The sequence below is a fragment of the Vidua macroura genome, chromosome 10 (assembly GCF_024509145.1).
Source record: "Vidua macroura isolate BioBank_ID:100142 chromosome 10, ASM2450914v1, whole genome shotgun sequence".
NCBI classification, from domain to species: domain Eukaryota; kingdom Metazoa; phylum Chordata; class Aves; order Passeriformes; family Viduidae; genus Vidua; species Vidua macroura.
Window position 1 is genome coordinate 8,673,977 of NC_071580.1, and position 67,999 is coordinate 8,741,975.

General features: G+C 58.8%; 3 protein-coding genes across 4 annotated transcripts; 2 read left to right on the forward strand and 1 right to left on the reverse strand.

Moving 5' to 3' along the window:
- The first annotated feature begins 11,561 nt into the window (after positions 1-11,561).
- On the forward strand, positions 11,562-41,050 carry EPHB3 (EPH receptor B3). 2 transcript variants are annotated; one of them, XM_053986151.1, is made up of 16 exons: positions 11,562-11,644; positions 25,020-25,084; positions 25,456-26,128; positions 33,262-33,417; positions 33,555-33,890; positions 34,675-34,799; positions 34,955-35,123; positions 35,218-35,323; positions 35,690-35,787; positions 35,953-36,075; positions 36,173-36,420; positions 36,664-36,879; positions 36,972-37,121; positions 37,216-37,409; positions 37,576-37,731; positions 38,042-41,050. In XM_053986151.1, the coding sequence occupies exons 2-16, from the start codon at positions 25,028-25,030 to the stop codon at positions 38,148-38,150; spliced, it is 2,916 nt and encodes a 971-aa protein (XP_053842126.1). In that variant the 5' UTR covers positions 11,562-11,644; positions 25,020-25,027; the 3' UTR covers positions 38,151-41,050. The 2 variants fall into 2 exon arrangements, with proteins under 2 accessions (XP_053842126.1, XP_053842127.1); XM_053986152.1 differs by having other exon boundaries at positions 35,735-35,787.
- Positions 41,051-60,523: 19,473 nt separating this feature from the next.
- Positions 60,524-63,000, forward strand: POLR2H (RNA polymerase II, I and III subunit H). Its single transcript, XM_053986225.1, has 5 exons — positions 60,524-60,708; positions 61,048-61,131; positions 61,848-61,941; positions 62,296-62,379; positions 62,501-63,000. Exons 1-5 carry the CDS (start codon positions 60,636-60,638, stop codon positions 62,616-62,618), a joined length of 453 nt encoding a protein of 150 aa, XP_053842200.1. The 5' UTR covers positions 60,524-60,635; the 3' UTR covers positions 62,619-63,000.
- A 312-nt stretch (positions 63,001-63,312) lies between these two features.
- THPO (thrombopoietin) lies at positions 63,313-65,612 on the reverse strand. The gene is made up of 5 exons (XM_053986525.1): positions 65,235-65,612; positions 64,328-64,455; positions 64,158-64,244; positions 63,790-63,954; positions 63,313-63,691 (listed from the first exon to the last, which is right to left on the reverse strand). Exons 1-5 carry the CDS (start codon positions 65,272-65,274, stop codon positions 63,509-63,511), a joined length of 603 nt encoding a protein of 200 aa, XP_053842500.1. The 5' UTR covers positions 65,275-65,612; the 3' UTR covers positions 63,313-63,508.
- Positions 65,613-67,999: the final 2,387 nt, after the last annotated feature.

Sequence of the window (67,999 nt, forward strand, 5' to 3'; positions counted from 1 at the left end):
CTTTTATCCGCAGTCTGTGTCTCCCATTTCCCAGGTCTAATTTATCACCCCACTTTTTATAAATGGGTCATTTCCCATCCCCAGCCCGAGAGACAATTGTGATGGGCCCTGGCACCGCGCCACAAGCTCCTTTCAACTTCATAGCGAGTTCATCAAAGGCCCGGGACACCACTTCCCCAAACAGTAAAAGTGTCAGGGAAAGAGGCGTGTTGGGAAGCCTCGGTGACAGCCAAGTGCTTAATTAGTGGTAATGCAGAGTTTACAGCCCCCCTCACCACCTCCCCCCGGCCCCTTGTTTCTGGGAAGGGTGTGAAGGGTTAGACAGGTCTCTCTGCTGCTCGGTGACCCGTGATGTCCCTGCAGCGATACGGCGCTGGCAGAGGGGATGGGGACGTCCCAGCCTGGCTGCTGGGATGAGGAGGAAGACAGGGAGAGATTTGCCCATGCGGCACTCACTCAAGAGCATCCCCATTCCCTAGGTCTCACTTGTGCTACAACCCACCCCAGCACCCATGGGTGCCCTGCACCTGCAGGCATTCTCTTTTCCCTGGCTGCTGGGTGCTTGGGGAATATGTAGGAAAGACCCACTGCAGGGTCAGCAATGGAAACGCTGTGTCCCACCCACCCATCCTCATCTCAGCCGCAATCTCCTGGCTCCTGTGATGTCTTGCAGTCCCAGGAGACCCAGTGGCAGAGCACTGGGCTGGTGCAGGAGGCTGCGTACCACTGTCACATCCCTTTCATTCCTTGCTTTCCTCTCTTTCTTTTTTCCCAGAAATCACCTTCTTGCCTGTCACACCCCTGCCTCTCTCTGGGCTGTTTTTAATGTATCCTTTTGGCAACAGAGCAGACGGAGCTGAGCATGGTGACTTTGGCACTCAGAGCAGAGCATAAGTATTAACAGAGCTGAGGGCATTACAATGTTGGCACTCACTTTCTCACAGCTTCCCTAATAAAGCTGAACATCAGCCAGAACTTTTAGCCCTGATGGGGAATTTAGCAGGGACTTGTCTCTGACTCCCACAGCCGCCAGACCCATCCTCTCATTGCTGATATTTGTGGGAGTCAAATTTTCCATCAGAAGTTGCTGAATACAGGTAAGGATCAAAAATAAAATCAAGAAGTTTGGTGACACGAGGCTTTATCCATTTCATACATGGGTGCCCAAGGCTCCCAGGGGAGTGGATCACCATGGGGAATGGATCACCTGAGGAGCACTGCTGTCACTGCAAAGCTGGTGGTATAGGGAGCAAGCAGAGAGGCCTCTATGGTCACTTGGTCAGAAAAGTACCATGTGCAGCACTAGGAGAAGCTGGCCCCAGCCAAAGCAGCACCTCTGTGACTTGGTTTCGTGCCTGTGAAGGTGCCACATTACCCTCTGAGGACATGCATGTGGCCAATGGGGATGAACAAGGTGATGGGCTGTACCATGGCACTGCTTGCACTCCAGGTTCTTCATCCCCCCAGGGCTGGAGCACTGCTGTGCTGATATAAAGCAGATATAAAGCTGATTTTCATTAGGGAGGAGCACCAGGTTTCATGGTGGGGCCCTGCTTGCACCCAGCAGGGCTCTGACGCCAGCAGCTCTGCCCACTCCCCAGGCACATTCCCCATGCTGGGTGACAGTGGCATCTTCCCGCCACCACCCCAAGGCACACAGGCAGGGCTGGTCCAGATCCACGCTGGGATGGGATGAGATCTGTGATGGACCTCATCCCCACGTGCAGGACTGTACCACCCTCTGCACAGAACATTCCTGCCTGGATGAGCCCACAAAGGGACCTGGCATCTCCCTGGCACATCCCGCCAGGCCACGGTTCCCTGCTTTGCCTCCCGGGCCTCGAGTGCCTGAATGCTGGGCTCTCCCCCCGCCACCCTCCTCGGCACGGCTGGGGCCTTGCAGCTACAACCAGGAAACTATAAAACTTTACAGAGTGCGGCTGGAGAGAAACAGGAATTGCTGCAGTGACTGCCAGAAGGGCCAGCGTTAGATTCACAAGATTTTCCAGGGCTTGGACTCGCCAGGAAGGGATTTATCCACCTAGGAGGAGCTGTAAAAACTAAAATTAAATTCTTCATCTTGGAAAGGGAGGGGGGAGAGAATGAAGAAACTGCTTGACCTCCCCCCAAAATGCTCTGCTGGAGGCCAGGAACCTGGGGGGATGTGGAGCACCCATGGCTGCACCTGCCCAGCCCCTGGCTGAGGGGTCCTGGCACCGTGGGGATCCCTGACACTGCTTGTCCTGGGGGCTACATTCAGCACCCCTCCAGTATGACCATCCTTTAGGGCATAATCTGAAGGTCTGTGTGGGTGCCGCAGGGGAGGGTTGAAGTCTGTGTCCTCTCCCTGCAAGTGGAAATGGTACTGGGCATGATGTGGAAGCAGTCTGGGACTCCAGCAAAGAGTAAGCAGGGATATTCCACCTGGCATCCCAGCAGCTTCAATGGGGTAGTTTTCCATGGTGTTCTGGCATTAGTAAGCAGTTAGAAGGAAAAAAAAAAACATACTTCCCTGTGGATTACAGAGATGTGCCACAGCATCATGGGTAGCCATTGCAGGGGACAAAGCAGTACCTGGCTGGGTCAGGAACTGCTGCTTTCTGAGGTGGGGCAGCTGATTTGGGGACCACACCTGGCCCCCTGCTGCCAAAGGACAGCAGATCCCATCCTGTGCCAGAACCACTGTCTCTCAGCCTGGGGTTATTTTGGGATTCAGCACAGTCCCATGTGCACCTTCCTGCCTGTCAGCCTTCCCTGACTTCTCCTCCATGCAGATGTGGGGTGGGCAGATCCTCCCTCACCACCCTTCTCCTCCCCATCCCACCAGGCTCACATGGAGATGGTGGGTAGGGGCACACCAGGGTCACACAACCACAGGCCTGTTAAACAGGCCCTGTCACCCACGGACTGCTGGAGCAACACATCTCACATTCCTCTACACCTCCTCACTGGGTTTTCCCCAGTATAATGGTGCACATTAATGCTTTTAGGAAAAGCCCACACTGCTGCAGGCTTTGAGGGCCATTTCCTATGTCAGGGGAGCCAGGATGACCAGGACAGCACCCTGGTTGGTGTGCTGCAGAGAGGGCTGTGCTGTGACAGGCTCTTTTCAGGAATTTTGCACTCTTAGGGCGATGAATCTTATGTCGCTGATGTCTTTACAACTAGCTGAATCCTTGGAGCCTCACTGCTGAGCAGCATGGGAAAGCATCCCAACTCAGGGAGAAGTCAGGCTGCTCCTCCAGACGTGTGGAGGCAAAGATCAAACAAGGCTCACTTGGAAACCTCAGCAGAACTGTGCCAGAGGACACAAAGGATGTCCGGGTCATGCCAAAGCTGCAGCTCTGCCATTGCTGGCTCCCAGGGTGAGCCAGGCTGTGCTGGGGCCCCAGCAGGTCCATCTGCCTGGCTGGTGGAGCATAGTATGGCATGCCAGCAATTTGTTTTGTACTCAACCTTTCAGGCTGGAAAGCCAAGAGAAACCCGAAGATGTGAAGTTTATGTGCAAAATCCCATCAGCTGAGTGCCTGGCTGTTCACAGTGCCACGTCGCTGGCGTCCTGCCTCACTGGGACACCCAGGTGCTGTTTTGCAGATGGGCTTTGAGGCAATTTTCCTTTTATTCCAATTTTTTTGCCCAGAATAAATTTTACACCGAAAGCATGGAAGCACTGCTGAGAAAGTATGTATCAGGGAATGCTCTTTCGTTGCTTATTCTGGTTTTCTTTCTATTTTCCGCCTGTCACTGCCAGTGCAGGCTCTTAAAATAACTGGCTACTTTAAACCATGCTCCTTTGTTCCCTGGCTGAGCACCGCTGGCTGCCAGCTGGAGAGAGAGGGAGGTGAAGTGTCAGGGCCCTGCAGAGAGTTTTAAAGGAGGTTTGTGGTGATGAGGACAGGGTGTTACACCCCGAGTCTGAGCTGCTCTCTCCCTTGTTACCAGCAGGGCCCTGTGTTGTGGGATTTCCCAGGGAAGCACTGAGTTGGCAGGTTCCCTCTCTGCCACCACCCAAACTTCATCCAGGCTCCAAGGGGGCCGCTGTGGGTCTGTACCCCAGCTTTGCAGCCTGCAGACATCCCCTATGGACACCTCACAATGCTGCCCAACTTCAGACCCCTGCCCTCAGGACTGCCCCTTTCCCACCCTCGCACCGTCTGCTTTGCAGCAAATTATTTAAACCATGAAAGCTCCTGAGCGCTGGAGGGAAGAGGTGGGATGGAGGCCACACAGCTCCCTTGACCCCAGTTAGTGTGGGAAAGGGCTACGGCAAAACTGGTTAGGAACTGGCAGCCAGCCCCAGGGGAAGCAACAGCTAAGCCTGGGCTTATCCCTCCCAAGCCAAGCACCAGGGCAGAGGATGCAAATCCCAGGCAGGCCAGGAATTGCCTGGCACCTCTCCCAGGGTGTTTGCACCTTCAAACTCGGGCACCCTAGGAATGTGGTGTGACGGGGAGAGGGGATTCCTGCAGCCAGGGGGGAAACTGGGGTGGGGGTGCGGCCGGCCAGGGCGCTGCCAGCAGGCCAGGCTCCACCACCTGCAGGCACCGGGGCTGGGGCACAGCCCGGCTTGGAAGTGCTACGTTGGAGGCTTGTGCCATGCCTGGGCATGTCCCCACTTTGTTTATTCCTTTGACTTATTATTTTATTTGACTATTTTTTCCTGGCTGCCTTTTTCTCACGGTGGCTGTGTTTATTTAGCACGCCAGGCCTGGAGCCTGCCGGGCTCGTGCTGCTGCCGAGCTCAGCCGTAACCCGGGCACAGCAAGTGCACGACAGCAACCCCGGGCTGAGGTTTCTCCCAAGGGCCTGGTGGAGTGTTTGTGATTGCTGGGACCATGTTTTGAGGGGACAGTGGGCAGTGGACAAGAGCGTTGTCATGCGTGCTTGCCAGTGTTCATGTTGCCAGCACCCGGCCACACCAAAGGGCTCCAGCACCTGTGTGCCTGCCCATCAACACAACCCTGTGGGGCTGTGGCAGCTGCATCAAGCAGAGCAACTCTAGGCTGGAAGGAGGCAGGTTTGGAAAGTACAAGGCTGGTCTGCAAAGTGGTGCCATCCCTATGTCATCAGTGATTCTCCTTGGGGACGCTGTGCCTACCAGCCTCCCAAGGTCCCAGACAGTCCCAGAGCCTGAACCTCAGTGTGATGTGGAGATACCAGCAATCCATCAGCACTTCTCCTTCCCAGGCCCTGTGTGGCATCTCCCATGGTGATAGCCCCCAAGGACCCAAATCACTGGGTCCTCTTGATGCTGAGGATGCGGCTGCGGCTGGGGGCCGGGGAGCCATGGCAACCCGGCAAGAATGGGGGTTGCCATGGCAATGAGAGGCGCAGCATCCGGAGCTGACTTTGGGCAAGGGATGCTCCAGGTGGGATGGGAAGCAGGACCAGGCTACTGCCCCAAGGTCAGGGAAGGCCAAAGCTTCACCTCAGAGTCCAGGAAAGCTGCCCTGCTCTGAGGGCTGCCCCTGGCCGACAGTGCCTGGTGAGGTTGGGGAGGTGGAGGCTGCTGGGACCCAGGCTCTGTGCTTGGCCCTGCTTTGGTCCCATTGTACCCACTGCCACCATCACTTCTGGCTGTTCCCAGGCAACCCCAGCAGGACATGGTGCTGGTTCCTGTTCAGTCCAGAGGAGCAACCATCTTTGCAGGGCATGCAGGGTCAGGAGAGGCCTCTTGGATTTTTGCAGCCAGGAAGTCTGCCAGCTCTCTTATTATAAGCATGAACCCCAAATATCTTGTCACGCCATTTGTAGTCACTACCCCCTACCTGAGAATGTCTCTCCAGGCTGTGGCACAAAGCAAGTTTCAGCCCCTAAATCTCTGGGTTTGGAGATTATCTGCTTCCTGTGACTAAGGTGGGCACCCAGCTGACCCCAGCTCAGGGCTAAGCATGCAAAGGGCCTCTGCACTGGCATTTCAGCTGCACCCCCCTAAAATATCCCTAATGGGGCCAGGCTGCTAATTGCCTGGTTAGCAAAGGTGCCTGAGAGAGCAGAGGGCTGGGTGAGGGAGATGCACCGCCAGCTGACAACCCTGCCTTTGTCCCCTGGTCCCATGGCCACCCACTCACCAGCGCGTCCCCATCCTGCCAGCCCGTCCTGCCGCAGGGCTGGGAGGCAGCGAGGGGAAAGGGGCCATGGGAGGAGGAAATGGACCTCCCAGCTGGGAAGCACGCAGGAGAGTGACATTTGCCAGACACTGATGCTGCTTTTGATAAAGAGCAGGGGGCAGTTTGCTGCCCACAGGCACCCATGTTTCCCACACCTCCCAGCAGCTGGAGGACAAACCCCGTCCCCCAGCTCTGGAGCCTTTGCCTCCCACAGAGCTGGAATCACGCGAGGCTGCATGCCTTCCTTTCCCTTTCAGCCCCAGTGGGCTGCAGAGCAGCAGGGGAAAAGGCAAAAATCCTGATTTTTTTTTTTTTTTTTTTTTTTTTTTTTTTTTTTTTTTTTTTTTTTTGTGTGTGGCATTTGGCAGCACCTGACGACAAAGGACTGGTGTAGAACTGGACAGTGTCACCTGGACAGCATCAGCACGGTTGCAACATGCACCCTGCAGCATATGGACGGGGCTTGCTCTGCAAACACACACAAGCCTCATCAGATTTTCTCAAGGGCACATACCCAGTGCAGGAATGAGCCCAGAAGCCAGGATGACAGCCACCCTTCCTTCTCATGCTGCCTCCCCGGGCTCCAGCACCAAGCAGGCCTTTTCTCCCTGCAGACATCGTGGCTGAGCTCTGCTGCAAGCGCGCCAGGGAAAGGGGCTGGCGGCTGCTGGCAGCCACTTCCAGCGATTCCACCCTGGAGCTTGTGGCTGGGCTTTAGATCTGCTAAGCCTGCTTCAAACTTTGCACTGGGAGAAGTGATTTGTCTGCAAATGTTATGTGGTTAAAATAAATGCAGAGAATTTTAATCCTGGGAATTTGGAAAGTAGGAGATTTAAAATAACAAAACCCTTTCATATGGCACTTAATCCAAAATTAGCTGGGTTTTAAGTTTTACAGCAGTAGCTGATCATTCCTCGGCCACCTCCTGCTCGGTGTGGGAAGGAGGGGCTCCACAGATTCCCGAAGCAGGGGGCAGTGGGGGCTGCAGGATGGGCTCTCCAGGCCCTGTGAGCCTTACCGTGCCAGGGCGGTGCCGGTGCCGGAGTAGTGACAGCACTCTTTTTTTGTTGACGTGGAATGGATCTCCCACAGCTACTTAAGGTTTTAATTGCCCTGTGATTAAAGTTTTCATTACTAAGCAATTAGCACCTGAAATTTTAAGTGCTGAAGTGTTTAACTGCATCCTGAAGCTGCCAGAGGTGAGGGGTGGTGGATGTGGGTGGGATGGGAGAAGGTTTTGAAGTAGGGACCATGAGCAGCAGAAGGTAGCTTCCTTGCTGGGCCTAACTGGGCTGGCATGGGTGCTGCCGGCCGCCCCGACCCGCTGGCAGCACCAAACTCCTGGCAGCACAGGGAGGAGCTCCCGGAGGGGCAAGCGCACAGGAAGCCTGGGAAGGAGACAGGCTGGAGCCAGCGCTGGTCTGGCGGGGAGCACACCGGCTGGGTGAGCTGGCACCCTGCAGTGCTCCCTGCCCTGAGAACAGGGTCCCATGGGGCTCCTCTTGCACTGGGGGTGGCACAAGGGGACCCCTCAGCAGCTGCATGGCTGACCTAGTTGCCTGCTCAGATGTCGCCCCTCCGAGTGCAGCCCTTTGGACAAAGGACTTGGAGATGTCACTTGATGCCGTGATGGCCCCTACTACAATGATATCCAGCCCAGAAACATGGGGAAATCCCTACCCAGCTTCCCCCATCCCCAGCACAGCTGTGTTCCAGGTGAGCAGACAAGAGAGGCCTCTTGCAGGGCTTTTTCTTGCATTCATCCAGTTCCACCCTTCAAACACACGTCCCCATACTTACCTCGTTGCAATGAGCTCCTGGGACTGGCTACCTCGTGAGGAATATACTCCCTTCTGTTTGTTTTTAGACTCTTGCTGGGTAATTTCATTTGATGCCCCTTAGATCTTCTGAGAAAATAGGAATAATTGTTCCCTAATCACCTTTTCTTGTGAAACTGCAGCTGAGGTTGCCGCATGCAAAGGAGGTGAGGGGCGGTGGCTGGCGCAGCGGGCAGGGTGCGTGGGTGCATCCGTGTGCGGGGCCGTGGTCTGACACACACCGTGCGTGTGCCTTGTGACATGGACCCGTCACCAGAGCACATCAGGGCTGAGTTTGGAAACGGGGAGTGAAAGTCAGGCTTGCTCCAGCAGGATGGAGTCTCTGGGTGAGAAATTTCTTACAGAAAGAGGGCTGGGCGGGGAGGTTTGTCCTCTGAACCTTCCATGGCCGTTGCTGCTTTTCGAGGTTTTCCTTTCATGTCTGCCACTCCCTGTCTGCACAGGAATGCCTCCCAGGGACACCGTGGGCACCGCAGCTTTGCCGTGTGCAGGCTGGAGGCTATTCTAAGGCAGAGCATCTCTAACTCAGGTCGGTGCTACAAACTCCTCTGCCTATCCCATAGCCTCACGTTTCATCCCTCGGCCCATCCATGTCTTGCCAACACAGTGCTCGTTGCAGCCCTATTCAGCTCCAGCCGTCACCCCAAGGTGCCAGGGAAAGGAAAAGGGCTGAATGTGCGTGCAGGGACATTGTGTGGCCGGGAGCTGTCCGTGTTTACACAGAAATGCCTATCCCCCAGCCACGCCATAACCCCGTCCCTCAGGGGCCACGGCAGCGCCATCCTCAGCACCGAGTCTGTGCCCAAGCAGGCGGGTTGGCACTAAACACCCAGCCCCTGCCAGCAAATACCACGCAGTTACCACAGTTATTTGGTATTGTGCAGGCGTCGGAGCCCTGCCAGCGCTGCTCCCCAGGCTGCCCACCAGCTGCAACACACAGGCAGCGACCGGGGCTCCCTGGCCAGCGAGCTGTCCTGACATCCTCAGCCCCCCAGCCGGGACCGCGGCGCTGCAGCCGCCGGCACCAGGGAGCCTGAGGCCCCGGGGAGAGGCCGGCTGGCAGCGCCAGCCCAGTGGGAGCGAGCGGGGGCTCGTTAATTACAGCACGTGAGGAGAGACGCGATTGTATGGAGCATCCTCCCCCAGCCCGTGCACCCCCGCTGCCTGCTCCAATTTCTCATCCTATTCTGAAATAAATTCCTTTCGGGCTGAAATTTGCCAGGCATGGCTTGGCTCCAAGGGGAATTCTTGGAGAAAGTTTAAGTAAAATTGGTTCAGCCATTTTTGAGTTATTCAAGTGTGAATAAGCAATTTCCCCATGTGCTCCGTTCAGAAATTTTGTGCTTGGGTAACTCAGACCTCTGGAATTGCAGAATAAACGAGGTTTCTGCATCTCAGTAAGCTGGCAGGGAGGGGATTTCCCGAGAGTGACTTCACAGGGAGACAGCAAATCTTCCCACCCTGAGCCTGGCCTTTGGTTAAGATTCTCAGCATCTCCATCAGCCTCTAGCCCTCTCCTTCCCCACTGATGCTGCATTATACTCCCGTGCATGTGTTAACGATGCCAGCTTCATCACTCGCTTCTCTGCTGCTTATCTCCTTGAGTGACAGTATGTCCAAACCAACAACTTCTGCTTCTTTGCTCAAATTTTGGCATTTTCCATGAATGCAATCCCCTTACTGTGCTTTGCTCCCCAGCCACTTCCCTTTACCTGGAGAGTACAATGCCCCACTTGCTGCACCTCCTGTCCCTCACAGAGATTTATCACAGTCATATGTCCTGTCTTAAATCAGCACCCTGGCTCTCTTGGGTATGACTTTTCCTTCAGGAACCATGCCCGGTGGTGCTGGGGCACTGTGGCTGTCCTCAGGGCACAGCATTCTGGCAAGACTCCCCAGAGCTCCCAGAGGATGCCAGCATTCCTGCAGTAGGAGTCGGTCATCTCCAAATTTTCAGCTGCCCAGGCAGAGCTCAGGTCTGTGCCAGGCTCTCTGGCCAGGACTTTGGAAGCCAAATCCTTCCAGGACATGGAAGGAAAATGCCCATCCGCAGCCCTGGTGGGAGTGTGCAGCAGAAAGCAGAGGGGATACGGATGTGCTCTGCGTCTGTCCTCACAGAGGGGAGGTCAACCATAGCCAGCCCTGATAACCTCCCAAATTCCTGCTCCTGCCAGCAGCCACGGGGAACATGGCCAGGAGTGTGGTCCTGCAGCCTCCCCACTGCGCCAGTGCGGGGCCAGGGCTGGGGCTGCACGGCAAGGGAGTTTCTGGGGCAGGTTTCTGGGGCAAGAGCACTGTGGGGAGGTGCCACTTGCAGATGGCAGGTGTCTGCAGGGACAGATGGCTCTGCCAGGGGGATGAGGCTGCCCAGGGTGAAGCAACCAGCCATGCACCCCACTGCCCCTGGGGTTCCAGCCACTCCCAGGGACCAGAAGCATCAGCATTCCCCAACATCAGGGACTTGCGGGAGTTTGCTAAGCCCAAGTGAAGCCTCCCCAGGTATCTGAGGGGCAGATGCAGCACAGAGGGCCAGCACAGGTGGCAGCCCACGTCCCACACCCATCATGGCAGATATGTGTCTGTCCTGGAGGATGTGGAAATGCCAGTTCCAACCACCAGGACAGTGTGTGTGGATACACCATCCCGAGGGAACAAAGTTTGTCCCAGACAGGGCCCCAAAACCTTCCCATAGCAAAGCCAGGACAGAGGGGAAAGAAGACTGAGGCACCCACAGGCTTGCAAGCTGTGGTTGCATGCATGGTAACCAGCACCGTGTCCCACCAGGAATGTGATGGGCAAGGCACCTTGTGGGTAGGAGTAGGGGCGCTGGGAGAGGTCACTTCAGGGTGCTCTCTCTATGGTTGCAGCTTAGCCAGGATCACAGCATTCATCCCTGCCTGTGTGGTGGGAATCTTGGTATAGATGGGGTGGGGAGGCTTATGATACAATGAGATGGGATGAGTGAAGTAGGATGGGATGTATGGGATGAGCTGGGGGAGAATGGGGTGAGATGGGTTTGGCCAAGGGTGGGATGCATGAGAGATGGGATGGGACAGTGGAGAATGGGATGGCAACGGGTGGCACAGGTAAGCCAGGTTGCCAGTAGTGTGGCACAGAGGGGCCCACGGTCCGGTCATCACACACGCTACCAGGCTCACGCACTCACGCGCACCCGGAGGAGCGGGGCACGGGGCAGCGCGGGCCGAGGGTCGGCGGGGCAGGCCGGGAGCGCGGCCCCTTTAAGAGCCCAGTTCCGCGGGCGGCCGCTGGGTGGGGCGCGCTCCCCGCCCTGCGCCTCCCGCGCCAGGGGGCGGGGCCACAGGGGGCGCGCCGGGCAGTGCCCGCCCCCTCCAATTCATCTTTCCGCGGAGGCTCCGCCCCCCTCCGCAGCACGGCCCAATCGGCGACGCGCTCGCCGTCGCCAGGGGCGCCGGGTTGCCAGGGGCGGGGTGATTGGCGGACGGGCCCCGCCCCGCTCGGCTCAGCGGCGGCGGCGGCGGCGGCGGCGCCAGAGCGCGAGCGTGGCGCGGCGGCGAGAGGAGCCGCGCGTGGCGCCGAGCTCGGGACTGCCCGGCGGGGCCGCCCGCACCGCCCCCGCCATGGCCGCGGCCCGCCCGGGGGCCCCCCCGCCGCCGCCGCCGCTGCTCCCCCTTCTGCTGCTCCTGCTGCTCCCCGGTGGCCGCCGCGCTCTGGAGGGTGAGTACCGGGCGGGCGTGCACGTCCGCTGCACCGGGGCCCGGGCGACCGCTGACGGGTGCACGCATTCTCCGGGATGTCCCAGGCCCGTCGTGGCTCAGTGCGACTCGTCGTCGCGCCGCGGATGCCCGGTTGTACCTGCGGAGAGCTCGCCGCCGCAGCCCCGCTCCCAGCGCTTAGCCGCCCTCAGTAGGTTTCAGAGTCAACGCCCCGTGGAACCGAGCCCGGCGCGGCAGAGCCGCGGCATCCGCGGCCGGCGGCTGCTGGCAGGGAGCGGCGCCTCTTTGGATACTCGGTTCACGTTTCGAGGCTTTTCGCCACGACCGAGAGGGCTGGAAAATTAATATTTCTTTCAGTGGAAGCTCGTGGCGTGCCAGAACTGGTGGGGCCGCGGAAGGAGTGTCCGTGTGCCGTGTCCGGCTCCATCGCTTCCCCGGCAGGGCTCGCCGCGCCCGCTGCCTTAACCCCCGAGGCTCCAGCGTGGGACCTCCGGGGCGAGTGGCCGCGCGTACCGCATCTACCCCCGACCGGGTCTGCGCTCCGCGGCTCGCCCACCCCCGAACTCCGATGGAGTTGGGAATAGAACGGGGAGTAATTCTCTCCCCCTCGGAGAGTGAACCCAGGTCCGCGGGGCAGCGCCGTTGCACCCGCAGCTTTGAGCGAGGAAGGAGGCTTTTGGCCCCGCTGGGTACCGGGGACTCCCGAGCGGGCAAGCCGGGTCGCACCGGAGAGCAGGAGGAGAAGAGGGCCCGGACGGGTTATTGTCTCGGCACAAAGTGTGCGAGGCTCCAGCCGGAGTGCTGGGGCGGCGGCGTTCCGGTGTCCGGTAACCGAGCCCGCTGCCGGAGCGGCGGGAGGGGGCTGGCGAGGAAGGGACGGAAGGGAAGGGAGATCCCCCGGTCGGAGCGGAGCTGTTGGTGCCCCCGCCCGGGCAGGGGGCGGCGGGGGCTGCTCGGAGGCGGTGTCGTGCTTCGGGCTCCCGCTGCCGTCGCCCCGCGTTGCGAGGTTCGGGCCGCGGCGCCGGGGGTGGCCGTGGGCAGGAGCCCTCCCCCGCTGCGGTGGTTGGGGGACGTCTTTCCTCTAGCTTTGGGCTTTGTAGAAAGTTTGGGGGGTGCTTGTTGTCCGCGTTCCTTTTCATCCTTCCTCCGTGCGATTTTTTTCGTTTTTTCTTTGAAAGGAAAAAAAAAAAAAAAAAAAAAAAAAAAACCTCGTCCTTTGTACGCTGTAGGAATCAGAGCTGTGGGCCTGCGGGGTCCGTGAGCTCCCGGCTATGCGAGAACCCCGCGGCAGGAGGGGAAGGGAGAAGCCACCGGCACTCAGCCCTCGCGGGATGGAGGCTCCCGAGCACCCGCCCGGGGATCCCTGCCTTCTGGCGAGGTGCCGGGGAATGAAGTTGTGGGCAGGGAGCCCGGCGGGGCCCCACGCTTGCGGGTAGCCCCCACGCTTGCAGGTAGCCTCTCACAACCTGCTTCCCATCAGCGATTTAGGAATTTGGGAAGGATAGCTGGCGTGGGCGCTGGCAGCAGCCGTGTGTATCACCTGGGGACAGTCCCTCCAGCCCCCGGGGAGACGGGAGCCCCAGCCTCTCCCCCACTGCCTCCGGGGATGGAGCAGTGCGAAGAGTCGGATGGAGAGAAAATAAACAGGCCCTGCTGAGGAGTCACCGGGTTTTTTCAGCTTCCCAAATGTGTGGAGGGGTCAGGGGCTGAAGACACCGTCTGAGAGGTCAGGGCCCAGCTGGATGCCAGTCCAGTGGGACCACTTCAGGGCTGGCTGGCAGCTGCCCAGAAGTTTTCGCAGTTTTCGGGCTGGCCCAGATTCCTCGTGGGATTTTCTCTTTCTTTTCTTTTTTATTTTTTTTCCTTTTTTTTTTTCTTTTTCTCTTTTTTTAGTTATTTTTTTCCGTTTGCTCTTGTTTAAGCTGGAGGGAAAGTTGCAGCTGGCCTGGAGAGGCTTCTGCCTCTGCAGCTCTCATCAGGGTCAGCGAGCTCCCGCTCTTCGCTACGTTTGGCATTTCTGTCCACGCTCACCACTGCTTCCTGACGGGGATGGCGCGTTCCAGAGGTTACTGTAAATCTCATGTGCACGTTTGTTTGGATATTTTAGTGCTGATCATAAATCTGGCGTGGCCATAAATCTGTACGCACGTCCTGCAGACAACAGCGGCGAGCAGTCCCCAGACCCGGCCACTTTACCGTCCCCTCCGAGGTGCAAAAGGCTGGGCTTGCGGCTGGTGCTGGGCTGGAAGGGCAGGGGGCTTTGGGGCTGGATGGCGCTCCCCATTCCCGAGGGGATGGCGGGGAGTTGGGTTTCTTTACAAGGCCCCACGGGGGTGGAGGAGAAAAGCCGCGCTCGGCAGCAGCTCAGTGAGGGCTTTGTGCTGCCGAGGAGAAAATGGTTTCTCTCCAGATCCTCTAAGTGCGCTGGGTCTGTTTGAAGTCACAATGTGTTTTTCTTCTCCGGTTCAGCAGTCCCCGGGCCGGCTGCAGAAGGAATGCTCTATCCAGGGGCAACAGCGGATCCTTTCTCCAGCTCAGGGGTTTGAGCCGAGAAGTTTGTCCCAGCGGGGATGTGGGAACAGAGGCCCTGTGGGGAGTGGACATGGTGGAACAGCACAGGGAATGTGCTGCTTTCCAGGCCCTTGCCGACCATCCAAGGCTAAAACCCCAGGCTTCAAAACACCCTGGCCCAAGGGAGCATGGACAGCCACAGACTGGATCTGCCTGTCGCCCTGGGGGTGCGGGTAGACTGGGACAGGGACCTGCTCTCCCAAGGAGCCACTCTCCCGGGCTGTTCCTGTCCTGAGCAGCCTCTCTGGATTCAGGACTCCATTTAAACTTGGCGTTTCCCACGTGCTTCCCCATGAACTCTCATGCAGAAGCACTGTAGTTTGCTGCACGTAGTACTGAGCAGATTTGGGCTCTAGTGAAATAGCCAAACCCCGCAACACAGCAAGATTTCTAGGGGGGATTTTCTTCACCAGCTCTGCCCAGTGACACCTCCCAGACCCCAGCTGGGTGTTACACAGATTGACCACGATCCTCTCTGCACCGGCAAACCCCTGCTTAATTGACCCCTTTGCTGGAACTGCCAGGTATTTTCTTGGCAGAGAGATTTGCTTTCTGTTTAATTACTTTTCACAGAAATTGCATGTTTCTTGGTGGGGCAATGGGTGAAGTTGGCCCTGCTGTTTTATGGGTGCTTGGGGTAGGGCTGTGAGGGAAAGTGGATTGTGGGGCTCTGCAACACTCGCTGGATTCATTAAATCTCCTGCTCCTCGGTAAAAGCTGCGCTCAAGGAAGCCTTCCCCTCCGTGCTCCCGAGGAGGGGAGGAGAAGGGCTTTCCTTTGTGTCAGGCGGAGCATGCGGAGAGCTGGGGAGAGGGAAAACTTGGAGCACCAGGGTCCGTTTACAGCCCCACATTTCTCCCTCAGTGTACAGCGAGGCTGTGGCTGCCAGGCCATTCCTGCCCAGCCCTTGCAATTGGGAATAGCGGCCTCTGGTTTTTAAGGAATGAACCGAAACTCCTTGTTTTGTTATGATGACTTACTGCAAGAGATATTTGGGGAAACCAGTTTGTTGCATTTTCTTTCCGTGAGCCGTTTGCTGCTGCCACTGGAGCAGAGGAGCTTGGCGTTTAATTAAAACAGCCCCAGCAATCTGAATCACAGACTTGCATGTTTTTAAAATTGTAGCTGTTCCTGTTGTGCTGAGTCAAACTGGTTTGTCGGGATTAAGCGTCTCCGCCTGGGAGCCGCGCTGGGGGAAGGGTGCTGGGGTGGCCCCGGGGTCGGAATCCCCATTCCCAGCTGGTGCAGACCACAGGGTGGGTGTCAGCCTCCCCCGGAGGAGAGCCCTGGGAAAGGGGGACTCTACCCAAGGGCTGCGGTGGAGCTGGTGGTTGCCGTTGCCACAAGCTTCTCAGTGGTTGAAACCATAATGAGCTGCTGTTGTTTCTGGGTCCAGCATGTTCCCATGAAGCATTTAGGGGATGGTGGTGCCCCTCCATGGGCAGGAATCTCCTTGCAGAGCCAGGCAGAGCCCGATGCCCCAGGGGATGGGCTGCCATTTTGAAGGCCAGGCAGCCTGTTGCAGTGACACTCCCACCCGACTGGGACCGTCCCATTTGAAGTCATGTTTTGGTTTTTGTATTGCATTTTTGTTGTTGCTCCAAACCCAGCCCTGTGCTCTGGCTGGGCAGTGCTGGCAGTGGGGCATGGGCTGTTCCCTCGCAGAGCTGAGCCTCAAGTGGGAGCCATTTTGTAGGGAAGGCAGGTGGGCATCCTGCCTGTAAAGGGACAGGCTTGGCACTGTTGGTAAAGCCTCATCCTCCTGCGCTTGGGGACCCTTATCACCCACCCTCAGCATCGCCACAGAGGAGTCATGGAGCTGAGCTTGAGAGTGGGGCAACGTCCCCTTTCTGCAGGGCCATGTCCCTTTCCCACAGTGCCACCACCCCCAGGGGGGTTGCATTCCCTGCTCCGGTGCCCACTTTTTCCTCAGCACAGCTCAGCCCTCCAGCCTGTGCTTCCTGAGTTGGGAGGTAGCGAGCCCAGTGCTGTGTTCGCATGGCCGCCCTGCTGAAGAGGAACGGGAGCCATCTTGAGAAGAGGCTGGAGCATGGCAGGGCCAAGCACCGGCCCCATGGCCGCTCTCCATGTATGTGCCAGTGTGTGCTGGCTGAGGGTCCCAGGCTGGGACAAGGGGGAGGGTTTTGCTGGGGGGCTCTCTTTATTTTATTTTTGCCCATTGCTAAGCCCTGCTGCGCTGCGGGGCCTGGCGTTTCTCATGCATGTGGCAGAAGCTGTTGACAAACACCTGTTTCTCAGCCCCCTCCCCAGGAATGCCCCGGGGGCCCTGCGGGGGCTGCAGTGCCGCAGGGGTGGGCAGCAGGGATGTCCCCTACCAGGGGAGCCCTCCCCCAGGATTCTCCTGCCCAGCAGCAGCTGCGGGGGGATTTGAGCCTCCCTGTTCCTCTGTGAGGTGTGGCTGTTGCAGAGGGCTGCCGAAATCCATCCCTGTCCCAGGGAAGGGACACTGCTGTCCCCATGTCCCCTGCACCCAGTCCTGCATCTCTCGAGTGCTCGGTGCCTGCCCAGCAAGGGCTGGGGTGCAAGGGGACCCCGCAGGGACAGGGGGCACGCACACGCGGCGTGCTATCCAAGGCCTTTTTTTATTAATGAGAAAAATGTGCAGGGCTTGAACGATCGCCAGGAACAGATTTATTCTAGTTCCCCAGAAATTAAACCGAAATGAAGGAGCGAGTCAGCCCGGCCCGGCACCCCCTCCTGACTCTGTGCTTGTTTTAACTTTGGAAGAATCTGACTTTGGGGGTGGGGGAGGTGGAGGAGGGAGGGGGGGCAGTATTTGGGTTTAAGCAGTTCCAGATGGGCTTGGTGCTCTCGGAGAGCTGAGGAAGTGAGCAGAGAGCAGCGCAGAGATTTGGGTAACTGCCCCAGGCAGTAGAGAGGAGGGAGATCTTGGCAGAAACTCCCACTCTGCACTGCCGGGATGGGATGGAGCTTGGCAGCCAAGCTACCCGTCTGTGGGGCGAGCCTTTGGATGTGCACAGAGTAACCTTTTTTGGGGAAGGGGTGGTTGTTTTTCTTCTTTTAAATATCATTACTCTTTCTCTGGGCAGTTTCCAAAAGTACAACCTGGAAAAAAATGGAGCTGGAGGGAGAGAGGGGCCTTTTGGATCTCAGCCTGACGCAAACAGTTGCCCTGCGGAGGCAGGTCTGCAGTACCGACTGCCTTTCCTTCCGTCCCCTGGGGACTTCGGGGCTTCTTCATCCACCTGTACCAGCCCAGCTCAGCTTGGTGGCCCTGTGGGGATACCTGCCCCATGAAACCATGGCCACAGGGCAGTGGGGTCACAGAGAGAGGTGGCAGGAGTGTCCCCATCATAACATGTCCTGGAAACAAGGGTGGCTTTGCAGGCTGATTTGCTGCCTATGTCCTAGTCAATGGCATTTATGGCTCGAACAGGTCTGGCATCTCCTGATCAGATGAGTTATTTCTGTGGCAGCAGAGGACGGCGGCATGGCCATTCCTGCTGGGGACGGCGACCTATAAATCTGTCCTGCCTGCTGGCCCTAGAGCTCCTGCCTGCCTGACACAGCTGGTCACATTGTCCGTATGGCAGAGAGCTACAGCGGGCAGCCCCTTTTCCCCTGTGCCAGGCAGGGACATTCCTGTCCCAAGTGGGCAGTCTGGCAGCAGGCAAGGATGAGAGGCTGTCTGTGGGATCTGTCCATTCCCCTTTACACACAGCCTGGCACAGCAAAACCATCTTTTCCCCCTGGACAAGCTGAAGCAGCAAGTACCGGGGCACATCCACCACGTGGGCAGGGATGGCAGCTCTTCCTTGGCCAAGCTGACCCTGGCGTAGCACAATGGGCTCTGACATCCGAAATCCCCGTGGTATTAATAGAACAGTAATTGCAGTGCAGGGCTGGGCTCAGGCAGCTGGCTCCCATGCTTTCCCAGTGTCGGTACAGCCTTTCTGCAGGACCAGGGCCTGGCAGCGGGACCTGGCAGGCTTTGGGCAGCGGGCTGCACGTGTCCTTGGCGTGCAGCTGGAGGGCGGAAGCTGCTGTCCTGCAAAAGTCCGAGGCTCCAGGTGCCGTGGTTTAGAAGGGGGTGCACACAGTATGATGCTGGTGAGTGCTAGAGCCCAGCTTGCCATGGCTCTGCTCATAAAACGGCAGAAATCTGCCCTTCCCACCTTCATTCAGTGCATGACCAGGCAGAAAGGAGCACCCATCCCTCCCTGCATCCCAGCCTCTGCCACTTGATCTGCCTTTTGCAGAGCTGGCACCTGTCCTCTCTCACATGCTTCAGTCTGTCTTGCAGCCGTCAGGAAACAGCTCCTGGTGAGGAGCACGTGGCCGGAAAACCCTCTTCAGCCAGTTAGCGGATGGTGGGTTGCGACAGGGCAGGATGGAGGGAGCATTCCTGTCTCCCTCCACCCAGGCAGCTCCCAGTCATCTGGGATCTGGATCTGGCCAATGCAGAAGGTGCAGGACATTGGTATCGGATGGGGAGGACTGTGAGAGAGATGCAGTAGGCCAGTGGCTCAGAGCCATGGGATCATCTCCTGGCTTGAGGTTAATACCCCAGTGTAGGTGTGGGATTGGGAAATGAAGGATGCATCCTTGGAGCATCGTTGGAATTGGAGTTTTGGGCTCTGCTGTGAGCTTACCATGGTTCTGGCAGGGCTGGAACTGGCAGTGGTGAATGATCAGGACTGGCAGTGCTGCCCACACCTGGCTGGGCTCTCTGGGCAGGGACTGCCTGGCTTAGTGTGTGCATGTGCCCTGTGTGTGCAGAGGGGCCTTAATCTCAGTTTGGGCCTCTGGGCCCTGCCATAATGCAGAAATAATGAGTCTATTATTAAGTGCCCACAGTACTTCTTCACTCTGGTGGCTCGCCTCCAGCAGCAGGCAGAACCTGCCCCGCTTGAAGTGGATGTGTCATCATTTGCCTCAGCAAATCTGATCCCCTTTGATGATGGGCCAAACGCCCTTGGCATGAAGGGCCACAGCTGTGATACAGGCCCCTTTTTTTCTTTCTTCCCCTCCTCTCTTCCCTTTGTTCCCACTTCATTGACAAGTCGCTGGCTTGCCTTGGACCTGGGACAAGTGGACGTTGGTGGGCATGTGCGGTCAGAGCCCCTGTGCCCCCCTGGAGAGGGATGGGGTGGGGGACCAGCTCCCATGGCAGCCTCGCGTCTTCCCCCTCGGCACTGGGGAGCAGCAGGCGCCCTGCTTGTCATAAGGACAGGTTCCCAGCGTGGGCGGTGATAGGGAGTGCTCCAGCCCTTCCCTTGGGCTGAACCGCACTGCCTGGCCTGCCCGGCCTGACAGTCGGGGAGGGCAAGGGTGGGACCAGCACAGCCCCCTGGCCTTGCGCTGGGCACTAGGGTAGACAGGTGTGCGGGGGGTCCCCGGAAGAGATGGGATTCCTGAGGGAGGATGAGGGCATGTGAGTTGTATGGCATGCTGGCAGTGCTGCCAACCCCATCCCTGCAGAGAGAACTAGCAAATAGTGCCTGCCAGAACCTTCCCCAGGCTCACAAACCCCATGCCTGGCACCTCCACCATGGGTACCCCCTGACCACCAAGGGTGCCTGCTGATTCCCTGCCTGATGCCTCCCACGCTGGCTGCAGCCTTCCTCCCTGCTCTCCTGGCTCTTGACTGCATCAGCAAGAGCCTCTCCTCCCTGCAGTGCAGCTCCAGCACAAGGGGCTGCCAAGTGCCGAAACCTCCCAGCACGCCACCTCCTGTGCTCCAGAGCTGCTGTCTGTGGTGTGCTCCATCCCTGGAGCACGTGGGCTGAGCGGGATGGGAGAGCTTCCTAAATGCAGGCAGCATGTGGAGTCCCCTAGCCTTGGAGCAGGGACATCCCCTGCCTGAGAGGAGGATGGCTACAGGGTTTAGCTGGGGTCAGAGGGGGAAGAAACCTCCTGGAGGAGGAGGAGGAGGGATCTGGGTGAGCCACATGCTTCAAGAAAACATGTTGCAGGGTCTCCCAGACCTGACGCGCTCACAGGGCGCTCCTGTGGCTCAGCTTTTGTGTACGGAACGCTTGTCAGCGGGAAAAGTGCAACCTCAGGTTCTCTCCCACAGGCAGCTCTTTGTTCCCAGATAAAGGACCTTACACCAAAGGCCCTTTGTGCCGCTGCTCAGAACAGTGCTGGGATTAATTGTACCGATAGGTGCTTGAATGGGGAGCACACAAGGCCACTCACTCCTGGTGTAATTATCTTCAAAACTGAGAAAGAAATTAAAATATGCAGAGATGCCCCTTTTGGTGGCTTTTTGAATAGCAGGCAGTCTCCAAGATTAAAACTGCATCTCTAAACAAGCTAGCTTTCCTTCCAGAGGAGAAAAACATGGCAGTGAGGGGAAGAGGCACCTAGTGCCACCGTTAGCAGCCACCATGGTGGAATCCAAGCCATGTCTTGGGGCAAGTGGCCCAGCTGTTGATAGTGTCTGCAGGAGCTCAGTGTGGGGCAAGTGGCCACGTAAGGCTGGTCCGGGCCACTTGCCCCGTGTTGAGCTCCTGCAGACATGGTGCCATGGTGTGCATAGCTCACAGAGAGCATGGGCACGTTGCAGAACAGGTTCCTCTGTTTGCAGCAAGGCTGCGTGGGTGTCTTTACTAACTCTTCTCCCTTGCCTTCTTCCAGGATGCTCTGGACTTGCATGAGCTGCCTTCTCCTCATCTCCTCCTCTCCAAAGAGCTGGCATCCTCTATTGCCAGTGTATCCTGATAAAAGCCATCAGTCCACATATTCAAAGGGGAGAGCGTTCAAAGTGGAGCTTATTGGTGGAGACGAGTGAGTCTTCCCCAGTGGCTTCATCTTGAAAGAATTTTGATATTTCCCCCCCTTTTCTGGCTCAGCCATCGCTGCCGCGCGCGTCTGCCGCTCAACAGCGCGAGACGGGCTCTCTGGGCCTCTTAAGGGGGGAGTTCAAACGTTTTCGCTGGCCTCAGACCATGCATGCTGCATTCCTGAGCCTCAGCACCGGGAGAAAGAGGTCCCCGGCTCCAGATGGGTCCTTGCCAGGGCTTCAAACACCTAGTGAACTGCTGGGACTCTGTGGAGGTGATGGGAGGGCTGCTAGTAGGGGACCGCTCATCTCTGCAGCTCAGGGTGTGCTTGGGAGGAGACATGCAGGACAGGGAGGAGGCAGCCAGAATGATGCTCACAGCCCTGTCCAAGGAGTAAGAATCTTTCCCTGTCCTGGAATCCCATTCTGCCATGGAACTTCTGCTTCTATGTGGACTCAAGCCTGGCCAGCTGCACTTGCTGAGCATAGTGAGGCTCCTGCTCCATGCCTTGATTTTGCCCAGCTGAAGGTAAGGAGAGGACAACTCCCAGCACTGCAGACAATGATAAAGCAAGCCTTAGGGTGACTTCCCCAAGCTGGCAAAATTGGGAGCCAATTTCCCGTTGACTAATGGGACCAGGCTCTTGCTGTGGTGTGCGGGATTGAAGTGGCTTTGACTCACTGTTCAGCCAGCCCTGACGCCGTTCACATCCCTCCTCAGCACCTGCAAACCTGAACCGCGCCGGGAAATCACCAGTGACACCTCTCAACCCCCCTCTGGCACCATGGGCCAGAGGAAGAGAGCAGCTGCTTGATGCTGAACCACTGAAGCCCAATGCTTGGGCTCCCCAATCCTGGACACTCTCACATGCCCTTTCATGGGGGGCCAGTGCTTGGTGTGCCCCAGAGTTTTTGGGAGAGGTCCAGGTTCAGGGCCAGGACATGGTGAGAGCTCTGCAGCACCTTTAAAGGCTGAACAGCTACTGCAACTCAGCTCAGCATGTGCCACCAGCCCCTGGACCACGCAGCACAGAAGCCCATAGGGCCTTCCACCTACGACCTTCACAATGGCAGGTTGCAAGGGTCTGGGAGGCTCCACTGACCGCACCTGGGTCACTCCCATGGCTGCAGGAAACCCCCTCTGCCCTTTGTGCTCACTCAGCCTGTTTGCTTTAGCTGAGTTGTTCAGTGAATTATTTTTTATTATTATTATTTCCCCTCTCCACTCTCTCTGTGTGGTTTACGTGGCTCTCACGCCAACAGCCGACTTGGCTCTGTCAATTTTTTCTCTCCTCTGCTGGTCAGATGGCAGATGCTGCCAAATTAGGATGCAGGCAGCGAACCTCCTGTCCAAGCTGAGGTTCTGCCCACAGCTGACACTCAAGGGGAAGGACGCTGCCAGCGGGGACAACTGCCATGGCAAGGGCTTCCTAATGGGGCCTGCTGCTGTGCAGGAGAGTTCCCGCATTCCCTGGACAGGTTTGGGAAGCAAACACCCACCATGGTCTGGTCAGTCCTTGCTATGCTGTGGCTTGCCACAGCATCCTTGTGTCACTCTATTTGCGGGCACACCCTGCCACCCAGATCCCCATCTCCCCAGCCTGACTCACTGCCACAGCCGTTCATCCATCAGCAGCCCCAGCCCTGAGAACACAGGGCATCCCTTCCCTGCTTCTCCTGCAGAAACACCCCCCAGCTGGCCCTGCCAGCAGCAGGGCCCTGCACTGGCTGGACCCACAGAGTCTGTGCACTGGGAGTTGGCAGCCCCGCACTGTGAGCACTGAGCACACGCTTGGCTCTGCTCACCGCCAGCACGGCGTGTCTGCACCCTCAGCACCACTGTGCCCTTATTAGGGCAGCCAGCGCCGGGCCTGTCCCTCGCAGAGGTGTGGGCAGCCCCCTTCTGGAACCTGCTCCCCCATCATCTGGCACTGCCCACCCGCCCTGGCAGCCACCGCGTGCAGGGGTCTGGGAAGCACAGCAGCATCTCCAGTGGTCTTGTGGCCATGCAGAGCTGCACTTGGGATCCTGCCAGGGTTCCCTGATGGTGTGGGAAATGGGAAGGGAAAGAGATGGCGGCTTGCTGTGTCCTCTGGGCAGGTAGTGCCTTGGGACCGAGTAGAGGCTGCCTTATGGGTGCACAGACCCATTCTGCCCATCCTGTGTCTTGCCCCTCCTGCATTACCTGCTTGACAGAAGGCTTCTTCCTTCTCTCCCTCTGTTTTTGCCAGATGCCCATAGTTTGTGTTCTTGAGAAACAGCAAATAACCCCTGCCCAGTAACCATCTCTGTGCCAGAGTCTGACGTAGATGCTGCCCTGCTGCACCTCTACCAATGGGGAGCTAGCAACACGAAAGGTTTTCTTCCCTCTGTCCTCAGTGCCATGCCCACTGCTAGTGCCACCAGGCCACAATGGAAGGTGTTTGTGTTTGCTCTGGGCCAACAACCTGGGTGAGAAGCAAGCTCACTGGCCCAGCTGGGAACCTGGCAAGCCACAAGGCAGGTCAGAGCGCCCACGTGTCCCCAAACGTGCTTGTTTATCTGTGTTGCGGTGGCACCCACAGCCTGTGCTCCTAGCCTGCCTGTGGGTGCTGGCCTGGGAGCTGCTGGCGGGTCTTGCTGGGGTGGGAGCGGGAAGAAGGTGTTTACCTCCAGTTGGGCTTCATCCGAAACCCTGCGATGCGTGAATGATTCCTTCCTCCTCCACACTTCCTCCCTGCCTAGGTCAGCCTGGGGTTTTCCTGGGGTTGAAGGAAAGAAGCTGAAACTGTCTCTTGCTGTTGGGCTGAGCCATGGTGCTGGCACAACTGAGCTGCCCTGGCACATCCTTGTGCCCCAGCCGGCGAGAGTGAGCAGTTCCCAGCCTGCTGCTGGGTCTAGGAGAGCCATGGCTCCCTGCCCTTCGTCTTGAGCCCGGGTGGGCTGAGAAGTGCATGGATGGATGGGCAGCCCTTGGGGAGCTGCACGCGGTTTTGGATGGGGCCATACTTGTGGCTGGGGAGGGGGATGCCCTCATCAGGGACATGTTTTGGCCCTGGTCCTGGGTCCTGCTTGGAGCAGGCAGTAGAGCCCCTCCTGAGCACACCAGGGTCTCCAGGCATTTGCACCCCCTTTCCACCAAACCCCCCCTAGGCAAAAGAAGGTCCAGAGGACCCAAGGGTGCTGGGGTGCCTGCTCCCCTCCAAACAGCCTAAGGGCCATCCCTGGAGGAGAGCTCACAGGGCCAGCAGTTCACAGAGGGGCCATTGGCCCCTGAGCACGTCAGTGTGTCCTCATCCTTGTGTTTCACTCCTGGTTTTTGCGCGTGGTGCTCGCGCGGAGCCACGCGGCTCTGCCTGGGATTAGCGACAGCTGCCTGCAATTGCAGCTCTTCCCAGACAAGCGTCTCGCTCCCCCAAGGCTGGGGCTGGGGCTGTTTGGGGAATGCTGCCGGGGTGGTTTGTCTTGTAGTCTACTCCAGGAATGTTGGCCAGACGGTCAAATTCTTCTCCCCTCTTGTAAAATGAGTGATGTGGGGCGTCTCTGGGAGAGCAGCCTGCCAGTCCCTCCTCCTCTGGATAAACCTGCCTGGCCCGCACCACCCTGTCATGGGAACAGGCCCTTTCAACCCCAGCCACATGAAATACGCACCCTGCCAAAGCAGAGGGGGAGGGTGCAGACAGGGGTGCCCTGTCTTCCTCCTTTGGCACCCCTGCACTGCCTGGGGGACACGTTTGGCTGTGCTAGTGGCTGGGGATGGCAGATTGTCCCCATCTCCCCCTTGCCACCTGGCCAGCTCCTCGTCCTGCCGCTTGCCTCCTCCAGCACAGCTCTCCAGGGACGCCTCGCTCTTCCTGTTCTCTTGACAAGAGAAGAAAAATCTGGAGTCTGTCTGCACTGCTCCCCCCTCCTCCCACCACGTCTCACCCCCCAAGTTGCTGTTTTCCACAGAAATGTCAGGCTCAGCTCTCCTCTCCCCCACTCCTCCTGGTTTTTTTCCCCTCTAATCTTGGCCTTCATCTCCAATTAATTCTTTCTCTCCTTCCTTTCTCTCCAGAGACCCTGATGGACACAAAGTGGGTGACCTCTGAGTTGGCATGGACAACTCATCCGGAGACAGGGGTAAGTTTGGAACCAGCCCTGGTCCTGACCTCCAAAGGGCAGAGCTGGCCCAGGCCCCATGGGAATCATGATTGCTCACCAGTGCCTTTGTGAAGCTGGCTGCATCTTTCTCCTTTACTCCTGTGCATATCCTCACCTTGTGAAACCATCTCCTCTTGACTCCGTGCCAGTGGAGTGGGAGTGTCATGGTCCCTGGCCTGGGTTGTTCTCAGTCAATTTGATGACCAGGAGGGTTGTGACGGGTGAAGGTGTAGCTGCTGCTCTTCCCTGTTGACTGTTGCCTGTTCCCCCCACACCCCGTGCCATTCACAATGTGTCTGCGGCACTGATGTCCCTGGCTGGGGATCTAACCCTTTTCCTCTCAATCACAGTGGGAAGAAGTCAGTGGTTATGATGAGGCCATGAACCCTATCCGCACGTACCAGGTGTGCAACGTACGGGAGGCCAACCAGAACAACTGGCTTCGTACCAAATTCATCCAGCGCCAGGATGTCCAGCGCGTCTATGTGGAGCTGAAGTTCACTGTACGGGACTGCAACAGCATCCCCAACATCCCTGGCTCCTGCAAAGAGACCTTCAACCTCTTCTATTATGAGTCGGATACGGATTCTGCCTCTGCGAACAGCCCTTTCTGGATGGAGAACCCCTATATCAAAGTGGATACAATTGCCCCAGATGAGAGCTTCTCCAAGCTGGAGTCTGGCCGTGTGAACACCAAGGTGCGCAGCTTTGGCCCTCTCTCCAAGAATGGTTTTTACCTTGCCTTCCAAGATCTGGGAGCCTGCATGTCCCTCATCTCCGTCCGGGCTTTCTACAAGAAGTGCTCCAACACCATTGCTGGCTTTGCTATCTTCCCGGAGACTTTAACGGGGGCCGAGCCCACTTCCCTGGTCATCGCACCGGGCACCTGCATCCCCAACGCAGTGGAGGTGTCTGTGCCCCTAAAGCTGTACTGCAACGGTGACGGCGAGTGGATGGTACCCGTGGGAGCATGTACATGTGCTGCTGGATATGAGCCCACCATGAAGGATACCCAGTGCCAAGGTATGTGCATGGCAAAGTGATCATGGCTTTTGTCCCCATGGGTGCATTGATGTGAAGGAGGTGGTTTTGCGTTGAGCTCAGTCTGGTTTTGGAGGCTTTTCTCTGATGAGGGAGCAGGGTGATATCTCAGAGGACTGGTCTGCCGTTTGACTCCAAAGCCTTTAAAATCTTTGTGGTCTGGACTCGTTCAGTGTCTGCTGGGACACACTGGTGAGCAACCACCAATGCTACCCTCTGTGGAATGCATCTCCTTGCATGGAGCTGCAGCTCAAGGCATGGTCCTCAGCAGGGATCCAGCACATTTAAGCCCTTGAGCATTACCAAAATCTCTATCTTACTGCTGCTGCCATATCCAGCATCTTCTCTCTCTCCCTTCTGCAGTGCTTGTGGCTGGGGCAAGTGATTGTTCTTGGCAAGTGTGATTTCATGCTGCTTGTGCGGAGGCCTGTTCAGAAGCCCTGGTGGTGAGCAGGGCTCCCCTGTGGGAGAAGCCATGCTGATGCATGCTCCCCCTACAAGTGCTAAAAGCTTGCAGCAGGGATGGTAGGGACCAGCAGGGGATCTGAAGCTCCTTGTTCTTGCTGGAAGGGAAAGAAACATATCCTGCACATGGAGATGTTGGCAATGGAGAGCCACCCTAGCAGCAGGATAGCTCTGTGTGGGTCCTGCATGCTTTCCCACGATAACTTTGGTGTTGCTGTTTAACCCCAGTTCGGGTGTGTTGGTAAGGAAAAATCTGTCTGGAGGAATATTGCATTCCCTTGGGGTGATTTTTTTTTTCTTGTGAGCTGTCTCTGGCAGAGAGGACCCTGCCCTGGTGTGGCTGGGGTTTGGGGCAGAAAGGTTGCTATTCCCCTTGGCTGCTGGCATCGTACAGGGAGTGGGATGCTGGCAGGGCCCCCAGCACTGGATGCCTTGTGCTCGCCGATGACGGGATGCTTGGCGCCGGCCCTTTGCTCTTGGCAGGAGCCGTGTGATTTGGGATGGCCCGTGACGTGGGGCTCGGGCCAGGCTGGCCTCCCCATTGGCTTTGGGAGCAGTGTAGCTGACAGGCACGCTGCTGTGGCTAGTTAGGGAGAGGTCAGTCTCCACAGGGCTGCAGCTCTGCTGAGGATCCAGAGCCTCCAGCACCATCAGTGCCAGCACAGCTCTGACTTCAGTGCCACAGCCCCCTGCATCAGTCTTGTGAGCAGCCAATCTGGCTCCTCCTGAGCAGGTGGACACCAGTGCCAGGCATCCATCCGCACTTTAAACTGCACCGAGGTCCATGCTCCTGGGTAGCTGCTTTCCATCTTGCTTGGACTGGGAGATCTTAGACTGTACACGATGTTTGCTCTTTCCCAGCAGAGAGTGGGGGTTTGGGCACAAGGTGACAGTTTTCAACCAGTACCGGGGATGTGCTGAGAGGGGGCATCCCAAGGTAGGACAGAGCTCCTCAGATTAGGCTCAGGAGCCTGGGGCAAGGTCCCGTCTCCACATCCCCAGGCTGGAGAGATCCCCATGTGGCAGCTTTCCCAGCGCCTTTGATTTCCCACCAAGCCCCAGCTTCTGCTGCAGCAGGCAGGGAAGCCACGCTGGGCCATGGGCACGTCTCCATCCGGCAGCCTGCCTTCTCGCTGGGCAGAAGCGGCGGTGTCCTCACGTTTCTCTGGGAAAGTTGCACTGCGCTTGTAGGATCAGATTTTCCGCCATATGATCATGTGTTTTAAGTGGAAACAGCTGAAGAAGGGCTGGGAGAAGCCGGAGCTGCAGCTCCTTTTCTCCTCTTGGCTGGATGTTCCCTTACCCCATTTCCACAGTCCAGCACCGCCAAGAAGTCTCCAAGCTCGTGTCATGGGCAGCAGTGTGGATGCAGCCCCCCAAAGCTGGGGTTTCATCACTCCTGCCCCAGGGAGCTCACAGGGCTTCACCATGCAGGCGAGCAGTGCTCCAGCGTGCCAGATGGCATTTTAATAAATAACAATACCCAGTTACTGCTTAGATGGGATAAGCCCTGTTGTAAATCTCCCCCTTTTCCCAGACTTTCAGTGGCCTTTGAAGACCTCCTCCTCCTCCTCCTCCTCTTTATCTCCATCCAAGCCAAGATTAGAGCTCACATTCAAACCTGTTACAATGCAGCTTGTATCCCAGTCCCTCGGGAGCAGAGGGCTCATCCTGCCCGACTGAAGACAGTTTCTTTGGCATGCTTTGTAAGGCGATACGCCAGGCTGGTACCTGGCTCTCTACTCTTGAGTTGCCACAGCATTGATTTGGCATCTCATTCTGAGCCTCATTATCTTTATTTAATTAGCACATGGCCCTTCTGGGGGTTGTGCCGCTTCCCACACACTCCCTACCATGCAGAGCTGCAGAGGCAGCTCTTGGAGGACAAGGAGGAGCTGCTGGCCGGGGAGGGGAGCAAAGGCTCCCGAATGCCTCCATGGGCTGGGGTGCACTGCACTCATACCCTACGCCTGCAGCCCCTGGGGTTTAGCTCTTCCCCCAGCCCCATCCCTTCTACTTTTGGTTTGGAGGCATCCAAACAGTTCAGGGGATTTGGTGTCAAGGGGCTCCCCAAAAATGCTCCTGAACATATGCTCCGTGATGGATTTGTTGGGATTTGCACCCCTTGTGTTGCTGGCTTCACACAAAGACAGAAATGCTTCTGTGCCGGAGTGAGCAGTGAGCCCCCTCCTTGCACATCCCCTGTGCTTGAGAGGAGGACCACAGAGGAGGTCTGGAGGACCCAGAGCCTGCACCCCACTTGGGAGGGGAACTGAGTCTGTGTGGTACAGTCCATGGATACCCAAGCCATAGGAGCACTGGAGGTGATAGTGTCCAGCATGACACTACACCTTCCTGAGACCCATTTCTCAGTCTTCTTGATGTTTCTTTCTCGTGGCACCAGGCACTGAACATTTGGACACAATCAGTAGGTGAGTGCTGGTCAAGCTGGGGCCAAAATCAGAATTTTTGCAAAAATAAATTTCCCTTGCAATCAGTGACTAATGAAAACATCACCCTGAATTAAATAAAAAAAAAAATGCCAAGCAAGCATTGCACTTGCCAACTGTTTGCAGCTTTGCATTGCAACATGGGCTTGCTGCATGAAACCCAGGAAGTGAAACTGCCTGGGATTAATTGCCTGGGATTCCAGATCAAAGGCAGCAGCAGGGAAGGCAGGGAGAGCTGCCGGTTTACAGCCAGGCAGCTCCACAATGGGTTACTTGTAACACAGTCGAGGAAATCTGCCCCTGCTGTCCTGCCTGTGACCCACTGTGACTCAAGAGGCAGCTTTGCTTATTGAATTTTTTTTTTCATTTCTTAAAAAAAAAAAAAGAAAAAAATTGTTTTCCTGCCTGTTCCTTGGATGGCACTTCAAACCCCCAAAGGCTCTTTCCCTTCTCTCCCTTCAGATTTACTCCATTCACTTTTGGACTGCGCTAGTGTGAAATATTTTCACCCAAAGGGTGATTATTTTACTTTTTTTTAAATAACTGCCTTTTAAGAGAGACTCAAAAACAGAGTTACCGCCTCGGCTGTAGCCAGGCTGCTGCTTCCACAGCTCTGCTCCATCTGCAGCCACTTACGACAGCGAGAAGGGAGCGAGCTGTGCAGGTTCATAAAGCACAGATCGTCCCGAACAAACCTGACTGCTGCCTCTAAAGAAATTACAGGGTTGATGGGCAAAGGGATATGATCAGTTTAATTTATCTAGGCTCAGGCGAGGCATCCTGCTTCAGTCCTACAGGGAGAGAAATAGCTGGAAGGATGCTGGAATATTGTAGTGTGAATGGGAAGCAGTCAAAACATGAAACATGGTAGTTTGGGGCTGGTTTTTCCAAATGTGTCATGGCTATCCCTGCCTTCCCCAGGGGAGGGGACCCCAGAGTTTTGGAGATTTGCGCATGGTTCATTGCTGCTTGCCTGCATCCCATGCAATAATGGAGGCTGCCTACGGGATGAGTCACTGCTCTCTGCTGCTGCCAGAAGGGTTTTATTTCAGTGTTTTTTTCAGCTCCCTTCCTTGAACTTTATTCACCACGGTGGGGATTGTATTTGGGAGTAGTACCCTCCTCTTCCCTCAGCTCTGTGCTGCAGCTTTTCGAGACAGGATCAGGCCCTGGAGGTGGGCGGCTGATGAAAATCCTGGAGGGGCTGGCAGAAGCAGCCGGACAGCCGCGTTTGCCATGCTGGGTGTGCGATGCCCCGTAGGGGGTGCAGGGGCAGCTTTACAGCAGGGCTCTGTTACTGTCCTGCTCCCTCCCACGCCCCACACAAATCCCCTCTGTGGCTGATGTCTGCTGTCAGGCCAGACTGCCTCTCCCTCCCATCAAACCAGCGGCTCCTCTTCAGACCGGGGAGCTCCGCTTCGGTTCCCTGACCTGTTATCCTGTGGCTGTCACTGACTGTCATGTTCTCCCCAGAAGTGACCGCAGCACAGCACCAGGAGATGTGATCTGTGTGCAGAGGTTCAGAGTTGTTATTTTATTTGAGGACACTTCAGCAGGAAAAGTGCTTATGCAAAGCTCTCGGCAGGGAGAGGGGAGCCTGGCTTCCCAGCTCCGGCTGGATGGAGTCACGTTCCCACTCCAGAGCTCCCAGGCTCGTTCCGCAGCGTGCCGGCCAAGACAGTGGTTGTTGTACAGGCAGTTTCTTGCAGAGAAGAGATGACACAGCGGCTTATCCACCAGGGACCTGGGATCAGCTTTCAGCTTGGTTACAGCCTTCAAATGTGGCGGCTGAGAGCTGTCACGCTGCCACCGAGGTCTTTATGCTCTGATTTATTAAGCAGTGTCGGAAATTTACACACTGGAGTGCATCTGGGCCTCGATCCCTCTGCTGCTCTTCCCCTTTTTAACAGGACTGGTTCATGGCTCACCCCCCTCCTGCCAGGATGGCATGAGGATGCAAAGAAAAGGCCTTTGTCCCTTGTACCTGCACTGGGCACTACTTAGAGGTGGCGGGGAGCTGCTGAAGGACAGCTCTGCCTGTCCCTTCCTTCTGTGTCTGGGAGGCCACTATCACCTCCATGCCCATAACCCACTGGGCACCGGCTGGCACTTCATATGCAGGAGACCAAGTGCCCTCATCCCTCCTGCATCCTTTGCAAGCACCTGGCTGCCCTTGGCTGCCATGCCATGCTTGGGCTGTCAGCTTCACACAAGCTCAGGTTGCTCCAGCTTCACGCTCCCTCCAACAAGCCTGTTCAGGGGGTTTTGTCCCTGATGGATCTGGGCTCCTCTCCATAATCAAAGCATGTTTGGCAGCTTTCTGAGCCCAGAGCGTTCCTGTCCAAGAGGTTTCAGTCATCTCTCATTCCTCAACAATCTGGTTCCTTATGTGCGAATCTGCATCCACCCAGTTTGAACCGCCCGGGACTCCAGCCGGGGTGCGTCTGCCTCACCTCTGGGCCTCTGTTGTCCACATAAAGACACATTTTCTGGTGGCCTGGTTGTCCCAGGCTGGGGAGACAGAAGCCCTGGACCTGCTGGCTTCCCATTGCTTGCCAAGGAGCAGATCTGTGCACTGCTTTGCCTTCCAGCCTGCACAGTTGGGACGGGCAAAGCTTTCATGTCCAAAGGGAAGGCCCAGAGGCTGGGTGAACTCAGGTCAAGGAGCTGGAGTTAGTTGAGCCATGTAGTCGGTCCTGTTTTGACTAAAGAAGAGTCTCAGTGCTGGAAGGCTCGCACCCTGGGAGCAGGAAGCAGCTCCTGACACCCATTCAGGCAGAGGGGCTGGAGAGCAGGCAGTTGTCTCTGCAAGGGCTGCTCTCACATCCCCCTGGCCAGCAGCACTGCACAGGAGCAGGGCTTCTCTCTTGGGGTTGCTGCTGCTGGGTGCCTGGACAAACCAGGGACCGAGGGCAGCACCTGGAGCTGTGTGCAGGCCCCTGCGGGGCCGGCCTGGCAGCGTGTGACTCACAGCACTCCACGCCCCACGTGGGGCTGCAACCAGCCGGAAAACTTCCACAGAGGGTGTCGGGAGATGCCTCATAGCAGGAAACTTCCACTTGCCACAGCCTGGTGAAGCACCAGGAAACCTCCTCCTGTTTTCAGGATGATGTGTGACAGGCGTGGGAGGGTTATATGCCCTCAGAGCTTCCCTAACGTGGTGGAGCAAGGAGGACGTGCCCTCCTTTGGGGCCATCAGTGCTGATGCTGTCCCAGCTGTGGCAAACAAGGTGATGCTGAAGCAGAGCCGGCGCCAGTGGGTCTCTCACCTCATCCGGCTGCAAACACAGAACAGAGAATTCGCTTCCTTGGGCAGCAATGTGATAAACTGGGCTATTTTGAGGTGTGGGTCAGGTTCCCGAGGCCACTCTGCTCCTCGGCTCAAGTGCTGTTAAGCCGTTCACGTGCCCCTCATTACAAATAAACACCTTGGGGTGCCAATCGGGCTGTATCCCAGGACTCGTGGCTCCTTGAAGGACCCTGATCGGAAGCGGAGGAGGGAGGTGGCAGTGATGCTGAAGCAGCTCTTCAGCCAAGGACCTGCAGGAATGTTTTCATCTTGCTCAGCGCTCCACTTGAGCCGACCTCGTGAGGTGCCACCGCCCCGGGACTGAGAAGTGGCTCAAGAGCCTGAGGCGGAAGGTTTGGGGCTGAGTGGCTGATTTGGGGCGGTGGAGGCCTCTCACAGGGGCTGCAGCAGACAGGGCTGCAGAGGAGTTCTTTCCTTCCCAGCTGTATTCCCCCAGAGGATAGACCTGGCAGTGTGAGGATTGCCAGGCCTGGAAACCAGCATGGCCTTCCTCCATGGAAGGGAGCATGGTAAGACCCTTGGGAAGGGCAGTGAAGAAACAAAACTGAGGAATGGCACTCTGGATGGACCTGCTTTGTACCCCCATACTGCTGGTGGTGACCAACTCTTCCCACCTCAGATTACCTCAGACCTGCTACTGGAGCATTTCCTGGCAGAGCTGTGCCTGAGCCATCTGGTGCTTCCAGCAGCCCACTCTTCTCACTCTTCCAAGCCATGAGTCCCTGGGCATGGCTGATGGCAGTGGAAAGGCGTGTAGGAGGCCTGAGGTCTTCAAGCCACTGATCAAAGAATTGGCAGGGCAGCAAGGAAGAGTCTGCCCAGCTATGGTGGAAGCAGTGAGTGTTTTCTGGGTTCACTTTATAACTCGGATCTGTTTTTCTTTCCTCCAGCATGCGGCCCAGGAACCTTCAAATCTAAGCAGGGGGAAGGTCCCTGCTCCCCCTGCCCTCCCAACAGCCGGACCACCTCTGGAGCAGCAATGGTCTGCACTTGTCGAAACGGCTTTTTCCGGGCAGACACGGACCCCGCAGACAGCGCCTGCACCAGTGAGTCCTGCTCCGGGCAAGGAGGGGAGGCAAGGGAGCTGTGGGGTCTGTGTCTGGCATGGGGGTATGTGTTCACCCATGCCAGGGGTGAGCTGGACATGAAGACACCCACTCCTGCCCCTCACATTTCCCTGCAGGTGTCCCCTCAGCCCCGCGCAACGTCATCTCCAACGTGAACGAGACATCGCTGGTGCTGGAGTGGAGCGAGCCGCAGGACACAGGCGGGCGGGATGACCTGCTCTACAACGTCATCTGCAAGAAGTGCAGCGTGGAGCGGCGCCTGTGCACCCGCTGCGACGACAACGTGGAGTTCGTGCCGCGCCAGCTCGGCCTCACTGAGCGACGCATCTACATCAGCAACCTGATGGCCCACACCCAGTACACTTTCGAGATCCAGGCCGTGAACGGCATCTCCAACAAGAGTCCCTACCCTCCCCATTTTGCCTCTGTCAACATCACCACCAACCAGGCAGGTCAGTGGAGCCACCAGGGAGCAGGGGCTGTATCTCCTCCACAGAGTGGAGCAGAGCAGAGACTTCTTTCTGACAGCCTGGGAGGCTGCAGTCCTTTGTGGTGCCGCCTAACTGGCTCTCTGAGCCTGCATCTAATCCCCTGGGTAAACTCTTCTCTCTGTTTAAAGCATGTCCCTAGAGGAGATGAGATCAGAACACATGCAAGTGGAGAAGACTAGGGCTGGCAGATGCTCCAGAGAGCTCTGGATCTTCTAGACCTACCCCAGAGATGCTGGCCTGCTGCGAGGGGAGGAGGAAGGAAATGAGATTTCTCTCCTGTGTGCCTGGGAAGGCTCAGCACCAGCCCAAGCCTTTGCAGGCAGCCAAGTGCTTTGCCATTCCCTCCTTCCTCCCGCTCTGGCCCCGCTCCAGCGTGCTGGTAATCTCCAGCCACTGCGCACTGATCTGATTTCACGGGTCTTGCTGCTGGGGTGGAGCACAGAGCTTCTGGCAAATGGAGGAGGGGAGGGAGCCCCAGTCTGGGTTGGCAAGGCCCTTCCCCAGACCAGTCTGCAGCTAGGCATGGGGTGAAACATGTCTTCAGTGCTATTTCTGAGGCTCCCCTTGGTGTTGAGATCACACCTGCTTATGGAGACTTGGGGAAGGCCAGTCTCAAAGCTTTTCCATGCCTTTCCACCAAGATTATCCAAGCAGGTCACAGGCAGAGCATTCCCTATACTGTGTGAGATGGTGGAGGGGGAAACCTGGTGCAGGTGGCTCATTCCTTCCCTGCCCTCCTTCCTAGCCCCATCTGCCGTACCGACGATGCACCTGCACAGCAGCACCGGGAACAGCATGACGCTGTCATGGACTCCCCCAGAGAGACCCAATGGCATCATTCTAGACTACGAGATCAAGTACTCAGAAAAGGTAAAGTAGGAACAGCCCTTTCCCTCCTCCAGCCCTTCTAGTTGGCCATCAGCGGCTTGGCATAGGAGGTCCCTGCAAACCTGGCACCTGGGGGATGTGGGAGCCAGCAAATGGAGGTTGGCTTCACAGAGGTGACGCCCACATCTCCCCTACAGCAAGGCCAGAGCGATGGCATCGCCAACACAGTGACCAGCCAGAAGAACTCGGTGCGGCTGGACGGGCTGAAGGCCAATGCTCGGTACATGGTGCAGGTTCGGGCACGCACTGTGGCAGGATACGGCCGCTACAGCCTCCCCACGGAGTTCCAGACAACTGCGGAGGGCGGTAGGTGCCAGCACTGGGCTGCCTCCATCGCCCAGCCCTCCCATGCATGCTCCTTTCCCAGCTTGACTTCGATTCCTGCCTCTCTTTCCATCAGGTTCCACCAGCAAGACTTTCCAGGAGCTGCCTTTGATCGTGGGTTCGGCCACTGCAGGGCTGGTGTTCGTCATCGTGGTGGTGGTGATTGCTATCGTCTGCTTCAGGTACTGGCTTTTCAGGGAAGAGGGCTTCAAATCTGGGTTTGGGGGTTGCTCATGTTTGCCACAGAGCTTTCCCCTTCACCTGTAGGCAGAGCTCTGGCAGCTCCAGTCACAGAGTGAAGGACTGGACTAGCCACACATGGGTCCCAGAGCAGAGGTCCTGTGGGAGGACTGTGCCTCTGCTTCCCCAGCATGAGCTGGGCTCTGCCCATGCTCCTGCCATGCACACAGCACAACTAGGCCATCTCCTCCCATCGCACCTCGGGTAGAGGGATGGCTCTGCACACAGGCTGCCGGAGGGAAGGCTCTCTGCAGAGGCTGTCTGTGCTGCGATTTGGAAGTTGGCAGTGAATGTCTTTGCCCCATCAGGAAAGGGATGGTTACTGAACACCTCCTCTCGTCTCCTTTGGGCAGGAAGCAGCGCAACAACACCGACCCTGAGTACACAGAGAAGCTGCAGCAATATGGTGAGTGTGAGAGCCCCCAAATGGACTCTGGCTGCCCTCTCGTAATTCCTGTCCCATGCAAAGGGGCAGCCTTTTCTAACAGGGGGTGGGCTGACAGCCAGCCAAATGGCTTGACATCTGTCACCCTTGCTGCGTCCCTCCTGGTGATGGCTTCTGCCCTTACAGTTACCCCTGGGATGAAGGTGTACATTGACCCTTTCACCTACGAGGACCCAAACGAAGCTGTCCGGGAATTTGCCAAAGAGATTGACATCTCCTGTGTGAAAATTGAGGAGGTCATTGGAGCAGGCAAGTCCTGGGGCTGGGCACAGCACGTTCTGAGACTGCTGCCTCTCACCCTGTCCTGTGGCTCATCGTGCTGCTGCCCTCTCTCCTTCCACTACAGGGGAGTTCGGTGAGGTGTGCCGTGGGCGCCTGAAGCTGCCTGGCCGCCGCGAGATCTTCGTGGCCATCAAGACACTGAAGGTGGGCTACACGGAGCGGCAGCGGCGGGACTTCCTGAGTGAGGCCAGCATCATGGGCCAGTTCGACCACCCCAACATCATCCACCTGGAAGGGGTGGTGACCAAGAGCCGCCCCGTCATGATCATCACGGAATTCATGGAGAACTGTGCGCTTGACTCCTTCCTCCGGGTGAGCATCCATCCCGTTCTGCCCTGGGCTAGGGGCTGCAGTGCATGACGCGCAGCAGGTCTGAGCCCGTCTCCATCTCTCTACATTGTCATGCTGGTGTCCCCAGGGTTAAGGTCTTCACAGACAACATGAGTGGGGAGAAGAGGGGTGGCTCTAGGGAGGAGGACGGTGATGGTAGCACATTGGGATCCTTCCTCTATGTGTTCAGGATGTTGCAAACCCCTCTGATCTCTCCTCTGGCAGTTGAATGATGGGCAGTTCACAGTCATCCAGCTGGTGGGAATGATGCGAGGCATCGCCGCTGGCATGAAGTACCTTTCAGAGATGAACTACGTGCATCGGGATCTGGCTGCCCGCAACATCCTGGTCAACAGCAACTTGGTCTGCAAAGTGTCTGACTTCGGGCTCTCTCGCTTTCTGGAGGATGACCCAGCTGACCCCACCTACACCAGCTCCCTGGTATGGGACACTCACAAGGGATCTACTGATCTGGGGGTGGGGGGAAGACACCTCAGGTATGCACTAAATCATGGAGCTGTGTATCTGTGCAGGGAGGCAAGATCCCAATCAGATGGACAGCTCCTGAGGCCATCGCCTACCGCAAATTCACTTCAGCCAGCGACGTGTGGAGCTACGGCATTGTCATGTGGGAAGTGATGTCCTATGGGGAGCGACCTTACTGGGACATGTCCAACCAGGATGTAAGTGCTCTCTGGGGAGTAGGGAACTGGGAGCTGTAGGCTGCCTGTGGGAACCCAGGCGGCTCACAACCTGCCTCTGCCTATCTTTCTGCAGGTGATCAATGCCGTGGAGCAGGATTACCGCCTGCCACCCCCCATGGACTGCCCCACTGCACTGCACCAGTTGATGCTGGACTGCTGGGTGCGGGACCGCAACCTGAGGCCCAAATTTGCACAGATTGTCAACACGCTGGACAAGCTCATCCGCAATGCTGCCAGTCTGAAGGTCATCGCCAGCGTCCAGTCTGGGTCAGTGACATCCTTTGTTTCCAGACAGCACTTACCCCAGTTCCAGGGAACACTGGAGTGACTGGGAATAGAGCTGTGGGAGGGCGGGGATAAGAAATATCCCTTGCTTCCAGTTACACCTCTCCATGCCCTGCTCCTTGTGACCTGTGGCTCTCTTGCCCTTTAGCATCTCCCAACCGCTCTTGGACCGCACTGTCCCGGATTACACCACCTTCACCACCGTGGGAGACTGGCTGGATGCCATCAAAATGGGACGGTACAAGGAGAACTTCGTCAATGCTGGCTTTGCCTCCTTTGATCTGGTGGCACAGATGACTGCGGAGTAAGTCCCTGCTTGGAGGGGAGGAGGGAGAAAACTGGGACTGGGGCTGCTGCACACTGTCCCTTGCCTATCTGACAGCCACCTCCTCCCACCTGGGTCCTGGTGGGCTGAATTAAGGACGGAGATTCAGTATCCAATCCCAAGGGACTTCAGGTTTAGGATTCAGCATCCAGTCGGCTCTGGTGTTAGAAGAAGCACTGGAGTTTGGCAGAGGGCTGTAATGATGGATAGGTCCCTTGCCCCAGTGGGGCAGGGCCACACATTGATGTTGCTGGTAGCTGGGGGCTAAGTTGTCACCTTTTCCTTGCAGGGACCTGCTGAGGATAGGGGTGACACTAGCAGGGCACCAGAAGAAGATCCTGAGCAGCATTCAGGACATGAGGCTGCAGATGAACCAGACGCTCCCAGTGCAGGTTTGACCACAGGGGACTCTGCATTGGAACGGACCAAGGGAACCTGCCAAAAAGGTTCAGTTTGCGGTGCAGCCCAGCTTCCTGTTTTCCCCTCCACATGGCGCTCCTCTGCCTCGGACGGTCGCCTGGGACGGGATGGGACAGGACGCCCTTCCCTGGATCGAAGGCACTCATGCTGAGGGAGCCCAGCTTTTCATCCCTTGTCCTGGAATGGCGAGGCAGCAACACATCTTCATATTGAAGATGGATTATGGGACAGAGATGGCACATCCCACTTCCCACCCTGTCTTGGTGCTCATCGGTTTGAAGAGTTGTTCTGCTTCTTGGATTTCTTTTCACCCTGTTTTCCCCCCAATCCTCACTTCCCTCACCTCCCTGAGGCCACAGACTGTTGACCCGTCCGCCGAGTCTGTCAGACATGTCCGAAGCCTTCCCTAACTCTGTTCCCTACATGGAAGCAGCCAGGGGAGGCCAAGCCAGCGACAGGGCTGGGGCCACCAGCCCCAGACAATCACTCCTCTCCTCCAGCCCTGGCAAGCCCTCCACCCAAGGGTCTGCACTGGAACATGTCCGAAGGGAAGGCTTCGCTCCCTTTTTTGGCTTTGCACGCCAGAACCTGAACCCGATTTACTATGCAGGGAGTTAGGCAAAAAAAAAAAAAAAAAAGAAAAGAAAAAAGAAAAAAAAAAAGATATATTAAAAAAAGATAAGAGGGAGCAGAAAGGGGAGGGAGGGGGACCAGGTGCCCGGCTCCTCATCTCTTACCCTCTTGGTTCTCCTGGCCGGCTCTGGACTGCAGAGCGAGGCCATCAGCACGTTTGCACAGGGACCCTCCGCCCCCGGACCGACGGCAGCCGCGCTCCCCCCGAGGGGCCGGAGAGCGGGGCTGGGGCGGGGGCTGCGCCGGGGGCCACGGCTCCCCCAGCCTCCTCTTTTATGCAGAAGGAGCAGGTGCCGCCGGCGCGGCTGCCCGCTCCTGACACACGCTGTGATTGCTGCCAAAAGACTCACTCACCTTTCCCTGAGGATTCACTGCAGCCCGGTTCCTCCGAGCCGAGGGAGAGACTCCCAGCGTGCCTGAGTGTGCGTGAGTGTGTGCATGCGTGCGTGGGTGTGTGCTGGCCGCAGGACTGTGGGAGGCAATGGGCAGAATAAAGGCAATAAGAATTTTACCCGAGTTTCCTTTGCTCGATCGCGCTCTCATTGGATGGGCCTGGCTGCCTGCAGCTTCGCTGCCCACCAGGGTCATCCTTCTCCTCCTCCTGGCCGACCCCAAGCTGGCTGTGTGCCCCTTTCTGCTCTCCCCTTCTCTTGCTGTCATGTTTTCAGGTTGTCCGACAGGGACCAGGCAGTTATGCTGTACCAACGCTGTGGTTCTGGGAGACCCAGCATGCTCCCCATGAGGCATATAGGGTGGAGGCTCTGAGTCCCAGGTCAGAGCCAGTCAGGAAACTCTAATGTACTAGAAATACTCAGCATTTTTTTCCCCCATACCCTCCTCAAGTCAAGCTGGAATTGTGGGAACCAAACCAGGATTGTGAAAGACAAGCAAGGAACAGCCGTGCACACTGCTCATCCAGTGCCAGAGGGTCCCCACAGCTCTGGGGCTTCTCCATAGGGCACTGCTCCTCCCCTGCCTCCCTTTGGGCAGTCTGCCTTCAGCAGGAGGGTCGCAGTAACCCCTGGCACCCCTGCATTACTGGCCTCACTCCTCTACAAAATGGCTCTTGAGCAGGGGAGAGCTCACCAGGGTGAATGGACCAGCTGCAGGTGGCAAAGTAACGCCCTGGGAGAGCAGATCTGGGGGGGGCGCATGCCCTCAGTCTAGGGGAGATTTGTCCACAGCAGCCAAGTGGAACCTCAACTGCTTTTCCTGGGTTTCTCAGGTCCCCCTCAGCTGCACTACCTTGCTAACTGGCTTTTAGGGTGCTTTGCTGGCAGTCCAGAGGGGCAAATGGTCTCTCCCCAAAATGAGGGGGTGCACCCCTATGCTCCCTAGTGCTTGGCCCCAGTCCCCTCCTCGCCTGGCTGACACAGCAGGTGCTGTTTTTTCCATTGCCTTGGAACAGGCCTGCCCTTGGGTTTGTCATTAACCCCGTCCTCCTTCACAGGGTAAACAAGTCCAGGAGGGCAGTAGCAGCAGGTCTTGCAGCAGGAATGGTCTCCCCACATCCCACCATCTCCTCTGTGAGATGTATCTGGGATGTTGGCTGACAGGGACATCACAGCCCCATTTTTCTGGGGTTTCCCATCCTGGCTTGCTCCCTACGCTGGCTGCTCCCCAGCCCTGCCATGGTGAGACCCCAAACAGCAGCACTGTGCAGATTTCACCCCTCTCCCAGATCAGGAGAAGAAACCAGGCATTGAGAGGCTTTTAAAAGCAAGTGGATGAAGAGATATGAGAGCCCGTTTGGGGCTTGCTAACCACCCACAGCCTCTCCATGCAGAAGCACAATGGGGCACAGGGGCTGCCTCTGCCTCTCTTGCTCCCCAGCCCCTGCTGCTGCAAAGTTTGGGGTCCCACGAGCCCTGGTGCATCTCAAACATCCCCATCTCAAGTCCTCCATCCTGGCCTGGCTTTGCTTTGAGGAGGTTGTTCTCATTTTAAACAACAAACCCCTTCTGCCACCCTTCTCTATGCACACCCTGCTCCCATGGGGCAGGACACACCATCCCTGCAGCCAGCCCCGGGTCTCACCCCAGCCACAGGGGTGCACCCAGCAGCTCTCCACATCCTGTACCTGCCTCCTCCCTTTCCATGCAGATCTGGGGGAAAGCTGTGTTCCATGGTGAAAGAAAAGCAACAACGAAAAACAGCAGCCAGGGAAATCAATGCGAGCGTGCGTTTGTAAAAATATTTTTTAACGGAAAGACTTTTTTTCAATTAAATTATTTAAGGAATTTTATGGAGGTCTGTGGTGCCTGTGTGGTTCTTGGGGGCTCTGGGTGGCAGGGAGCCCTATGCTGGGCAGGTGAGGGGGTGTTTGGGCACTGTGTGTTTAAAAGCGGGTCCATGGCAGTGAGCAGGAGCCACTTGACCCCACCAGGGTGCAAACCTAGTCCAATTCCTCCCCCAAAAGGTGCTCCCTGCCTTCTCTGGGAACAGCCAAAGGGTGAGGACGTTTTCAGGAGCTGAGTAGACCAGATGATGCTCCCAGGGCCACCAGCCCTCGGGTGCCACTGCGGGAAAATCCTGGGGCCACGGGGATGGGAGCAGCTTGGGCTGGCCCTGGGGGAGTGTGGTGGCCAGGCTGGGCTGGGAGGAAGGCAAGCTCTGCCTGCACCCCTGCCTGTGCTCTGCCTGCGCCCTGTGCTTCCCCCCTCCCAGCCCATGCAAAAGAGCCTTTTGTGCTGCTGGATTTTTTCCCCCCTTTTAATTCCTAACCAGGAGATTAAGGGAAGACAAAGGCTACAATTGTTCCCGCTCTGCAGAGAGCTGGAAAGTTCGGGGAGGGGGGATCGTCCCTTTCCAGACAGACCCAGAGGAGGGGGACATGCGCCCCAGGTGGAGGGGCCGGGATGGGGGGAACACCCTGGGAGCGGCAGTGGAGGGTCCCAGGGGCACAGCTGGGATGAAGGCACACCAAGCATGAAGGGGGGATCCCTGCTGGGGTGGCCTGGAGGCTCAGGGCTCCAGCAGGAGGGTGGGAGGCTCTCTGCAGCAGAGAAGGAGGAGGAAGGCTGAGGAGGATGGGTTGGCCGGCTCGCCGGCTGCTTGGCGTTTTCCCTGCTAACTCTTGGCTGACACCTCAACAACTTGGCAGGGAGAGGATCCCGCAGCCCCGTCAGCCGCCTGGGGCCGGCACAGCTGGAAGGGATCACGGCTCGGCATGGCTCGGCACAGCTTGGCACAGCACGTCTGTGACCCGGCAGGCCAGCACGAGGCACGGGGCCGTGAGGACACAGGCTTTCTCCACAACCTCCACCATGCCTTGTCCCCACTGCCACCCTGTGCCCAAGGGAAAGGCCAAGCACAGCCGTGCTGGGGCCACATCCTGAACCCACTCAGCCAAGGATGGGCCGGACGCCGGCCAGGCGGGTCATTGCCTCACGGCTGGAGCCAAGGACACACCATGGCCCGGGAAGGGGCTGTCCCCACAGCACAAGGGACAAGACCCAGCACATTTTCCCATGCTCACAAGAAGCCACGAAACACCCACGAACACCCCAGCTCTGCTCCTTCTGTTTCCCGTTAAGATTATTTATTGGTAATTTTTAAGACCACTTACAGACTCTGTTCACGTGCCAGGACCCTACACGGCTTTTTCCCAGGGCTTTTTTTTAATTATGAAAAAAAAAAAAAAAAAAAAAAAAAAAACACCAAATTGTTTTAATCATTTGCTTTCCATTCCTTCCTTCCAGTCTCCTTTGGTTGCTAGCAGAAGACTTGCACATGGTGCAGCATCCGTCCTCATCTGCTACCACCACAGCCCATCCTCCCTGCCCACTGCTGCCAGGGCTACAGCCTCGACCCTCATCAGGGTTGAGTGTCCCCACAGGGAGGCCATGGGAAACAAGACCCCCAGAAGCTGCCAGCCAGTTCTGGAAAAGGGGATCTGAGGGCTGGGGGGCTGCCCTGGGGAGCAGGAGGCAGCTCTCTTGCAGATGCCTGGGAGCTGACATCGTCTTTGGCAGCACAGCCAGCAAGCAAATGCACCCGCATCAATCACCCCACGCCTGTCTGCTGTGTTTGGGGAGCAGAATCTGACCCAACACTGGACCAGGAGGCAAAAGCAGGTTTGGGTTATTAAACAAGACTAGGGCAATGCCTTGACTCAGTGCGGTCTGGGAAAGGCTGGATCTTCAGGGGGAATCGATGGAAAGCAATGGTGGCCTTGCTGGTAGGGCTGGGGCTGGTGCCAGGGGCTGCATTGCTCCCACCAAGGGCTGCCCTGGCTGAAAACACTGGCTTCTTCAGGAATGAGGGGGGCAAAGGACTGCTGCATGGCTGGAAGCGAGAGGTAGAGATGCCCCCATCCCTGCTAGCTTTCCTTATCCAGGTTTCGCTGGTCAACACCCCTGCCCACTCCTGAAGTATCACAGATATTGATGCCTGTGCCTCACATAGCAGCATTACCCATGCCACTGCCCTTCTTGCCACCTAAATCTGGCATCTTCAGATGAGGAGACGCTTCACCCTGCCCCAGTCCCCCAACAAGCACAGCCCAGCTGCTGCTGAGCCCCCTTCCTGCCCCTCTCCCGCTTTGATCTCCTTCGGAGCCGGGGCCAGTATCGCTGCCGGGGCTGGGGGCCGCCCCGGGTGTCAGACTGGTTCAGCCACACATTTCTGGTTAATGAGAAATTTCCTCTCCCCGGCGCTCGGCCAGGTTTTTTTTAGCTCCGGTATCGCTACCCCACCTCTGCCTCCGCCACGGCAGGCTGAGTCACGGGGGGCCCGGGCCACCTCCCGCACGCTGGCTTCACCCACCAGCACGGTGCTTGCCAGCACCCTCTCCCCATGCCTTCCCCTGAGGATGGCATGACCGGGAGCCTGGCAAAACCAAAACTCCGATGACCCATCGTGTTGCAAGAGCCAAACACTCCAGAGTGATGCCCTGAACCCGGGGTGGATGGGCTGAGCCTGGGGAGGGGTCGGTGCGGCAGCGGGTGGGGAGTTCGGCTGCCACACCCTGCTGTGCCCCATCGAACCAGCTGCCCTGGTCCGTGCTCAGGGAGCCACAGCTCGGGGCAGCTGGGGAAGTTCAAAGGGAAGAGGAAAAGCAGCAGCCCCACTGTGTGTGAGGGTTTGGGCTTGGATCCCCACTCCCCATGTCACAGCCTGAAGCCATTTCGTGCCATTAACGGGTTTTCTCGCTCTGAACTCGCTAATGAGCTTGCGTGGGAAGCAGCAGGGACTGAGGGCCTCCAAACTGGGGCAGTGGAGGGAGAGAGTGGCTCCTAGCAGAGCATATTTGGAGGGAGAGACAACCATCGTCCACCCTTAACTCCCTGCCTTGAGTCCTGCTTGCTCTTTGTGCTCCCCAGCCAGCCCCACTGACCCTCGCACATCCCTGCCACCCCAGCAGCCCCGCCCTGGTGCCTGGAAAGAAGGGTGTCTCGTGTCACCACCTTACAGGTGGCTCAGATTCTGCCACCTCCCTGCTGTAGTTTCCCCCCATCCCACTGTCCCCATTGTCACCCAGGCGGGGAACCAGGACTGCACCCGGGGAGGATGAAGGTGAAACCATGACCCATCCCCAGGGCGGTGAGTCAGGCTGTGCCAGGTGACTTCTGCTGGAAAGCACCTTTCAGCACCATCCCTATTCTTGTCCCTGCCCCTATCCCTGTTCCCGTCCCTGTGCCTGGCCCCATCCCCATCCCATAACGGCACAGAAGGACCCCACAGGAGTCACTGATAGAGAGGAGGAAGGTAAAAACTCCATGGAGGTGTTGGATGTTTTTGTCCACAGCCCAGCCTTGCAGGAAGTGGAGCAGGAGGATGAGCCAAGCCCGGGGCAGGAACACTGGAGCAGGAGTGCCAAGGTGTGTGAGCCAGCGTCATCAGACCTGTGCAAACAAACACCCGGGACCGCAGGGATGGCGGAGAGCCGGGCAGAGGAGTGGGGAAGGCCTGTCCCAGAACACCCTCAGCTCTGGGGCTCAGGGGTCAAGGACCCAGGGGATGGAGCCGTAGCACAGCACACCTGGGGGCTCGTATGAGGCAGGAGCCGTCCCTGACAGTGTGATGGCAGCCGTGCTGTGGTCCCAGCCATTGTCCCATTCCCCTTGTGCCCAGGCAGCAGGCAGGGGACAGGGTGTGCTGGCACCAGGGCTGTGGGCTCCCGTTCACACACTCCCGGCGGGTGGGCAGAGGGTGATGGACGAGGTCTCCATGCCGAGATAATCCTGTCCCTGCCGGCCCGCGGCCGGCATTTATCTCGCGCCAGGACTGACGTCACCCTCCAAGACCCCAGCCAAGGGGGCCTCACTGCTCTTCCTGGCTTTTCCCAGGGACAAGGGGCTTTGGGCCCCTCGCCCCAGGCTGCGAGCAGGTGGATTTATGACCACAGCCAAGCTCCAGCATCCAGGGGACAGGAGAGGCAACGAGACCTTTATAGCTTTAATACACCTTTCTGACAGTGAAGTTTAAATGGCCTCGTAAACCCCCTTGTCACCCACCCCCAGCAGAAGGCAGCAGTTTATTAGGGCTGTAATTCTTCTCCTGGCATTCCATCAGTGTCCTTTTAATCTGTACTTGGGTTTTTTTTTTATTTCTGCTTAATACCAGCAGCTGTAAATGCTGTTAGGGATCATCTTGTGCAGGGACCCTCCGGGGGGAGGCTGGGCACCAGGGCATGGATACGATGGAGCAGGGGGAGCTGGAGGCTGGGACAGCCCAGTTCCAACTGAGGGGTCAAAGTGGTGAAGAGGAGCCAAATTTTCCTGCTCCAAGCACATGCCTCCTCTGCAAAGCAGGCCCAGGCAGGAATGCTTCCATGATGCAAGGAAAGCCTTTCCAGGGAACCTTGGGATTTCAGCAGCAGAGCCGGCCGGGAGCTAATCCTTTGTGCCAGGCTTTCCATTTTCATCTCATTAACTCCCGCTCTCTGTGCCGCTGCCCTCTCAGTTTTTCTGGCGGGGAGATAAGTCTCCGTGCTCGGTGCGGTGAATCCTCCGCGCCTGCTCGCCCAACGCTCCCGGTTGCGCTGACGCTGGCAGGCAGCTTCCATCCAATTACAGCGGGGTGAAGCTCATTTTAATTGCATAGAGCAACTGGGATTACGCAGACTTTATCTCCTAATTCCCTCTTTATCTCTTAACTTCACACTCACTGCTTGCATTGAAGGCAGGACAGCTTGTGCCGGGGTTTGCAGTTTCTGAAGTACCCTTTCCCCCTGCACCAACCCCTTGCCCAGATGGGGTTGGCCCCAAAATGCCGATACTGGGGAACCCTCTGTGTTCCCTGATAGCCTCCAGATATCCCCGCAGCACTTGGGGGGTCAAGCTGGGGGATGGCACCCATTATACCAGCTGTTTGGGAGGAGGGCTCGTCCTCGAGCTGGTGTCACACGTCACCTGGAGGCAGAGACTCTCTAGGAGAGGCTCAGATAGGCACAGCATGAGTAAAGGGCTTTCCCTCTTTACAGCCCATGATAGTAGGTGCCCAGCACCACTGCTGAGGCTGCTGAAGAGCTCAGGGGGTCCCTGTGAGGGAGGGACAGGTTGCTTGCCACCAAAAATGCACACTGAGGACAGCAAGCATCTCAGCCAGCTCCTTGGGGACTCTTGAGGACCCTTTATCTGCTCTGTGCACTTAACCAGGATGAAAGCTTCTGCAGGGCTCTGGGGGCTTGTTAGTGGAGTCAAAAGATGTTTTTTTTAATCTCTCCAGGTATGAATAGCACCCATGGGTCCCTGACTCCCCCTACAAAGGGCAGCCCCACCATTCCTCTCTGCAGCAGGAGCAGACAGAACCATGGCACTCTGCTCTTCCCACCTCTATTTATTCACCCCCAAGACATCCCTGGGTTCCCCCCAGCCACCCTGGCTTGGGCATCCAGCAACACCCTCTTGGCGTGCGGACATGTCCACCCCGACCCAGAGCGAGCTCTTGAGATAGCAAGATAGCCAGAGGCTGCCCCGGATGGGGCACTTGGCAGGGCTGGCCCCGATAACAAGCCGGCAGCTGGTCCCCTCTCGCTGCAACATTTCCCTGTTGGTTTCATGTCTCTTGGCTTCATGGAGTACCAGGTGCCAGGCTCACCCTGCTGCAGGTGGGTAAACTGAGGCAGCAGGGCAGGGGTCAGGTGTCTGGCTTAGCAAGCTCTGCATCAGCACAGCTGGGTGTTAATTAGATACCATTAGCACACGCTAATTAATGTAATTCCAATGACCCACAATTCTGGAGCGTGAGAGCTGCTCCTCACCCCTGCCATTGCTGTGAACAGCTGTGCCCCTGCCACGATTGGTGGCAGCAGGAAGGGGAACAGCCAATGCCAGTGCCAGTGTCACGCTACCAACGCCCTCCCAGGGCTCCTTCCTGCAGGCTGGCACGCTCCTGGCCCCCACTCCCCAGGCACTGCCAACACAAGCCAGACCCAGCAGATCAGGCATTTCGGGTGCTGGCAGAGCCACACGAAACCTGTCAGTTTTGACTGCAGGAGTGCCCCAAATAACCATCTCCTTGGCGTCCTGTTGGCTGGCCCCCCCATGGACGGGGGCCGAGCACACTGGGGGGGCAGGGGCTTTGGCGCAGTGGCAGCGAAAGGGTGACTCCTAATCCGGCGGCAGCTGCGGGGCCCAGGCTTGCTTGTTCAAGGGATACGGCAGCTCGGTCAACAATCCCTGGCCCGTTTCGGGGGGGATTAGCAGCCCCCCGGGAGGGAAGGGGCCCACGTGAATATTGGGCGGGTGGGAACACAGCCCAGTGGGAACAAAGCCAGACAGGGAGGCAGCAGGGAGCAGGCACCCGCCATCCCAAGGTGTCCCCAAGGTGGGGGGGGACAGGGGCTTGGGGACTGTCCCTGTCCCCATCCTACTTTCACACTGCAGAGTGCTGACAGGAGAGAGCTCTGGTTATCATCCCCCACCACCCCAGTATGATAACCCTGCGCCAGCGTCCAGCCACCCCCTCGACCTTGTGTCCATCCTCATGTCCCACTATGGCAAGCCCCAGAGGGAAGTGGCACAGGAAGTCCCCAAATGCTGGCACTTGGGAGCTCCTGGCAAACAAGGGCAAGTGTGTAAACTAGTCCTTGTTTGCCACAGGTTGGCCAGCTGGGGATAATCCAGGCTGGAGGAGGCCATAGGGTACAAGGTCAGCCAGGAGGGGAGCTGGGCTGTCTGGGGACCCCCACTGGTGTTGGGAGCCTCCCACACATCCAGGGCAGTCTCAGACCACTAAAACACCTGTGGATTCAAAGAGGGAGGCTCCAGCTCCTGCCCAAGCAGCAGGTAGGACCCATGAAAGAGGAAGAAGACAGTTTACCTTGGTGATATCCAACCCTGTTTCCCACGTGCTCAGCAGCCCTCCATTACCTCTGCATCCTGCTGTGCCCCATGCGTGGGGACCATGTGTGGTCCTGGTGTGGGGACCCTTTGCCCAGTGTTTGGAGTTACTGATCTGCGATGTCTGGGAGTGGCCCTGTGGCCCTCAGTGTTTGCTGGGGCAAGCCCCAGGACCGTGTCTACCCTGGGCTTACTGCCCAGGGGAGCAGATGCCCTCTCCAGGGCAACTCTCTTGGGGACTGAGTGTGTCCCCAGGGTAAGTGCAGGTCCCTTTGATGCCTTAAGCTGGGGCCAGAAAGGCAGGAGAGACTGGGACATGCACCCAGGGAGAGGTGTCCTGGGTGGTGGCGCTTGTGGTAGAAGCCCCCACCCCCAGGAACGTGTGCTGGGTACATGTTTGGGTACATGTACACGTGTAGCCGGGTGCTCCCTGGGGCCTCCCTCACCCCTTTCCCCACGGGTGCTGAGCAGGGGCCACTTTTCTGCTCCGTTAGCCACGGCTGTGCCGGCACATAATGACATGGTAATTGTGAGCGAGGGCCCGGCCACACGCACTGCCCAGCTCGCTGGCCAGCCCTCCCAAACCCGGGGTAGCTGCTGCCCAGGGGGGGTCCCACCGTCTGCCCCCTCACCTGCCCATGGGACCCCCGTGTCTGGCTGCATGCAGGACTTGCCCCAGTGGCAGTGGAGGGGGGAAAACCCCTGGCAGGCTCCGGTCACCTCCTCGCCTGGGAGCTGGGAAACCTGTTCTTCCCCGTGGTGTTTACACGGGTAAGAGGGGTCCTCTGCCGCTGCACATCGCATTTTCTGCTTGGTCACTTCCATCTGTGTCCCCGCATAATGATTTTTTCTGCTACATTAATTTAACACACTGCGGCGAGCCGAGGCGCTGGGACCCCGGGCTGCTTAATTGTGTCAAAGGAAAGGCTCCTGCTCCCGCTTTCACTGGCAGCCAGGGCTGCTGCGGGGTGGGTGTCCCTGCGGGGGGGTGGGAAGGGGTCTCAGGGTGGTCACAGGGGCTGAAGGGAGGCAGCGCTGGAAGGGTGTAGGGTGTCAGAAAGGTTGGTGTGAGCCCCCCACTCCTGGGACTGGCAGCAAGTCCTGGCTCAGGTTATCTCTTGGGGGCTCTGAGGTGAGGGTGAGGGGTCCTGGGGACCCTAAACTTCCCTTCTAAAGAGCCTGGCTCCATGGGGTATCTCCTATCATCCCTTCAGATGTTGCAGCAGGATGGCAGCGGCACATCCCGGTGGCCAATTCTCTGCTTGGGGCCGGCAGTCCCCGCCCGGAGCCGGTGGGAGCCAGAGGGTTAAGTGCTGTTTGTGTTGGCTGAATGAGGCGGGAGCCGAACAAGCCCCCACAAATGGAGGTGAAGGGCTGCCCAGACGGGATGTGACAACCCGATTTCAGGGCTGTCAGCCCCAGCATGGTGGGCATTGAGCGGGGACATTCCTCCCCGACACTCCCTGCTCCCCTGGCTCCAGCACCGAGACACCGACAAAGGCAATGGGCAGCCGCTGCCCACCTCACCCCACCATCTGGGGTGCCATGGGGTATCCATGGGGCACCGCGGAGCTGGAGGAGCCCCCAGTCAGAGGGGGATGCTGGGAGGGCCCCTCGCCGTCCCCGCTGGCGGCCCCGCCATAAGTGGCCTTTGGTATTTGCAAACATTGTGCCGAGGGGCTGGGAAGGTCTCGGCCCACCCCAGCGGGCGCCTTTGTGCTGTGCGGACCCCCGGGGGCTCATTTCCATCCCGCCCGGGCGCTCGCCTCGTTCCTTTCAGTGCCGACAAGCCTTGCTCCCTGCTCCACCAGCGTGCCCGAGCTGCAGCAGCAGTGCCAAGAGCACAGCTGTGCCCCAGCCCGCCGCTGTCCCCATTCCGGGGGTTCATGCCCCATCCCGGTGTGCTGAGCTGTTGTGTGCGCCACTGCCCCATGCGGTGCTCGTTGAGCTGCCCTGTCCTTGTCCCGCTGAGGGTCTGTGCACAGGGGTGTGTCCACTCGCGCACGGGCTGCCACCATCAGGGTTTGTGTGCTTCCCACCTGCACAGCTGCACCCTCTGGTGTGCACCTGCCAACCCACCTGCGGCCAGCTCCAGCTATGTGTACCCACTCTGCCGTTTTCACACCCCCATGCACACCCCCTACCCTCAGGGTCTCCCAAATTCCCCCACCCCAGCTGAGCAGGGTGCCTGGGGCTGGCAGGCAGCTCTGTCCAGCCCGGCACAGCCAGACCCCATGGCACAGGGATACCATGAGCAACTCTGGGCTCCCCACCGCTCCCAGCATCCTCCCTGCACACCCAGTTGAGGGGTCGCCCCATCCCACCACAGCCACATCCCCCACCAGACCCCAGGGAGCCAGCCCATGCAGCTGATTCTCCAGCAGTGCCCGTTTGCTGGAACCGGTGTTTTATGGCCCTACTCAACACCTGCGGATCAATGCCAATCCGCATTTTATTTGCTTTTGGAGTCATAAAGGTGAATTGACCCAGCTGCACCTCTGCAACTGCTCTCCCCTGCTGCCAGGTGCAGGGTGGAAGAGAAGGGCAGGGACAGGGGACCCCGGGACACAGTGCCCATCCCTCACTGTGCACCGGGGAGTGCCCAAGGGAGATGGGGTTGCTCTTTTCTCGTGCTTTTTGTGACTGGAAAATCTCCTCGGGGGCCCCCGGCGGTGACCTCTTCCTGGGCGCAGCGCTAAGCCCTTTGTAATGGGATTTTGTGGCAGAACCGGCAAATTAGGGGCGAAGTGAATGTGTTAAGCTGCTGGTTTCTTTCTGGTGGTTCCCCCTCCCCAGCCCACGCCGGCCGGAGTTCGAACAAAGGCTCTGCTTTTATCTCGGGTCCTTAGAAGTCAGAGCTGTAACAGGGCTGTGCTTCCCCCTCCGGAACAGGCAGGCTGGGACAGAGATGGGGACATGGACCGGCAGAACTCGGGGCTCTGGCAAAGCATGGGAGGAACATACTGCAAGCGAGTTGTACCAACATTGGCTGTGGGAATAAATTTAGGGAAGGGGCACAAAAGGACTCATCTCCAGGTCTCCCTGTCATCTCCCTGTGGTCTGGGACCCCTCAGCATCCAAGACGGAACAGCAGTGGGAGGGCAGCTAGGGTGGGGAAATCTATGGGTCTGGCCTGGCATGAATACAGTCCCAGCAGCTGTAGGACCAGCCTCTGCTTCAGAGTTCATATTGTTACAGAGCAAAGGCTTCATTAACAGCGACATATACAAGCCAGAAATACTTGTTAAAATCCCACATCACTGACGGGATTGACAGCCCCCCCGTGCGTCCCTTTTCACTTCTTGCCCGCCAACTATCGGGGTCCCTTTGCCTTCCTGAGAGAGGGCAGGGAGTTCTGTCTGCCCTTTGAAAGAGAAGAATGGGCAACCCCCAGCCTGGGGCATCTCCCCCACCACAGCCATCCCCACCAGGAGGTCTCCTCTCAAGGGTGCCCCACCATCCCTTACACTTAGGGTGAGGGCTGATCCCCTGGACCATGCCCCGCTACCCTGGGTGTCTCTCAGCACCCTCAGGCAGGAACAAAGTACCGTGGGGCTCGGTGGGAAGGATGCTGTTTTGACACCCCAAAAGCCCCCAAATGCAGGCAGGGAGCGGGCAGGGGACAGTGTGCTGCCCCCAGGGCCCCCGTAAGGGCCTGATTTATTGCTCTCTCTTGAAGGATGCCATTAAGACAGCGTCCGGAGCTGGGAGCACAGCTGCAGGAGCAGATCAGCACCTGATTAATGTTGGGCAACTTGTTATATTGTCAGATAATTATCCCCAAACTGTATGACTTTTCTGCTAAGTGGCAGCGCTTAATTGCATTTTTAATTACACTGCCATCGCGGCAACCCCTCCGCGGGATGCTGGGATGCTGGGAGCCAGGCAGGAGCAGGGTAGGGGGCCTGGGACCCTTTGCAGAGGGCATGGCAGGGGCATCCCGCTCCCACAGAACCCTCCTGGTGTGGGGCACACATCTGTGGCATCCCCAAGCCATTAGTGCTCCAGACAGCGAGGTTTTGGAGTGATCCTTCTCGGTGCTCCCCAAGGCAGGGGGCACATGGGGTGCAGAAAAAGGGGGAGGAAGGCAGGGTGCCCGCTTTGCCCTCCATGAGCTTTGAGGGCTCACTGTCCCCTGCAGCTCCCCATCTCCATCTGGCTGGGGGCAGCTCAAGGTCTGGCTTCCCCTCACAGGCAGGGATGGGTCAGGGGTCAATACATTTAAAATTCCTCCTCGATCTCAAACTCCGGAGAGCGGCGGGGGGCAGCGGCTGCACGGGGAGCACCCGCCCGGTACCCCAGGCAGGCAAAACACGTGAGGCAGAAACAGGAGGCTGTGTCTGTGTGTGTGAGCTCACGTGTGTTCATATGTGTGCGTTTTTGGGGGGTGCACGTGCACAGGGGCCACCTGTGTGTGCATGCATGTGGATTTGGGGGTGTGCATGCACGTGCATGAGTGCCCTTGTGTGCACACCGACACATCTGCTGATGTGCACATCTGGCCGTGTTGGTGTGCGTGTATCAGTGTACATGTGCTGCTGTGTGCAAACATGGAGATCTGTGCACCCCTGTGAGCCTGTCTGTGCATGTCTGAGTGCCTGGGGGAGGAGGAGGTGCCTGTGTCTGTCCGTGCTGGGACATCAGTACTGCGTGTAGTCCTCTGTGTTTGTGTGCAAAGGTGTGCCTGTGGCTGCACATGTGGGTGCACCACCCAGCCCGTTCTGCCATCTGGGGTAGCTGCAGTGGATCCTGGCTCTGTCCTCCACCCCAGCCGTGCCGGACCTCCCAGGGAGACTCCCCAGCTGACCCCGTGGGAACAGCAGGGACAGGACCCTCACAGCTCCAGGTGCAGGAGGCACCTGCAGGTCATGGCAGCTCCTGTCCCTCACCCATCCCTCCCTGGGACAGTGATGCTTCCAGTGCTGCAAGGGGCACAGCCTGGGACTCCCAGCACTGTTGGACTGCCAGACCCATCTGCTGTGTCCCCTGGGGCTGTCCTGCTGGGGTACAAGGTGCTGCTGCTGGGCAACCCCCACACCACATCCCTCCTCACCAGCCGGACGCTGGGCAGTGCCGGGAGGAAATCCAGGCGTTATCAGGCAGCCGGCTGCAGCCCTTGCCGTGGCCTCTGGCCCGAAATTTCCTGGCATGGCCATCACAACAGCATTTATCCCGGGCTGTGCCTTCCTCACCAAGGTGGGGTCCGGCCAAGCTTCCCCTTGACACCTCAGGGGTATGTGGTGGATCAGGCCCCCCCAGATCCCTGTCAAAGCAGTAGAGAGGAAGAAACATGGATTTTGATGGGGAAGGAGCCATTCCTAAGCCCTGCCTTGGTGCTCCTCTGTGCCCCCCATTCACACAGGGTACACAGACTAGGGAGAGAATCAGGCTTGGGGGGTATTAAGCCCCCTGAAAGGCATCCTGGCCCCCAGCAGCCCCCCTACAAGCCCTTCTTATCTTCATGGCAGCCGGATGGGGTCTCACCAGAGAAAGGCTGAAATTTCCAGGAAAAAATGTAAATAAAGGTCCCTGTCCCGCCTGTCCCCTTATCTCAGGAATCCGGAGTACGCCGGGCCCTTCTCCCAGCCATATTTCATCCCAGCCATCCCTGCTGGCTGCAAAGCAAAGCAACAATGATGGGGATGTGTAAGAGACTTAAAGATCACAAGTGCCTTAAACATTGTCAAGGCCACAGAATGGAGGGAGGCTGTGTCTCAGGGCCCGCCAGGATCCCAGGATCATGGAAGCCACAATTTCCCACCCCACATGGCTGGGGGTTCACAGGATGGTCAGAGAGGTTTGGTCCTTCAGACCTCAACACATATGGCCCAGCCATGCGGGTTCCAGGGTGGGAAAGCTTTTGGGGTTCCCATTGCCCACCTGGTGTCCCCAAGCAGCAGAGTTGGGGCTCAGCCGCTTCCCCTCCCTGCTCCCAGATCAGCTGCTAATGATGTCTCCTGACCCTGCTCAAAAAGAACGTAAATTATTCAGCTTCTCATCAGGGTAATTAAATTAGCTCGTCATTTCAGGCCATTAATATTTCAGGGGGGCAGGGGCTGGGGAGCTGGGGGGTCCAGGGGTGACAGGGCTGGGGCTGAGCCCCATTCCTTGGCCAGGAGATGCAGTGTGTCCATTCTTAGACCATGGGCAGCAGAGAGGCTGGGGAGTAGGGGTCGGGGGTCTCCAGGCAGAGGGCTTGAAGTCTGGTGCCCAGATGCTGGAGTGCCATGTGGGCAATCTGTCCTGTTGCCCTGTCTGTCTGGGTTACCTTCCCTGCTGCTGACAGAGGCCAGGTGCCAGCAGCCAATCCCTGCCCCACTCCCAGAGCACCTCCTGCACCCCACATTGCCCCCCTTTTTCGGGAGGACACCTGGGGGTTGGTGGCACTGCAAGGGGCTGCCTCCACCCTACAGATCCCAAATCCCCACTGCCTTCCCCTTGCCCCAGGCTGTGCCAACTCCTGCCCGCTACCCTCCCCAGAGCCTGCGGGTCCTCCGTCAGGATTTCTCTTTCCTTTCTTCCTCGCACTGAACAATTAATAATTTATCCCATAATAAAAGAGGAAACAGTTAATGAGATGAAAACAAGCCAGAAACATCTGCTGGGGCTGCTTTCATCGCCTCCCCGGGCCGCCTGTGCAGGAAGCGGGGGCGGGAGGGGGACGGGGGCGCCGGGGGGGCCACGGCAGCAGGAGGCTGTGCCCGCATCCAGCCTTCCTTGCCACGGCCCCCTCCTCCTCGGGGACCCCCTGGCCAGGCACTCTCTCCCCACCACACCATCAAAACCTGGCTGAGAGCTGCTAGGCTCAGGTCATGAATAGCACTGGGGGTCTTGCCATGGGGGTGTCACCCTAAAAAGGGCAGTGAAGCCTGTTGGTCTGATGCTGCCCAGTGTCCCCAGAGATGTGCCTGGCTGCTGAAGGGGGGACAGCGTTGTCCCCTCCATTCCCTGTCCCCAGCCCCCATGCCCAGCTGTTGTTCATTACTGATGATTTGATCTCCAGTGAGTGGGGCTGGCCCCAGGACCTGATACTATCGGGGTAGCAACAAAACCCCAAACCCTCCTGGGGTGCCAGCGGGGACACGTGGGGATGGGGCAGGGCACCCTGCCAGCAAAGGGGACTGCAGAACTGACCCCATGACTCGGTGCTTTGCTGAGATTTATGGAGTCCAAGGAGGAAGCTTATTTTGGGACCACTTATTTCGGAACTGTGGCTTCGTGGCATGTGAGGAGAGGTGTGAGGGGACATGGCTGGGATGCAGTGAGGATGCAGAGTGCTGGGGAAAGGGAGGGCAGGGAGAGGGGGCACTGAGAGCAGGAAGGGGACAGGCAGGGAAGGGGAAGGCAAAGGCAGCAATGCTCAGAGGCTGCTGACGTGTGGCCAAGACCCAGACTGGAAGAAAGAGCCAGCCCCGACCAGCCCCACCATCACCCTGGTCATGGGAGGGGACTGTGAGGACCCCATAGAGGCACCCTGGGCTGCAGGGATGGGGCTGGGGTGGGGGTTTGGGCAGGGGCAGTGGAGCTTGTTCAGGATGCTGCCGCCTGCCTCTGTTTCCAATTTAGCTGATCCTCGCCCCGATCCCTGCAGCTCCCTAATCTGTTTGTCTTCCAAAGCCGTTAAGTTAATTCCGAACCCAGCAAAATCCCACGGCCTTCAGCCCAGCCCACCCTCCAGCTCGATGGGTCTGGCAGGGGGTGGCAGGCAGATGCTGCCAGTGTCCAGCACAGAGCCCCTTCCATCATGAAGGAGCAGGAACTCGCTCCTGCAGACTCCCAGACCAGTCTCCAGCAGCCCCTAGGTCCCTCCTGGGGCCGGGTGCCGCTAAGGGCCATCATGGGGACAGGCAGCTGTGATGACAGCTGGGGAGATGGCCTGTCCCTCTGCCAGCCCGGACAGGCACCCGGCCCCGCTCTGAGAGGTGCTGCGGAAAAACTGACATCAGCATCAGCCCAGAGGAATTTGGCCTCCCTGGCCCATCCCAGCTGGGGACAGGGACAGAGACAGGGGCCTCTGCCATGCACCACAGCAGACTTGAGCAAGGTGAAGTAGGAGGGGGGTGGTATAAGCCCCCTTCTTTGCTGTACCCCTTCCTGGGGGCCAGGAGCGGCCCAGAGGGTCTGTGTGTATGCCCAGGGTACAGTCACTGACTCTGCTTCCTGTAAGCACAGCCCCCTTCAAGCTCTGACTGCAGAGAACAGCCAGCTCATGACACTGGTGACACCCCCTGTGCCAGTCAGGGACAATGCTTGGGGTTGAATTCCTCAGGATCTCAGTGAGGAGAAAGAAAGTTCTAATCCCTTCCCAGCTGTCTTGGGGCTTCTGGTATGGTTATAGCTAGGTCACTCCTTGGTGCCTCCTATCCCCCACCCCACAGGATGTGCCTGGTCGCAATGAAGAAGTTGTGGAAAGATGGTGACACCCCCCCAGTTGCCTCCATGCTGGAGACCCCGACATCCTGCCCCCCTCCCCCAGTCACTCTCCATCATCTCCTCGTTCCCAGTCTGGGTAATTGGTGGCCTGGTGACAGACGGCTCATTAACGGCTTAATTTCGGCTTCATCTCTTCCTGCCCGACCCCCAGCCCAGGTGGGGACTGGCCCAGCAGGGTGCAGGGATGGGCACCCGGAGGCCACATTGCTGCACCCCATGGGGGTACCCGCGGAGCTGGTGGGGGAGCAGAGGAGTGCACAACACGGGCTGGCAGCACTGCCCTGGGTAGCCCACATGGCCTTGGCTCCCCGACAGCGGGGTGCAGGGGGGGACCCCCATTCCTCGGCATGGGGACAGTGCCTCCCTGCTCCTTGCCCCACTGGGATGGGCAGGGATACCAGCATGCCAGGTGCTGGCCGTTGCCCACCTTCCTGGCCTCACCCTGCCCTTGTTTGCTTCCCTAACGGTGGCGGCCTTTCGGCTCCTTTGTGCCGGCGGATAACAGGAATCGCCGCTACCTCTGAAGTACCGGCCGCCAGCCCCCACCCCAAACTGGGCAGCAGCATGTGGGATACCTGCAAGGAGTCCAGGCATGGGCAGAAGTGCAGGCAGACTTGCAAGCAGCAGGTGTGGGCATGGGGTTCGGGCAGGTTTCAAACCCCCACTGCTCTTCTGCTTTGCCTTCAGGTCCATATTGCAGCCCATGAGCCCATCCCCAGCACCCCAGCACCAGGGCAGTGCCCAAAACCCTGTCCCTGTCCCCCTCCCAGGAAAAGCAGCTGGCGGCAGCCCACGATGGCTGATGTGGGGCCCCCAAAGGCCGCCCCACCGGATGGAGGCCTGGCTGCCTTTCAAAGGCGTTTGTGTTGTATAATTTATCGGCAGGAGATAACAGACAAGCGGCTAACGAAGGAGGGGGCTGTACCCCTGCTCTGGGGAGTCTGGCACCACAGCACCAGTGCTGCCAGGATTCATCACACTGGGGGCACGCACACCTCCCTGGCCAAGGTGTAGGTTCCATTTTGGTTTGGGGATGCCCCACGGCAGAGCCAGAGATGGTCCTGCTCTGTGCCTGCTTTGGAGCTGCTGCCTGCCTTGCACAGAGACCCCAGGGACTACTGCACCACCAGAGCAGGGGGAGCGCGGGTCCAGTATTTGGGGGTTCTTCACCCCAGGGACACGTGGACTTCCCAGCATGGGGGAAGGGCAGCAGGCATGGAGAGGCACAGGGTAGGGAAGGACTGGTCCCACGGGCACGGGGGCAGTACCTGGCGCCGGATCTGAGGAGAGTTTGTTTAATCCCAGATAAGGAGGCGACGCCAGGCACCTGGCTGGCAAACGGGTGCTCCCTGGGCAACAGCAGCGAAGGCAGTGCTGGCCCCCAGCCTCCCCCAGCACCTGCGCCGGGACCGTCTTTTCAGCCTCGGCTGCACAGGGCTGGTGTTAGTTGGGCACATGACTCCCTCTGGCCACCCACACCCCAGTGGCATGGCATGGCATGGCATGGCACATGGCACGGGGTCAGCGAAGCAGCCGGCACACGGCACAGCCAGGGCAGATGGGCATGGAGTGCAGGGAAAAGCAGGCTGCCCCATCCTCTGCCAACCCAGGCCAGATTTACACCAGGGCCAGCAACCCCCTGGCCAATCCTGCCCCAAGGGTTGCGTGGGCACGGGGCCAAGAAGGGTGCTTAGGGGCAAGGACAGCTCTTGGCATCGTGGTCCTGCTACACAGCCGGTGCTCAGGAGGTTCAGGGATGTGCCAGTCTCCTGCTGCCACCCTGATCCTGTGGCATCTCTGGGGCATCTGGAAATCTACTCCCCCCTTCCCCATGTGGCCCTGGAGGTGGCTGCATGCCCATGACCCTGCCCAGTGTGGGGGCTCAGGAGTGCCCTGCCTGCAAGGGCAGGGAGGCAGACAGATGGCAGTGCTGGCTGGCAGGGTCTCTGGGCAGCAGCACCCCTGGGGGCTGCCTCGCCGGCTGGTGAGCACAGTCCCAGCTGCCTGCTGGCCTGTACTGAGTGTGCCAGGTCTCAGCAGGGGCAGACAGGCACAGCCAGGTGGGATTAGCCCTTTGTGTCACCACGCAGTGGTCCTGATAGCATCCACGCAGGGGGCACAGCTTTGCCATGGCACTCCAGCCTGAATCACATCAGGATCCCAGTGGGTACCCCTGAGTACAGCTGGGGCTGGCACATGGACCCCCTCCCCGAAAAACAGCCCTGGCCCCCACGCCACCCTGCCCCGGCCGGCTGGTGTCCGCCAGGGAGGTCACGTCCCTCCAGGACGGCACCCTGAGGATTCTGGAAAGGGCAACTGGTCATACTGGCGAGCCTGGCTGTGGTAGGACTCCCTCCGTTCCGGCACACCCTGGGGCTGTCCTGCCATGTTCGGTGTGCTGCTGCCACCCCCTGGCAACCTGCACAGCCCCGGGTGTCCCCCACAGCCCCTCACGCAGGGGTGTCCAGGTCCCCTGCACCAGCCCAGTCCTGCAGCCCAAAGAAGCAGACACGCGGGATGCAGGATGCCAGGAGGGCACAGGAACTCTGGGGAAGGGTCCACACCTCTCACCTTGCCCCAGAGGGGAGCCTGTCTGCGGTCGTCACATTCTGGCAGGGAGGAGGTTTCTGCCCCTCCCGAGCCAGGGTGGACAGAGTGGGGAGGGGGCGGCGGGGCTTGGGGGAGTTACCCAGCCAGGCGATGATTAGAAGGAGCCGAGGTTCCGTCCCAGCGGATTAAGACTGTCCCCGCTGAGTGCCACCGCCGCGGGGTGACCCCGCCGTGAACCGCCCACGCTCCCCCGATGAGCCACCAGACCCCTCGCACCAGCATCCCCCTTCACGCCAGTGTCCCCGCTGCGTGTCACCCCCTGCCCCGTTCCGCTGCCTGCGCCTCAGGCATGCGTGAGGATGCGCTGGCACCGTGTCACGGAGGGGACATGCCATGCAGAGGTCACACCTGTGTGTGTCTGGGGACCACAAGCATCTTGTGACAGGCCTCCCGGTGCTGGGGCAACTTGGCTCTGGGTGCCATCCCGGACCACGACCTGGAAATGTCTGGCTCCTGGGGACAGCAGGGACTATGTCCCCATGAAGCCGCCTCGCTGCAGGCATAGAGGCCATATTCCGTAGATGTCCCCGCTCACGACCTCGTGGTCCCTAGGGAGATGGTGGCATGTGACTCACACACAGCGCCGTGCCACCCGCTCTCTCCAGTCCCCATCACACCGGGACACCTGCCGGCTCCACCAGCCTTCTTTGTGCCACATCCGGGCGGGCACATCCTGCCCAAACGAGGCGCAGGGTCCCCACTGCCAAGCCTCCCCAGAGGCAGGGAAGAGTTTGTTCGGGCAGGCTGGCGGTGGCGTTCGGGGAACGCAGAGGACAGGGCTGAACTCTTGAACCCGCACCGGCAGCTCCCGACCAGATGCCAAGCATGGAGCACCCCGTGGCGCCCAACGTGTGAGCAGCCCCCGGCCGTGCCAGACCCCCCTGCTCCCCTCACGGTTCATCGGCAGGACACGGGGGACGGTGTCACACGTCCCTTCCCGCCGTGGCTGGCGGGCGAGGAGGAAGAAGCCGGTGGGGGCGGCAGCCCCGAGACCCATCGCTGGCTGAGTCCGCGCAGCTCATCACGATGTCATCGGGGAGCGCGGGTGAAGCCCCTCTGTCCCATGCGGCGAGGGTGGACGCGGGCTGCAACGGCCCCGAGGGACAACCCCGGACCCTTCCCGGGACACCGGGACCCCTCCCGGGACATCCCTGACCCCTCCCGGGACACCGGGACCCCTCCCGGGACATCCCTGACCCCTCCCGGGACACCGGGACCCCTCCCGGGACTCCCCGAGCCCGCCGCGCGGGGGCGCTGCCGTGCCCGCTCCGTGCCGGGGGCGGGGCCGCGGCGCGCGGGTCCATCCGCGGCCTAGCAGCGCCCCCTGCCGGCCGCGCGCGGGAGGCGCGGGCACGGGGACCGCGCGCGCTCCCGCCGGTCCTGGCGGGGAACGGGCCCCGCCCACCGTGAAGCCGCTTCCGCCCGGCCCCGGCGGTGAGTTTGCGTCATCAGCGTGCGCCGGGCGGGAGCGGCGCCGGGAGCGGGAGCGGAGCCGCTGCCATGGCCGGGATTCTCTTCGAGGACATCTTCGACGTGAAAGACATCGACCCAGAGGGCAAGAAGTTCGACCGCGGTGAGTTGGGCCCCGGCCCGCTTCTCCCGGTCCCCCGTCCGCCCCTCCCGCCGGCGCTGGCCCCTCCGCGTGTTGGCAGCCCCCGGAGCGCCCCGCTTCCCCAGGGCTTCCCCAGCCCGGCTGCTGTGCCGCCCACAGGCCCTGTGTCTTGCATTCCTCGCCCCTCCGTGTTCCTCTCCTGCCTGTGCACGCCTCCGCCAGCTGCCGGGCTCTGGCATCCATCCCAGCCCCATCCGAAAACGGCTCCGGTGCCAGCCTGGGGTGGGAAGATGACCCTGTTCCCACCCAGCCCTCGGGGCTCTTCTGTGTCCTTGTCCCTGACTCTGCTGCTGTCCCCAGTGTCGCGCCTGCACTGCGAGAGCGAGTCCTTCAAGATGGATCTCATCCTGGACGTGAACATCCAGATCTATCCCGTGGATCTCGGTGAGCCATCGGGCTGCGGGCACGGGGCGGGGCAGCCGGTGTCAGCTTGGGTGGGCGAGCTTAGAGGGGATGGAGTCAGGAATTGCTGTGATCAACGAATAAGCAGCCTCAGGGTTCCTTGTGCCCCTGTGTTGTCCCCAAGTGACAGGAGGTTCAAGGCACTCGGTGTACTGAGGCTGAGCTGGGTTTCTGGTTCACCTCCCTGTGTGTATTTGGGCTCACCTCTGTCCCTTTCCACACAGAAGCTGTTTGGGGAAGCTGCTTCAGCAGGTGGTAACCAGGTTTAAGGGAGAGCTCCTGAAATTAACTTCTGCAGCTAAATATACTAAATGTGTGGAAAAGAAAATATTACCCTTGATGAGGGGCACAGAAGGGCTGAAGCTGATGCTGCAGGGAGCTCATGTACCTGCCCAAGGGTCCAGCCAAGCTCTCTGGGGGGATATAAGTGAATATCTTCTTGTGTCCCCTGAAAACACCAGCAGTGGTGTCCTTGTAGCTCTGGTTTCCTCTGTGATGTGGGGAACAAGGAGACACAGGATCCAGTGTGACCTTTCACACGTTCCCCACAGTCCTGTTGGCGGACTGGCGGCAGGGACAGAGCTTGTTTGGCACCCGCTGCCAGCGTGGCCCTTTGCCACCGCCCTGAGCTCTGGCTGTGTGTGCTGCTGCTCTGGTTGTGCTCTAACCTTCTCACTGCTGCTCTGGCCTCCTCACAGGGGACAAATTCCGCCTGGTCATCGCCAGCACCTTGTATGAGGACGGCACCCTGGACGATGGCGAGTACAACCCCACGGATGACCGGCCGTCCAGGTACAGGGCCCAGCTGGGACGAGGGACTAAGTGAAGTGCTGAGGTTGAATGTTTCAGGTTGGACACTTAAGAGGAATTTCTTCACGGAGGGAGTGATTAAACATTGGAATGGCTGCCCAGGAGGATGGTGGAGTCCCTATCCCCTAGAATTGTTTAAAGAAAGGCTGGGGGTGGCGCTCGTGCCATGGTCTAGTTGACAGGGTGGTGTTCAGTCACAGGCTGGACTTGATGATCCAAGAGGTCTTTTCCAGTCTAATTGACTCTGTAACTGGGAGGTACCTTCTCCCAGAGGACACTGAGCTGGGGGAACGGCCAGGTTTGATTCCTTGCTGACCTCAGGCTGTGCTGTTGCAGGGCAGACCAGTTTGAGTACGTGATGTATGGCAAGGTGTACCGGATCGAGGGGGACGAGACCTCCACGGAGGCGGCCACGCGCCTGTGAGTGCCTGTGGAGAGTGGGGGGACACAGTGCCCCGGGGTGGGGTGGGGATCGCTGGGATCTCGGCTCGGGTCTCCCATGGGATTCCCTGCTCTCACTACTCCTCTCCTCCCACCTCAGCTCTGCCTATGTGTCCTACGGGGGGCTGCTCATGCGGCTGCAGGGAGACGCAAACAACCTGCACGGGTTTGAGGTGGACTCTCGCGTTTACCTGCTGATGAAGAAGTTGGCCTTCTAGCACACCTCCATGGGCTGCCCCACAGACATCCAGCTGGAGCCCTGGGAGCCCACGTTCTGCTCCAGCATCCATGCTGCCCAGCCTCCTCAGAGCTGAGGAGGCAGGAGCAGTCCCCCTCCTCATCCCAGTGTCTTCTGACTCCTGCTGGGATCCACATCTCTGTTTGCAAGGAGAGAGGTGCCTGACATCTGAGTGGACACCATGCTGGGTGCTCCGGTCTTGCCTGATGGCATCTCCTCACCTTTGCCTGTGCTCAACAGCCCTGGCTCTGGCCAGGAGCAACTGGACTAGGACAGCTGCCTGCCTGCCTCTGAGGACCATTCCCTCGGGAGCCATCCTGAGGCAGGCTGCCTTGGTTTTGATTAAACTGGGATGTTTTGTACACCTGGCTCTGCTTGCTGAGAGATGAGGCTGGCAGGGAGTGGATACACCTGCGCAGGGGCAAAGGGGGAACCCTGACACTTCCCAAAGGATGGGGCAGCAGCAGGTGGGTACAGAGAGGAGGAGTGGCAGGTGGGGCTGTGCCGGGGGATCCTGCAGCACTGGCAGCTGCCATGGGTGGGAGCGGGCACTGGGCAGAACTGGGAGCGTGTCCCAGAGGAGCTGGCTTCTGCCCCAGGCCCAGGCACAAGGACACACACAACTCTTTAGAAAAATAGCTCTTTAATCAAAAAGCATTCACAGTAGAGGTGCCTGCCCGGATGGGAGCAGGGCCTGTGCCTGCTGGCACGTGTGTCACTGTTTGCCTCCACTTGCTGCATGGTTGTGAAGACTTGAGGAACAGGTGCCAACCCTTTCCCTGTGGGCATCTTCCTGGGCAGCCAGAGCACAGCTTAGTGTCCTGCAGGATTGCTCCAGCATCGCTTTGTGGTCGAACCCTGTCTGCAGCCTCACCGGGCCCCGCATGGAGGGTCTCTGCTGTCCCCCTGTCCTTGCTTGCACAAGACCTTGGCCAGGTCAGAGAAGAAGAAGCGCAGCTTGCCCTGTACCAGCTGCCGGTAGGTGAGGAAAATGCTGGAGATGTGGGTCTGCTCCACGGAGTGTGGGGAGCAGCTCGGCTCCCAGTGTCCTGCCTGAGAGTGGGACAGAGGGGTGACAAACACTGTTGCACCCAACCCCGCCCAGCTGGCACCTGTGCCGGGGTGGTCTGGCTCATGTGGGGAGGTCTCACCTCCCAGCTGAAGGTCTGCAGGAGCAGGAAGAAGGAGTTGGCGTGTCGGTGAAGCTGGCTCAGCTGCCTGGCCCCGCACACGTCGCTCACCTGGCCCTGGGCCCCTGCTGCAGCACCCACCAGCAGGGCCAGGTCACACAGGATCTCCCGCCGCTTGGTCTCGTTCTGGGGGAGCAGACAATGACCCCCAGGGCCTCGTTGCTTTCTGTGCTCACCTTAGGTCTGGTGAAGTCCTCTACCCTCCCTGTGCCACCAGATATGCCTACAGGCATCTTGTTCAGCATTTCTGGTGCTTGTGCCAACCCAAGGTTCCTTCTCCAGTCCTGTTAGCACACCAGTGCCAGCACCCTCCTCCCAGCCCCTCTCACCGATTTGGATTTCCACTGCAGGAAAGTGAAGTCCACCAAGGGCAGCACTGCAGGGCACCTGAGTGCAGGCAGGGCCTGGCACTGGCCCTAGTGAGAAGAGATGTCAAGGTGAGGTGCCAGGAACTGTGCATGTCCCTGGTCTTGGGTTTTGTGGGGGACTCTATCCTCACCACTCTCTTTTCCATGTCCTTGGCCTCCACGATGTACTTCTGGATAAGCCTGTTGTCACAGACCAGCCGTGTCGGGCTGGCACGGTCCTCTTTCACGTGCAGGAGGAAGGATGTGAGGAGGAGCAGTCCTGGAAGAGATGGGGTTGCCTTGTGCATTGTGCCAGTCTCCCTGGGCAGTGCCAGCCCAGAATCACGTGCAGTGGCAAGTCCTCTCCCCAGCCCTTTGGTGGTCTTGATGGCCCCGTGGAGGGGGTGCAGGGGGAGGCGTGAGTGGCTGAGGAGGGCCCGGTGCTGCTCTCCAGTCAGCCAGCGAGGGGTGCCGGTGCTCACGGGGGAGAGCCGGGGTTTCCGTGCAGTGCTGTGTGCCAAGGGGCCGCACAACCATGTCTGCCAGGTTTTTCGGCCACGCTCCAGGCAAGGAAGCAGGGCTGTACTCCCTGTGCAGACCAGGGCCAGCCCTCTGGATCCCTGCCAAGAGCAGTTCCAGGTGTCATGTGCACTTCGGGGAATCCCAGCCTGCAGTGTCCCACAGGGAACATCTGCTCCTGGCCGAGTGCTCCCCTGCCAGCAGTGCCTTCCCCAGTGCCGCTGCGCACCGCTGTGCCCAGCAACTGCCCATCCTGCCAGCTTCTCCATACCCTCTTTGCATCCTCCTGCCTGCCTCACTGCCTGCCCTGGCACTACACCAAAAATCCTCAGTGCAGCCTGTTTACCTAGGATGGGCATGCAGAGATGCTTGGTTGCCCTCACATACTGGTAGTGGCCAGGTCCAACTAGCCCAGAGCCACCCTTGGGGTTCGATGTCCGTCTGTGGGATTCATCGTGCAGGGGACACTCTGGCTGTGGGGCCACAGTATCCACTGTCCCTTCCTGCGCACCCAGTCCCCCCTTTTAGCCACACACTCACTGTTCAGCTCCATGCTCGGCTGGGGGCTTCGGCCCTGCATCTTCCACCCTGGGGCCAGCGGCTGCTCCCTGGCTCCCGTCCCCCTTCCATGGAGGGCGGTGGTGGCGCGGGTTCCCCGCGAGCCGCCCAGGCAGGACGGAGGGCCGGAGGCCGGCAGCGGCCCCGGGACAGCGCGGCGCGGCTCTGCGGCTCCGGCCTGGCCGTCCAGCCGAGGCAGCACGATTTCCTGTTGTGTCGCCGCTGACCTTCCAGCTAAATCGCAGCAGGGGCCCCGGGCCCGGGGGAAGGCTTCCTGCCTCTGGCCGCTTCCTCCCTTGGCTCGGGGCACGGGAAGGGCGTCCCTGGGCGCCCTCCATGGCTGCTCACCTGGCCCCAGGCCTGAGCGCTCAGCAGCCAGCACCTCAGTGGTCAGTGCCTCAGCTGTGCCTGTCCGGGGGTAGAGGGTGGCCCTGGTACCTGCAGAAGAGATGGTGTCAGTGATCCTGCACTGGACAGACCCGGGAACATCAGCCCTAATGAAGTCCTGCTCCTGGCTGTGGCAGCCAGGTACAAAAGCCACCAAAAACCCTCTCCCAGAGGTGGACCATAATCCTGGTGATCCTCTTCCAGAGATGGACTTCATCCATGGTGGCATTTATCCAGTTAGACCCCATCCCTGTTGACCCTGATGCATCTGACCCCTGCATCCACCAGAGGTGACTCAGGGAGCTGGAGACTCCTGGGATGGCTGTGGTTCATGGGATCCCTCTGGGCTGGGGAGGGCTATAGATCACAGGGGTCAGGGCTAGTGCATAGCCCCAGGGCTATTTCACATGGGGTATTGGTTGGGAGTGGGCTGGGTGAGGCACCCACAGATGTCCCCTCCCTGGGTAGGAGAAGCACCAGGCCCCCCGTTCAGCACCATGCCCTGGCATGGCTGTGACATTCCCTGGCAAAATCAGCTCTCGCTGGGCACTCTGGCAGGGGGTGCACATCCCCATGCCCATGTGTACGTGTGTGTCCCCCCATACTGCACACGGGTACACACCCACCACGTGCACCCTCAAACCTACACGTACAACACACGTGCACTTCCCTGACACGCGTCGGGCCTGCGCTCAGATAACCCTCCACCCCGGCAGCCCCCCGCGGCTTCCCTCTGGGGGACACCCCCCTCCCAGCACACATCCTCTCGCTCCTGTCTCCCTGCAGCGCGTGGTTTCCTTCTCACACCCCGGCTCTCGCACACTCGCACGTTCCCGCCCCTGTCCCCAGGGACAGTAGTTCCCGGCAGCGCCTGGCCGGGTGACAACAGTTAAAGTAAACACCCCAGCCCCGCTCCACCTGCCCCATGCCCTGCTCAGCCCACGACAGCCCACCTAGCAGGGTGCCTGGGTGGGGGGTCCAGCGGGTGCAGGGACGAGACTGGCAGCACCGGCTCGCCTGGGCACATCTGGCAGCAAAGGGACCCGTGAGCACCGGGGTCAAACACCTCCAGGCTTCCCCTACACGGCCGTGGCCCTTCTGCGGACGTGACAAGCTGCAATCACGCCCGCAATCACGCCCATCAGCACCCTCAGCCCCTCCGCCAGCGCTGGCCTCAGGCCCGCTGCCGTCCCCATGCCAGTCCCTGCCATGGCCCCACCATGTCCATTCCTTGTCCCTCCCTGGCTGAAAAGTTATTTGCGATGCCAGGCTGGAGAGCTGCGGTGCCCTGCATTCCTTCTTGATTAGGCAAACAAACCCACCAGGGGAAACTGGAGAGCAACAGGAAACTGGAGGTCTAATGGACCCCCATGGTCAGCCTAAGGTGCCCACAATAGTCCCTTTACTCCAAAATATTCTTTACAACAATGCCAGAAGCTGGCAGGCAGCATGAGCCTGTGCCCGTGGGCAGCCTGGTATTCCTCTGCTGGAAAGGGCAATGCCAGCTTTTGCTGCCCATGCCGGGGGGACAGAGGAGGATGTGGGGGAGAGCTCCTGCTTCTGGCCCCAGCCCAATCCCACGGATGCTGCGTGCTGTAGAGGGAGAGAGTACGGAGGCACTAAGTGAGGCACAGGGACCCCAGGGGGACACGGGGGCTCCGGCCAGGCAGCCCGGGCTGTGGCAGGGGACAGGAAGCCAGGCGGGGGCCGCGGGGCTGCACAGCTGGCCGGATCCCGGTGCCAAGATTCCCACCTCTCCTTACAGGGTGCAAAGTGCTGGGAATCCCGCTGCAGGGACAGCCGTTCGCACCCACTTTGCCAAGGTGCTGAAGACAGCAGGAGGTTCCAGGAGTCAGGGAAGGGGGGGGGAAGAGGAGGAAGACGTCGGGGTGGGGGGGTGACTGTGGTTCGGTGACACAGCTGCTGTCCCCGCAGGCCACCCAGATGTGCTCGGTGGGCACCCCCAGGATGTCAGTGCTAGCATGGGAAGCAAACCTGGCCTTCCAGGGACAGGGAGGGGGTCCTAGCCCCCTTTGAAGCCCCCATAAAAGGGTCAGGCATAAAGGAAAGAGAAAGTCAAAGGAACAAAGAGAGCGGCTAATCCCGCCGTGAGCAAACAGCCCCGTTTGCTCAGGACACAGCTGGCTCCGGGGCCAGGGAAAGGAGCACAGCGGGGCTCTACGGGTGCCAGGCAGCGGCGGACCCTCTACCCGGGCTGCCCCTCCCCGAGCACGGGCAGTCCCCGGGGGCAGGGTCCCTCCTGGACCCTCCGGGCTTTTTTACTACATATGCAAATTGCCAATAAACATCCGTGGGCAAATCCTGCTCCCCACGCAGCCTGGTCCTTGCGCTGCTCCCAG

Bases quoted from the DNA above. Each gene is read 5' to 3' on its own strand.
- EPHB3 (XM_053986151.1), top strand. From the start codon at position 25,028: ATGGACACAAAGTGGGTGACCTCTGAGTTGGCATGGACAACTCATCCG. The intron at 25,085-25,455 runs GTAAGTTTGGAA...TCTCAATCACAG, and splicing joins CAACTCATCCGGAGACAGGG to TGGGAAGAAGTCAGTGGTTA. The intron at 26,129-33,261 runs GTATGTGCATGG...TCTTTCCTCCAG, and splicing joins GAAGGATACCCAGTGCCAAG to CATGCGGCCCAGGAACCTTC.
- POLR2H (XM_053986225.1), top strand. From the start codon at position 60,636: ATGGCCGGGATTCTCTTCGAGGACATCTTCGACGTGAAAGACATCGAC. The intron at 61,132-61,847 runs GTGAGCCATCGG...GCCTCCTCACAG, and splicing joins GATCTATCCCGTGGATCTCG to GGGACAAATTCCGCCTGGTC. The intron at 61,942-62,295 runs GTACAGGGCCCA...GTGCTGTTGCAG, and splicing joins ACGGATGACCGGCCGTCCAG to GGCAGACCAGTTTGAGTACG.
- THPO (XM_053986525.1), bottom strand. From the start codon at position 65,274: ATGCAGGGCCGAAGCCCCCAGCCGAGCATGGAGCTGAACA. The intron at 64,456-65,234 runs GTGAGTGTGTGG...CATCTCTTCCAG, and splicing joins GCCGAGCATGGAGCTGAACA to GACTGCTCCTCCTCACATCC. The intron at 63,692-63,789 runs GTGAGACCTCCC...TCCCACTCTCAG, and splicing joins TGCAGACCTTCAGCTGGGAG to GCAGGACACTGGGAGCCGAG.